General features: G+C 33.9%; 4 protein-coding genes and 1 long non-coding RNA gene across 6 annotated transcripts; 3 read left to right on the top strand and 2 right to left on the bottom strand.

Annotated features, from left to right (window-relative positions):
• The first annotated feature begins 880 nt into the window (after positions 1 to 880).
• Positions 881 to 12100, top strand: LOC103496275 (ferrochelatase-2, chloroplastic). Its single transcript, XM_008458059.3, has 11 exons — positions 881 to 1297; positions 1406 to 1542; positions 3190 to 3502; positions 4225 to 4368; positions 5422 to 5523; positions 6663 to 6766; positions 6896 to 7022; positions 7161 to 7313; positions 8984 to 9084; positions 9706 to 9907; positions 11511 to 12100. The coding sequence occupies exons 2-11, from the start codon at positions 1445 to 1447 to the stop codon at positions 11736 to 11738; spliced, it is 1572 nt and encodes a 523-aa protein (XP_008456281.2). The 5' UTR covers positions 881 to 1297; positions 1406 to 1444; the 3' UTR covers positions 11739 to 12100.
• A 5749-nt stretch (positions 12101 to 17849) lies between these two features.
• On the top strand, positions 17850 to 22420 carry LOC103496277 (NAC domain-containing protein 54). Its single transcript, XM_008458061.3, has 4 exons — positions 17850 to 18091; positions 18186 to 18475; positions 19394 to 19765; positions 21868 to 22420. The coding sequence occupies exons 1-4, from the start codon at positions 17935 to 17937 to the stop codon at positions 22138 to 22140; spliced, it is 1092 nt and encodes a 363-aa protein (XP_008456283.2). The 5' UTR covers positions 17850 to 17934; the 3' UTR covers positions 22141 to 22420.
• Positions 22421 to 24582: 2162 nt separating this feature from the next.
• Positions 24583 to 26336, top strand: LOC127143992 (uncharacterized). Its single transcript, XR_007815483.1, has 3 exons — positions 24583 to 25158; positions 25258 to 25398; positions 26006 to 26336. It is a non-coding gene; the product is annotated as an uncharacterized LOC127143992 (long non-coding RNA).
• A 2920-nt stretch (positions 26337 to 29256) lies between these two features.
• On the bottom strand, positions 29257 to 32821 carry LOC103496278 (myb family transcription factor IPN2). Of its 2 annotated transcripts, none has more exons than XM_051079329.1 (6): positions 32375 to 32821; positions 32159 to 32232; positions 31917 to 31983; positions 31714 to 31780; positions 31356 to 31398; positions 29257 to 30256 (listed from the first exon to the last, which is right to left on the bottom strand). In XM_051079329.1, the coding sequence occupies exons 1-6, from the start codon at positions 32544 to 32546 to the stop codon at positions 29594 to 29596; spliced, it is 1086 nt and encodes a 361-aa protein (XP_050935286.1). In that variant the 5' UTR covers positions 32547 to 32821; the 3' UTR covers positions 29257 to 29593. The 2 variants fall into 2 exon arrangements, with proteins under 2 accessions (XP_050935286.1, XP_008456284.1); XM_008458062.3 differs by having other exon boundaries at positions 32159 to 32235; positions 32375 to 32812.
• A 4874-nt stretch (positions 32822 to 37695) lies between these two features.
• LOC103496279 (succinate-semialdehyde dehydrogenase, mitochondrial) lies at positions 37696 to 54546 on the bottom strand. The gene is made up of 20 exons (XM_008458063.3): positions 54157 to 54546; positions 53608 to 53721; positions 53187 to 53286; positions 52852 to 52900; positions 52333 to 52420; positions 52134 to 52244; positions 51438 to 51500; positions 51197 to 51307; positions 50698 to 50763; positions 50535 to 50612; positions 50368 to 50445; positions 49039 to 49105; positions 48004 to 48089; positions 47026 to 47058; positions 46887 to 46919; positions 45388 to 45488; positions 44514 to 44599; positions 44323 to 44429; positions 38271 to 38348; positions 37696 to 37982 (listed from the first exon to the last, which is right to left on the bottom strand). The coding sequence occupies exons 1-20, from the start codon at positions 54292 to 54294 to the stop codon at positions 37944 to 37946; spliced, it is 1626 nt and encodes a 541-aa protein (XP_008456285.2). The 5' UTR covers positions 54295 to 54546; the 3' UTR covers positions 37696 to 37943.
• Positions 54547 to 72089: the final 17543 nt, after the last annotated feature.

Below are 72089 nucleotides of genomic sequence, written 5' to 3'. Positions count from 1 at the left end.
TTCACTACAAAATCTCATGTATGTCTCAAACATCTTTATAAATCTACTATCTTTTCACCATTTATGCAAAGATAACAATTGCTTAACCATTTTTTATACTAACAAATTTACCATTTAGGACAAAACTATTGGCAACCTTTTATTCCAAGGCCCTAGCGTGAATGCACTTTATCCAATCACTCCATATGTCTTAGATCAGAAAAATTCACCAACTACTTATACTGCAATACCGTCATCCTCTAAGATCTCCTTCACCCTATGGCACAACCGACTTGACCATCCTCACACACAAGTATTAAATAGTGTTCTACGTTCCTTAAACCTTCCCTCTTGTACAAAAACTTACATATGTGAAGATATTGCTTATATGGGAAAATGCATAAACTCCCTTTTCTCTACTCTTGATGCATAAACTCCCTTTTCTCTACTCATGATGCATAAACATAGTTACCATTTGTTATATTTTCAGTTATTCTATTTTCCAAATTGTATTGTAAAAGAGTGTTATAAATATTCTTAATTACCAACGGATAAATCAATGAGAAAACACATCAATTATTATTAATCATTGGACATTAGTTTTCACGAACTCCACTCACTACTAATGATGAAGTAATAAAGTTGTGGTTGTTCCGATCTCAAAAATCTTAGTTTGAATTTCTACCTCTATTGCACTACAAAAAATCTCAAAAGGTCTTTTTTATCAAGAGGAATTTTTTTTTTTAATGTTTTAAGCATAGACAATGATGTTTCAAAGAGAGAAAAGAGAGGAGATATTTTGTAGACGAAACTGGATGTTACATCATACTAATCTTGAATTAAAGTATTGATATCTATCGGTTAGAACTAAAAATCACTGGTTAAAATAGAACAATAAGAATGCATAATAAAAGAAAACGGAAAAGAAATCCCAACCAATGGACTCCGATTCTATCCAGAATTGTCGCTGTTTCATAATGCAATGGTTTTAATGTTAGTGGGACACATCCTTCGATAATTACATATGTGTTCTGTTTGTTTCCAGGGAAAAATTAGCCCAGAAATTTGTTCACAATCACAACAATTTATCGAGAAAAATGATGGGTGGTAATTTTTTTCGGAAACCCTTATTGGATAAAGCGCTGAATTAGAAGTGGCGTTGGCTGGTCCATTCCCAGTCTCTCTCTCTTCTTCATACAGTGCATATACTAACGATTCTGTACAGAGCAGGAAGCCATTGATGCGAAGCTTCTACACCATCTTGATTTAACTGACACTTCGATTTCTCAATATTTCTACCGATTTGTGAATTACCCATGTAATTATTCTCTTTCCTCTTGTTTCTGTTCTGCCCATTATTTGGATTGTTATTGTTCTGCTACCTAACTCGTGCGTTTTTTCTTGTGATTGTGTTCTGGGTTTGAAGAGAGTTGGGGTTTAGTGTTACTGGGGCAGTTGTTAAGCTATGGACTCTGCAATTCAGGCTTCATCTTCTCCGGCTTCGTCTTCAGCATTTCGTAGTCCATGTCTCACCTCAGCGTCTCAGAACTGCAAGTTCCCATTGTAAGCTATCTGTTTGTGCTGTACCTGTTTGAATTATATGGGATTTCATTTAATAACGTTTTGTGAAATACTGAAGTTGTTTCCTCGGTTTGTCTTGTTCTATACTTCGTAATCGTAGTGGGAAATCCTATTTGTTCATCATTGTTGTTCGGATTCTTAGGGAGTTGATGACTTATTTACTTAGCAGATGCATTTTTGGCAAATTTTATCTGGGGTTATTGGAATTTGCATTTATGGTGTTTGATTGACAGTGAAGGTTTTTGATTTGAGTCCACTAGTGGCGCATGAATGCCGAAGTGAAGTGGTCAAATTTTGGCTACATCCCAGCGCCCAGCGGTAGGGCTTCCGATTCATACGGGTATGAGATTGCCCTCTTCTTTATAATGGGCAAAAATGAGTTTACACGATCAGGTTGCAGGATGGCATCAAGGTCCTGAAGTAGTTGGATCAAGAGGTAGTGTAGTTCTTGTGAAAAAGATCGTCAGGCATCCATTGGGTACCAAAATGTGTTTGGTTGCCTTTCCCCAACTCATCATCCCTTGCACTTCAATTATGGTTTAGGGAAAACTGATGTACCAATATTGAGTTACTTCTTAAGGCAAATAGAATGAAGACCTCTCAGCTGGAATATCCTTGTTGAGAGTTTCTACCCTTCTGGGGTAATGTGTATTCTATTACCCCTTGTAAGTCTTTCTTTAACATTAGTTTCTTGGTTGGCCAAAAATACTTGGACGAAATTGAGTACTTTGTATTGTCTCTCTGTTTGAATATTGCATTCTTATGCCATGGGGACAACAACTAATTGGCATTCAGCTTGGAAGAAACAAAGAAAAGGCATTTATTAATCGCAAAATGAGTACTACCTAGAGATGGAGGGGTGAAAAGCTCCCTCCCTTGAAAGAAAACTAGTGAAGAACTGTTGGACAGGCTACTTATATGTGCTGATCACCGGGTTCTAAAACTTAATGGCATCCACATTCATCGTCTTCTTAGTTCTTCCTGATTATACCTTTTCAATTTCCCTGTGGTTCCTTAACCTTAACCTTTAACTGGATGTCTTGGTAAAACTACATCTTCTGCCTTAAAGTTGTTTCTTTGCAATTTTCTTCCCGAACCTCTATGGCAATTTGCGATGGTTGTTATGGGCTTCCTTCCTTTGGCTCTGCTTGAGTGTTAGTGATGATGATTGGAACTGTCTATGGGTGAGATATAATGCCATTGCCATTGTTGGATGGGGACAAATGATGATGAGAGGCACCGAGTTGCGGCTCCTTTTTCTTTGGGAGAGGTTTGCGACGTTTCTAAATTTAATGCCTCTTTGGGGATCACTATGACCTTTTGTAATGGTCAACTAGATCTCATTGTGTTGGATTGGAGTTTTTCTACTGTGGCTTTTGTTTGGGCTCCCTTTGATGTGCTTTTTCCTTGTATTCTCTTATAATTCATTTTTTTTTTCTGTGAAAGCTTGATTTTTTGCAAAACAAAAAGTAATCTATAATTTGTTATGCTAGACTTTCATTTATAAGAGTTTTATTATCATCTTCATACACTACTGTATTGTCAGGGTTGAAAAACTTCTTACTAAATGGTTTCACATGACTTGATTTAGTATAACAGTGAAAATTTGTATTTTTTTTCCCTGCACAGGCCAACTTCCAGAGTCATGGGCTCTAAAAGAATGCATCGCGCCTTCAGGCTCCACATGGATGCTTGTCCTACAAAAGGTCACGTAGTTTCCAGATACTCTTCTGAATGGTCTGATTCACAATCCATATTTTCTAAGCAATCAATCAACAAAAATTTTCCGCCTCTGAGAGCATTGGTTGCTTCAAACACTCAAAATACTTCGGCTGCGCCTTTAATTGGAGAAGACAAGGTTGGAGTGTTGTTGCTGAACCTTGGAGGTCCAGAGACTCTTGATGATGTGCAACCTTTCTTGTTTAACCTCTTTGCTGACCCGGTATCATGCCTTAACAAATCCCTTTCACTTTTGAGTATTTCTTTTTAATATGAAGTTTGAATTATTTAATCTTCTTTGGTAGATGAGGTGAAACTTTAAGAAGTCTATTTATCTTCTTGCCTTTAATCGATTATGTATAAAGGTTCTGACAATGCAGATCTACATCACATAAGATATTCTTCTTCACTCTTTCCAACTTCTTCACTCTTTCCAACTTCTTCACATCCCAAGTGTCCCCTTCGTGTCTCAAATGATAATTCAAACTAAATAGTTGAGTGTTTGACTTATGGTTTCATGTCAATAAAAATTTGATTAGTTTTGAAATACAGGCGGTAAATGATTGCCACGAGGACTGATCTTTGAAACGTAACTTAGCATATTTCTTGTATTAAAAAAATGATGGATTTAATATCATCATTATCGATCTTCAAATTTAATCTTCCTTTTTTACTTAATAAATATCTTCAATGGCCTTTGGAATTTTGACGAGTAAAAGGATCTCCTCAACTTATGAAATTCTTGAATGCCTTTAGCATTTTATGGAATTTGAAGGCTACATATACTATGCTTTATTTTGACGGTTCCACAAAGTGCTATACAATGGAATAAATGTCTACTTAATTTTCATGGATTATTACTTTGTCTTGTTTTGTTATAACTTTGAAGTCTTCTCTAAAATTTGGATATATACAATTTTAACTACAATTTACTCTCTTTAATAGGATATAATACGGTTGCCACGATTGTTCCGTTTCCTCCAAAGACCATTGGCACGCTTTATTTCTGTTCTAAGATCACCCAAAAGTAGAGAAGGCTATGCCTCAATTGGTGGTGGTTCTCCTTTGCGAAAGATAACTGATGCACAGGCAAGAAATTCTTGTTATTGTTCTTTTATTTTACTTTACACGTGGGTCTGAGCATGTACACCACTATCGTTGTTTAACAATTGAGATTACAAAAAAAGGATCGAGAGGAATACTGAGAATAGTGTTTGCACTTTTAGCCACTTGTTCAATGCATGATTTGTGATATGCCTAAGTAGCTTTAAGGATATAATTCAAACTAGAAAAACTACATAATAGTGGACTCCTATCAATAGAGAATGAAATCCTAAAATAAAACTAAGAAGGAATCAAAATCCAAATCAGAAACTAAGAAGGATTAACCATGGCATTACCTAAGATTGACCATTATTTCCCTAATTCTCCTTAAATCTGACACATTGACCCACTACACCTTTGCCTTGCCTTTTAAACATCACCAACCATTGAGAGATTTGGACAACCATATGTGTAGAAACTGAGGTTTTACTTCATTGCAGTCCAAAGGTATTGCTAAAATGGCTTGACACTGTCGAAGTTACAGTGAAGAGGCCGGTGGGACAGTGGTACTTCTTTTACACATCGCATAGATATGAGGGGAAATCTGAGGAGAAGAATTCCTCTTTTTAACTTTATCCATGGTGTTGATGCTGTCCACAGAAAAATTTCACCCATTCCAGAATAATTCCTTCCCAAATCACAGAGGTGGCACAAATATTTTTAATTAGAAACTTATCCTAAAAAAAACACCTTTTTTCTTATTTTTTGTTTCCTTCCATAACTTACAATTTTATCTTTGTCAAAACTCAAAAGATCTATGACAAAGTAGAATTTTTTCCTCTTCCAAATTTTCAGTGTGAAATTACATAGGAATTCAAGTTAGATATGGTGCTTCTTGAAATTTATGAATTTTGTTAAGACAATCTAAGAAACATGGTTTATTGTCAATGTTATAGAGGATTAAGAGTCGGTCAAAATATTTGTTCAACATAATGATTATTGAAACTATCTATTAGTGATGTGGGAATTGAATAAAGTCCACACAGTTTTGGCTTCTTTGAATTTTTTTGTTGTAATTTATATATCTGTGTTGTTCAGGCCGAAGAGTTGAAGAAGGCTTTATGGCAAAAAGATGTTCCAGCTGAAGTGTATGTCGGTATGCGTTACTGGCATCCATTTACTGAAGAAGCAATTGAACAGGTAGACATTTCTTTTGATATGTATGAACTAGGGTGTTGTTTTTCGAATGTCTTCTTGTCTTCACCATTTCACTTGCGGCAAAATATGTTACTGCATGTAGCTTGGGAAATAGTTCAAATTGCAGGCAGGCTTTTGTTGCACAGTTTGCATATGAAGTTAGAATGTCCGACTCCATCAGATACTTTGGCCAAGTAAATTCAGATTCAATTCCTAGTAGATAAATTGGTTTACTGCCATCACACCCATCCTTTAGTTTGACTGATACTTCAGAGGCCAAGTCCTTAGCTTCCGTTCCATACCAATTTTTTAGGCGTGTCCCTGCTGGATTACCTCAGAAGGCTTTATTCATGCTTCCAGTTCCTGTCTTCTAAACTCAAGGCTTGTTAACCTCCTCACTACTTTGCAAGTGGATGTCTTATGATGAAATAACCTTTACTATGCAGTGTTATATTATGTTGTTAATTAATTATTCAGCTATTTATTTATATGTTGTCTGTTCTTTTTCTTCTGTTTGCAAGCCTACTACTTTTTGCACCTTAGACCGCATGATTGATTTAACTCATTGATCTATATCTGTGTTTGAGAACCACATCTTAAACATATATCTTAAGTTAAGCTTCATTTCAAACACAAGTTGTATATTCAACTAGTGAGCTGATTAAGTTTTTGGGTTGATTGATGATTTACTATGGTATTAGAGCAGTGTGGTACGTGATATCCCGTGTTCAAACCCTTGCATGTATTTTCATCCTCAATTAATATTCATTTCCACTTGTTGGACATTTTTCATATATCGTGCCCATAGTGAGGGTGAGTGTTAGATATTATATTAAATTTGCCTTTATCCACCAACTTAAGCTTTTAGGTTGGTTGGTGAAGGTAAATTTAATTATATATCACTCAACGCATAGTGGAATAACATTATGTAATCCCTCGACATTTATTGTTCTTTTGTAATTTCATACTATCAATTAAATTATGATTGAACGATCTCATAAAAAAGGAAAAAAGAAGAGATTTTATTACAAAAAACTGTATACCTCCCAAAGCTGGATACGCTTTTCCTAATTTGGTACATTGACAAAATAATTATATTTGTTTATTGATGCCACTTCCAAATCTTTTCTTTTTCCTTGTAGATAAAAAAAGACAGGATATCAAAGCTTGTTGTGCTCCCTCTTTATCCCCAATTTTCAATATCCACTAGCGGTTCAAGTCTACGGCTCTTGGAGGGTATCTTCAGGTAAAAACCAGATCCTTCACGTGTATATTCTTTCAGATAAGAAACATGTCATTGACGATCCTTCATGTGTATATAAAATTCTGACATCCTGGGTTGGTTTAAATGACTATAAAATCTTCTCTTTGTTAGGGAGGATGAATATCTTGTTAACATGCAACATACGGTAATACCTTCCTGGTACCAGCGTGAAGGATATATAAAGGCCATGGCAGATTTGATTGAGAAGGAATTAAGAACTTTTGACTTTCCTGAGCAGGTATATGTTTCCATGATTGAACATATATCATTCATAAAATGTTGTTGGTTATAGTCAATGCCAATTAAACTTTCTTCTTTGTAAATGTTACTATACATGGCTTGGCTTAAAAGTGCAAATTAAACATGTGGATAACAGGTAATGGTATTTTTTAGTGCACATGGAGTCCCCCTTGCATACGTTGAAGAGGCTGGTGACCCCTACAAAGCAGAGATGGAGGAATGTGTGGATTTGATCATGGAAGAATTAGAAAAGAGAAGGATAACGAATAGCTACACCCTTGCTTATCAGGTATGTGCCTTTCAATTATTTCATATCAACCCCGGGGAGAGTGAGCAAACTCTGCTTTGAATCTTATTGCAGAATTCTTTATTATCACTTCTGGAAGTTCCTTTGAAATCTTTTGGATATTTTAGGCATTTGTAAAATTTCTAAATGCAATATTTAAAATATTTTTAAAATATAGTTTTTTAAAATTTTAATATATGTATGTATAGTTCGGGTTTTTTGCTTGATTGTTCTTTACCCCTCTTGGACTATGTATGCAACTTGGTGAGGCAAATATTTATAGCTAACTAATGTCTCACCTTTAATGGACCATACATGCTTCAGAACCTATTGGCTCATGATGGAGAAGGGAAAATCAGAGAAGATATAATACCTTCTAGGATTATGTGTGCAACTTAGTGCAAATTATTTTATTAGGTAGTTTTGTCTCTTCTTCCATGGAACATACTGGCACCAGAAAAGATCTAGTTTCAGAACTTGTTGGCTCAGGATGTAGAAGGCTTTGAAGAGATATATAGATGGTAAAATGGAGAGACATGGAGAGATAGACTGGGGAACATAAAATGTAAAAAGGAAAAAAAAAAAAAAGAAGAAAGCTGAGGAAAATGGAAAGGGGTTTAAAGTCAAAGAACGGAATGTTTTCAGATAAGTGTAATTCTTTTGAGCATTTTTTATCTTGTACAGTTTACTGCTTCTAATAAGAGTAGCCAACACAATTGTTTTTGTAACTACAGTCATCCCAGCGACCTAGATTTTGGGGATGGGACTCCTGGTTCCCTGGCCTTTTGGCTCCTTCTTTCTTTTGTTTTATTATTTATTTATTTCCGTGGGGATTTTAATTAGTGTGCAATCCTCATACATCGAAATAGGCAATTATAATATGTATCCACATATATATATATTTAGAGATATAACCAATTATATTTGACCTTGAAGTTATTTTCATCCCTTAGCATGAACCTCTCAAAATACTATCCCTTTGGTAGGCCACTCTTTCCTAAAATAAGGTTGGCGAGGACTGATCAATGGACCATGATAGGCCGTGATACTGGCTGAGAAAAACCACTAATAATAGGCGGCATTATTATATTAATGGGTCATGGTTTGTCAGAGAATACTACAGTTTTAAATTGAAGGGTAAGATTCTGTGTGGTCTTACCTTCAAAGGGAAGGGCAAGGTTCTCTAGGTGAATGCAAATCAGATTTTGGAATGGGATCCAGTTAGATTCTTACCTTCTACTTGGTATTCTCTCTGATGTCTTTTGTAAGTGTACCTGTAGCTTTTTAAAAAATTATCTTGAAATGGAACACTATTTTGTAACATTTGAAATATTTGACACTTTGGCTCTACTTGGGTTTTCTACTCCTGATACTTAAAGGTGAAAAGTTTTTATCCTGTCATAGGAAAAATCACACTATGAAGATTGAATCTTAGTTGCCAACAAGAGCTTAAGTCAACTAACATCTGAATGTATGTAACCACCAAGTCTGTGGTTCGAATTTCCATACCTCCAAATGTTGTAATAAAAAAAAGACTGAATCTTTTAGTTCTGGCGGTTAGAAACATATTTTATGCATTGTAGTTCACCAACGTACAACTAGTAGGGTTTTTTAATTATTATTTTTTATCGTATACAATCTTGACCAAGTGGGTTTTCTGGCTTATTCTACAGAGTAGAGTTGGGCCTGTGGAGTGGTTAAAACCCTACACAGATGAGACAATAATAGAGCTTGGGCAAAAAGGAGTTAAAAGCTTGTTAGCTGTACCCATTAGGTAATATATCTCTTTCTTGTTTCCTATAAAAATAAATAAATAAATAAAGCTTGTTAGCTGTTCATTAGGCATGCGTATTCCTACATTCAACATTTTGATGATCAATGATTTAATATAAGATAAATTATAATAAACAACGAAATTTGGTTTTCATTAGTAACATTTGCTTCAATTCTTTACAAATAACAAATATAGTACCTAAAATCGGTGGATTTGATTCAGTAGAATATATCTTAACAAAGAAATTATCATACTCAGAATCTTGTACCATTCATGTTGTACACAAATTCTTTTGTCAAGAATTACAGAAATAATCCAACTGCAAGTGATGTTTTACGATGATGTTTTAATAACTTGACAAAGTTCATACATCAATAAAATTCTTTCTTACAAAAGAAAAAAAAATCGACAAAGTATTCTTTGACTAGTATCATTGGCAATATGTTTCAATAACTATTCATGTCATGTGATTTCGTAGAACTCAATATTGATCAAGAACCAGTAAGTTCCTACATACGACTTGATCATACTTTTTGCATATTGGCTGCATTTGGATTGTCTGGTTTAAAAATAAAAATCTTTTTCAGTTCATTAAAATTTTATGCTATGCTTCGTTTGCAGCTTTGTAAGTGAGCACATTGAAACTCTGGAAGAAATTGACGTGGAATATAAAGAACTAGCATTAAAATCTGGGATAGAAAAATGGGGACGTGTTCCTGCATTAGGATGTGAGCCTACTTTCATAACAGATTTGGCTGATGCCGTAATTGAGAGTCTTCCGTATGTGGGGGCGATGGCTATATCAAATCTTGAAGCTCGGCAGGTACCATATCACACCTTTTATAAGGAAATAAAGTTTGACCTATATTTCTCAAAGCTCAATAAATAAATTCATGTTGATATTCATGGAATTAAGGAATCTTATTGTCACAACTAAGACTGTAGTTTAGATTGTTAAATGCTCATATATCCCATGAGACACTCGAGGTGCAAGTAAGCTAGCCTCAAGTCTCAATACTCATGGATATAAAACAAATGTTAAATGCTCATAACAATTATATTAGTTAGTTTGTAACTATATTTATAAATTATATATAAACGTACAGCAGTGAAAATGTATCACCCTGTGCAATAGCAATGGAATTAGGTATTATAATTAATTTTTTGTTAAAAGAACGGACTTTCATCAGAGAAAAATGGAGTAATACAAGGGAATTATATATAAATATATTACTTTCTAACTATATTTAGATATAAATGTACTGGAGTCCGACTATAAGTACAAAAAAGAACAAAATAACTATATTTATTACATAAAAAAAAGTCATAAAAAAATGACTACAAAAAAGAACAACACCAATGCAATTTAGGCCTTATAGACGCTATTGAATTGAAACACAATTAAAAGATTGAACAAAATTGATCCAGGTCTCTATCTTCTAATATTTTATGGATACTAAGATTTAAGCTATAAACTATGAATCTGAATTCTGTTCTACGCAATCAGTTGGAAGGTCCTAACTTGAGCAGTTAGATATAATCTATTCAATATTTAAGCTCTTTGGAAAACCATACCCTAAAAGCTAGCTATTGGAGTGGGAGAGCCAAGCCACTTAAGTACCACATTGGTCATCCCATTCTAACCAATGTGGGACAAAGGCATCCCGCACTACCTTGGTTTCTAACAATATCCCATTCCTGGAAAATTGATGTCCCGACAGCTATTTCGACGACACTTCACTCGGCTACACCTGGTTAGAACTCTCTGCTGGTTCCACTCCGAAACGTCAACAACCGACTCTGATATCATTGTTAGGTACTTAAACATCTTGGAGAACCACACCCCAGAAGCCAACTATTGGGGTGGGAGAGCCAAGCCACTTGAGTACCTCATTGGTCATCTCATTCTAACCAATGTGAGACAAAAGGCATCCCATACTACCTTGGTTTCTAACATAATCCAACATATCTAGCTGTTGAGGTGTGTGCACAATGGTGGACAGTTTTGAGGTGCATCTGGTATTTAGCTTGATAAATTTGAAGTTCATACTCGAGTGGGTTACAAAACTCATCGTCTGTTTTTTTTCTTCACATTTTCATCTTAGCATAAAAGCCCTTCAGAAAATAATGTATCAACGATTTGGAAAGGGATATCTTTGGATGAAAGAAATGTGCTACTGACCATTATTCTACATTTCACTTATCTGTCAGACTATATTCTTATCATATTTTTTTTTTCTGTATGGAAGATTGTAAAGCTTATTTAGTATAGAGAATATATGTTTCTTATCCCTTGTTTGTATTTGTTTTTTTTTTCCCTTCTAAACCTTGATTGTATTCAAACCTTTTATATTAGTTATTAGCAGTGAGAAGTTTGTTTCTTTTATGATTAATTATTAATACTTCTCTCCTTTTCCTCTTTTCAGCCTCTGGTTCCACTTGGTAGCGTGGAAGAGTTATTAGCAGCATATGATTCTCAACGTAGGCAGCTACCGCCACCTGTAACTGTATGGGAATGGGGTTGGACGAAAAGTGCCGAAACCTGGAATGGGAGAGCAGCAATGCTGGCTGTACTTGTCTTGCTGGTCCTAGAAGTCACAACTGGAGAGGGGTTTCTTCATCAGTGGGGAATTTTCCCCTTATTTCATCAGTGATCTCTCTCTCTCTCTTTCTTTCTCACTCCCTCTCCATTTAATGATAGAATGTGTATATTTATTTTGTGAGATACATTGTTACGCAACTATTGGCATCTTCCATCCACAAAAAGTTTTAGATGCTAGTATATTCCTGCTAACAGGGACTTAAGCTGGTGTAGTCCTTTTCTTTATCTTGGCATTCTCAGTTTGGACTGGAATTTTGATAGTTCGTAGTATATGGTGGTATACTACCCTGTGAGCAAAATAATGAAAAAGTATATAACCTCGAATGTATGTACCCAGTGAATTTGGTTGGGGTTAGAGATATTTTCCCTTCCCCTGTTTGTCTATCGTATTAATACAGAGTACAATTTCAAGTATAGCTTCCTGTGTATGCTTGTATATCAGGTTTCTTATATATGTGTATATATATATATATATATATATATATTAGTTATAGCACTTTGCCAACGTGGTAGCAATTTCTCGACTAAAATGCCGACAGCTGGTCATCCAAAAATTAAAACTCCCTCTGTAAGTGTGCCATGCATTTGATTGAGTTAACACAATGTGTTTTTCTTTCAGACATTTTACTGTGCCCCTTTTGGTTGATTAACATTGATTTTTCTTGGAAAGACAAGTTAAATGGTGGGGTATTAGAGGGCCATTGACTAAGATAAGGACCTTGAAACTCCTAAATGGTACGTTAACTCATTTCCAACTAGGACTGCCAACTTTTTTCCTCCTCTTTTTCAAGTGTTATTTTCAAATGATTAAAATGAATATGCATTAGAAAAGAAGATGAAAAAAAAGAATACACTGTTTACATTGAATTAGTTGGTGTAAGAAGATGGGCCACCCATTTATCAAGAAATTGTGAGATAGTTGTACTAAATAATAATCTTCCATAGTGATAGAAACATGAACTTTTTGACTAATCTCTCATAAAACACAGACTAATGAGCTTCTTTAGATTGAAATAGAATTAGCCTTGCACTTTGGAAATAAGTGATATCATAGAATACAAAGATAAAGAATGCGAATATATCCCCAAAACTGATCATATTAAAAGAAAAAAGAAAAAAGAAAAGGAAAAAAGAAAAAAGAAAGAGAAGAAGAAGAAGAAGAAAAAGAAAAGGGAAAGGTATAATCAGCAAGCCCCACACCTTGTCCCCATGAAGAGTGAGGAGAACTCACATGAAAGCTACAATTAAAATCTGGGATGAGTTAAAAAAACAATGCCAAAATAAAGGAAGAATCAGAACATTTGTCTTTTGTGTTGCCAGGCACATTAAAATGATTAAATCGGATCAGCTGATGGAGAATCTAAGCATGCTCCTTCCCCAACTCACTCCTCTTCAACCTAAGCTTTAGCCTCCCTTTGCTTTTACTTTCCCTTTGTTTATTTATTTTTACTTCAGATGTTCTGAAAGGTTGCATCACTTTAGACACTCTATTCATTACGACATCTCTCCATCCATATTCAATGTTTTGTTAAATGCATCTTATATTGAAATTTACTATAGGATAATTATGACCTTGCTGTTAAAATTTCACATGCTATTAAGATCTTATTTGAACAAGATTTGTTCTTTTAGGTTGTATAACTGTGACTTTGAGTTATGATTAGGCAGGATAATTTCACATGCTATTAAAGTAAGAAGTGTTGAGTTTGGTTATTATGTGCCCTGCTATTTTCTTCTCATTTTATTATAATTATCTACATGTTAGAATTGATGATGATGATGATGATGATGATGATATCGACCCTGACATGTTACACTCATCATGTTAAAAAGTAGATGGGAACACAATTATCTTTAGCTACATTAAGTGAATATTCAATTGAAAAACCTTGAACTGTAGAAGAAAAACTCTTGACTTCCTTGACTGGACAACACACATCATCACATGTTTCTGTTTATGAATGTGAAGCGTCCTGCTTTAAATTAAAGAAGAGATGACATTAAAACAACATAACAAAAAAAACCCACCTTTTATACTTCTTATTCACACCCATTAATAGGCCAAATTTGGTCAAATAATATACACAGACACGCACACACTTCAAGGAAGAGTCAAAACATTTTTTCCTTCTGATGCCTCTGTGTAAATATTAATACTTCGATTGGTGAAATGGATGAGTTTGGAATCTCTTTTTTAAACTTTGGCTGATATCATCCTTCATCACAACAAAGCATCATTTCAGGTTCACTCGACCAAAACATAAGCCGAGGCAAGGGCTTGAGCTAAAAAGGAATAAAAGGGTCTTTCGGCAAAAGAACTAGGAGTTAAGTTGGTAATCTCTCTCTCTCTCCCTTCTTTCTCTTTCTCTTTCTCTATATCAAATAATTGGTTTTGCAGAAGTAAGTGTATGATGATGATGCTTTTGAGGTGTAAAAACTATAAAGTGATATAAACTAAAGGTAGTAACTTGTAGTTGAATATACTCTGTTTTTTTCTCTCTATCTTACCTGTATTTTTAAGCATCACTTTTATTGTTAAATTAATGGCCTCTGCCCTCTGCCCTCTCATAATTTTAAAACATTTATCTTGTGATTGTTGTTTTCTTTTTCAACAAAGGTTGAAAAAGAGGTGGGGTGAAGGTTGAAATAGATTTGAACTATATGGATGATAATTAGAATTTTGACATTCAATCATCAAAATATGTATGGTTTGGAAGAATGTTGTACGACGTATCCATAGTCCATTTCCCAATTATATATCATTGAAATACTGAGTAGATAACCCCTATCTTTTCAAGAATTCATGATCATTTTACAGATCAAATCCATGACAAAAAAAATTTAAATGATAAAAAAAAAAGGATTTTGAAACATGTTTTTCATGATAAATAACTATTTATATAAAAAAGAGAAGAAACCCTTTATTGCAAATGTTTGTCTCATGATTTTATTATTAGAGCTCCAAGATTTAAAATTTTCAAATACCCTTGTCAAGAAACAACCCTTTTTTATTTATCTATTTTTTTGTCTATCTTTATTTAGGTACATCTTTGATTGCACTTATCTTTTTGTCGTTCGCTTAATTATCCAACTACAGTTTTTTAGGTAACAAACTTCTCCCTTTCGATAGATACAGTTTAGAATGCACCTAATAAGCATCACTCTTTCAATATGGTAATTGATGTGAAAACATGAGTAACTGTACTTAAATTCAACTGATCATGAACCATACACATTATTTGTTGTTCTTTCATTCAACTCAGTGCAATGAGAACTGTCATTTCTGGGGAACATTTCTTAGATAGATAGATAGATAGATAGAGAGAGAGAGAGAGAGAGAGAGAGAGAGAGAGAGAGAGAGAGAGAGAGAGAGAGAGAGAGAGAGAGAGAGAGAGAGAAACCAGTCAAAGATTGTGCGCAGTAATCATTAAAGTAGGGAGTGGATCTTTGTCGAAATGAAAATGATATTTTAAGGGAAGGAAAGGAAAGTTAAAGTGGGAGGCTGGGGGATTAAATAATGGGTAGAAAAAAAAAAACAGAGAGAAAAAGAAAAAGGGCAAAGCAAAACAAAGCTAAGACAAGAGTATAGGAATAGGAAGAAGTAGGAAGGGTTTTGGTTTTGGATTGCAAAAGGAAAAAAGAAGAAGAAAAATAATAATGGATGGTGGAGAAAGCAAAAGCAAACAGTGTAAGAGTGTGACAGGTAGATTGTTGGGGGCCCCGATTGTACATCCAAAAAAGTTGGTCTTTAATATTGCTACCTCTCTCTCTCTCTCTCTCTCTCTCTCTTGTGGGGAATTTAATTTTTTTAAAGATAAATACTTGAGGCTGTCGCAGATGTGATGTATTTCAAAATTCATATTTACCCCTTTATTTGTAATACCTAATTTATTTCGTTCCACAATTTTCAATCAAACTCATTTTTCTATAATTTTTTATTGTTTTACAAACCCTTTTTCCTTCTATTCTTGATTTCTCTCGAATTTTCAATAATTTTAATTATATTCCAACATCAAACAACCTCTCTCTCAGTGTATCTTGGGTAATATATATCTTTGTTTATTCTACTAAATTATCCAATCATAATCTATACATGATAAATTCTTATTACTTATTGAAATATTTAAATTCAGTTATGATAGAGATGGATAAAGATAAATACATTCAAGGTATCGCTCTATTTTAAATTGATCGGTAATATAAATGCTACTTTTATTAATTGCAGCTCATAATATAAATATGGGTAAATGTGTTGAAAAATTTTCTTTATGAATGAAAACATAGACCATACGCTCATTATTAAATAATAATCGCCAAACGTATGATATCTATAAAACTAAATAGCAGGATGTTAAACTTTTTGTATAAAAGAAATTCATATAATGTGTATACATAAAGTATGTATGTATGTATGTATTATAAGGAAGGTATTAATATTTGAATTGAAGTGAATTGAAATATGAACAGAATAGGAGAATTGGTTGTAATGGAGTTGGTCGGTTTGAGTTGTTTTTTAGTCCCAAAATTGAGGCTTTCGATGCCATTTTTTCTCTATTATTTTTGTTAGTTTGTGGGCAGACAAAAGCTTTCTGCAGATGAAGCTTCTTAATCATATATCCTCTCTCTCTCTCTCCTCTCTCTACCTATACCCATATATTATAATAATAAATAATAATTAAACTAATATTTTGTTGCCCTATATTTTCAATAAATACTATAAAATTTTAAAACATATTCATTTAGCCTATGTTTTGTATCAAAATTATTATTATTATTATTATTATTGTTGTTGTTGTTTATAATTTTGATAAAGATTGACTACGAAAGACTAAATGTATGATTATCGAAGCTATGAGTCCAATAATGGACCATTTAGAATAATAATAATTTTAGGTTTAGCTCTCGTAACATTAATTTATATTGAAAACAGAGGTTTTTATTTATTTATTTATTTATTTATTTATGAAATACAATAGGGCGTGAAGATGTTTTCGTGATAATAAATAATTAGAAATAGTTTCTTAAAATTTCAAACAATAAACTAATTATATGGACTAAATTTAAAATTTATGAAGAAGGTAAACACTAAAACTAACCCTATCAAAAAAAAAAATTATTTTAAATGATAATTTTAAAAAATATTTGAATATAACAAAAAACAGCAATTATGTGACAGACTACAATAGACTTTACGGTCGATGGTATGTACTACTATTTCATTGTAGATAAATTATGAAATTTTGTAAATATTTTGATTAGTTTTTGTTATATTTGGGAAATAATTTAATATGCATGCATGCCTCGTTTTCACACTATGCTCCCTTCCTATTTTACACATAGAATCTTCCTTTAAAGCCGTAAAGAGAGAGACCCCTCTCCTCCTCTCTCATTCAAATTTACTCATATACCCTTCATTTTTAGTTTTAGTTTTACAATAAAATACTCTTTAAGAAGAGTTCAAATTCTTCCCCCTTTTTATTTTTTATTTTTAAAGTATTGTCATTCATTAATTAATATTATTCCATTTCACACAATTTCAAGATCCAAAACATTAATATTCACACTTTTAACTCATCACATTAAATTTATAATTTATTTAGTGAAATTCTAATTAATCTCTCTACCACATTTTTAATAGAAGGAAACTTTTTGTTTGTTTGAATAAAATCATTATCAAACTAAGTTTATCAAAATCATCATCAAACAAAGCAAGGTATAAGAAAATAAATCTTTTTTTTTTTCTTTTTTAATGTTTAATGAGAAGTTTAATTAGTTAAATTGGAATTACAAAATTATTACATGATAGAGTTATGTTTTACTGACTAAAAAAGGAATTACGTAGAATGTTTAAGATTAGTCAAGTCAAAATTTGTTTGCTAAAAATGACAAAAAAGTGTTTGCAAAATTTAAAAAAAAAAAAAAAAAAAAAAAAAAAAACTTAAGAGAGAATCACATGACAAAAAAAGTGGTTTCACTTAGCTGATCAAATCATCCAAAGAACAATCCCATTTTCTTATTCTCTCTTCCCATATAATAATAAAAGCAATCTCCACTCTGTAATATAATCTCACTTTTCAGTTCCATTATTATTATTTTTTTGGACTCACGAACTCCATCCTTTATATACTTCAATGTACTACAATTCAGTCCTCTTCATGTCTTCTTCTTTCTCTCTCTCTCTCTCTCTAGAATTACAACAAAATTATTCAAATTTTGAGACACATTCTATTATCATCATTATTATTTCAATGGCTCCTATGACCCTTCCTCCAGGGTTTCGCTTCCACCCGACAGACGAAGAACTTGTCGCTTACTATTTGGATAGGAAGATCAATGGCCGCTCCATCGAGCTTGAGATCATTCCTGAAATCGACCTTTATAAATGCGAACCCTGGGAATTACCCGGTAATGTTTCTTTGTTTGTCTTCCTCCTCATCATGTGTGTACGTGGTTTTTTTTTCCCTTTCTTTCTTCCCTTGAATGAGTTTAGTTTTTTTAGATAAGTCGTTTCTGCCGAGCAAAGATATGGAGTGGTACTTCTATAGTCCTCGGGATCGGAAGTACCCTAATGGGTCGAGAACGAATCGGGCGACGAAAGGCGGGTATTGGAAGGCCACTGGGAAAGACCGAGTGGTTCAGTCGCAGAAGCGAGCAGTTGGGATGAAGAAAACTTTGGTGTATTATAAAGGAAGAGCTCCTCACGGGGTTAGAACTAATTGGGTTATGCACGAATATCGTCTTCTCCATTCTCAACTTGCCACGGCAGCAACCTCGTCTCCTTCGACCAAGGTTTTTTTTTCTCTTTCATTCTCATTTTAGGGTTAGGGTTTAATTTATTTATCTATTTATTTTGCAATCTTGTTGCTAAAAATAAAGTGTGTAGAAGGAAGAAGAAGAAGATGATGAAGAACAATAAACCTCACACTACCTAAAAAAAGAAAAAAAAAAAAAAGAAGAGAGATTGAAAGAAAAAACCCACATAAAGAAAAGGGGAAGAAGAAATATCTCTTAAGTGCTTTCCTTTTTGGTTCTTTATTTTCTTTTTCTTCCCCATCTTGAACTAAACCAAAAAGAAAAAGAAGAAACATCAAGAAGGGTTTATGAAAAAGAAGGGTTTATGAAAGACTCTTTGGCCATAACTTCAGATAAAATGTGTGTACTTAATTTCCCTATCTCTTTTCTTAGGCTTTAGCCCTTTACCCCTATCTATACACTATATATATATCCCTTTCCTTTTTGTTAAAACTTGTTTCTCCTCAATTTTCTACCTTTCATCATTGAAAAAACTACCAATTGGTTGAAAAAACATCCCTTTCTTTTTGAATATATATAATCCCTCTAGACAAATAATTTAACCTTAAAATTAGGATAAAAATTCAATGTTTGTTATACTTCTTCCTTCATGTATAAGTTAGTTCAAATATTAGCACCAAAGATTCGAAACTATTCGAAATTTATCACTAAAACCTGAAAGATTAATGACATGTTAGAAATTACTATGGAATAGTGGTCTTAATAATTTAAAATCGAATTGTAATCATATGAAAATCAAATTTAAAGGTATAAAATTATGAGTAAATACAAAGATGTGTGTGAATATGACAAAAATAATTCTAAATATTTCAAAATTACTCTTAAACATAGACTAAATTAAACTTAAATAAGAGTTTACGCAAAAATCAAATATTTTGACATTGATTCATGCAGGACTCCTATGCATTGTGTCGTGTATTCAAGAAGGCAACTATAGTACCGAAAACGGTTGGGGAAAAGACAAATGGGGTCGACGCCGAAGCACCGGTTTGGCCAGACGAGCAAGACATGCAGATTGATGACGGTGGTGGTGCACCGGAAAGTTCGAGAGGAGGGATAGAAAGCAATGAAGATGGTGACAGTTTTGATCATTTTCTTTATGAATATAACCCTAAAATCTTCAGCTCTGAAAACTCCTCCTCCGATCTCACACAAGGAAATGTCGCGGATGAGTTGCCGGTGCCGGTGACCTCCGATAATGAAGCCAATAGTTCAGCTGATAATCTGTATCCAATCCACATTGATTGCCCTTCAAATTATATGCAGGTACTTCTTTATAAACTTTCATCAATTATCTAGATATATATATCTATATATAGTTGATATAATATCACCATAAAATTATACATCCTATTCTTTTTTAGAAAAAAATTAATATTTATTATGCATGCATATAATTTATACGTACCGTTTAAACCATATATAAAAATCATCATCAATCTCATTCACATTTTGCTTAATTATCATTTGTATTGTCTTCCAATACCTTAGCTTGTTCACTAGGGTTTTAAAATATTTTGGAAGGGTTTTATTTTTCTTTGAATTTGAGTGTATCAAACCATTATTTTTTAATTATCATAATTATTCAATTTCTTAGAAAAAAGAAAAAAAGACAGTTCTTTTGAGTTTATTATAAATTTTATTCTTCCTTTCAATATTTGATATATTATAAGAAAGAAAAAATTCAGGTTTTTTTTTTCTTTTTTCTAGTGAGTTAAAATAGAAAGTTCATAACTAGATCACTTTACTTCAAAAACTTATTTAAAGTGAAAATGTTTTCTTTGAAAGATAATTTTTCTAAGTCCATCATATAATTATTAGCAAAAGTTCCTTTCATTCAGGTAAATTTCTTAAGCATATCATTATGATCGACAAAATAATTAACAACTAGCTTAATTATACTATTATTGTTAAAAAAAAAAACTAATTTTCAAATCATTTAAAATTATTTCACTTATAAATATATTTCCTGTGTCAATACATTTAAAACTTATCTTCTAAAATTTCCAATTTTACATCTAACTAATTTTTTTTATTACAATTGAAACTCTAAGAATGTAAAAGAAAAAAAAAAGTAAAACTAAAAATCAAACAGAACTTCATAGGTTTAACAAATTAAAATTTAAAATTAAGATTGAGGTTAGAAAATCAAAAGTTAAAAAGTTAAAGGTTCAAAATTGAAATCAATAACACATTTAGGACATTTTGAATGATTTAGCCGTAATTATAGACATATAGTATAAAGTTAATCTGATTTACTCTTTTTTTTTTTTTTTTAATGAGTTGATTAATTACTAGTTTAAAAAAAATTAAAACTAATTATTATTACTAGCTATAGAATCAAACTATATTATTTATTTTGAAGGCTTATAATCAAAACATTAAGTGTTGCACTAATCATGCATGGTGGTCAAATTCATGCACACTTAGAGAGACAACATTGCATATTATATATATATAAAGATTAATTAAGTAATTAATTAATTTAGAATGACCCACATTCACAAGGCCTTTGAGTGGTCTTTTTATCTTTAAAGGTTTTTTCTTTTTATTTGAAAAAAAAAAAGTTTGAAGTAAACGAAATGACTATACAAACACAATATCTTTTCCAAAAGCTTCTCCAAATCTTCATTTTGATCTCTTAGATTGACTCAAAAATGTCTCTCTTTTTCACTATCCTCCATAACCCTCTTTTGACCATCGCCCTTCAACTCATCTTTTCTCTAAAGTTTTTCTATATATACATACATACATTCATACATACGTACGTACATACATATATATATTATATTTAAAATTAAATACAATTAACAATAATGGTAACTTATTAAACCCTAATTAGAAAAGCATTATTTAAAAGTTACTTCTTTTATTTGTTTATTTTAAATCTTTAAGAAAACGTGTGTTTAATTTGTGGTAATTAGTTGGAAAACAAGACACCTTCTATTTGTTTAGTATATAATTAATTAAGTTTATGTTTAAGAATGATTTTAAATTCCCAAATTTGGAATTTATGTTCTTCCAAACTACCTAAAGTATAGAAATTTTAAAAACCCACATCTTAAATTGGTTAAACACTTTCATCTATATTCATAAATCCATTAAACCCACAAATAAAGTTATCTTATCCTCATCCCATCTCTAATTGATAATTAAAAGTAGCCTAGCTATTTAATCATTTTGCTTTTAGCTTTCTTGTTTAATAATTATGTTGGATTAAGTACTTCAAATCTTGATCAAATCATTTTACATAACAATGAGAATTGAAGGATATATATCTTTTAACTAATTAAGTTTATTAGAGACATTACAAATATTATGATGTTTTTTCTAACATATATAATGGTGTGTATATATATATTTTGCAGATTCCAAACAATTTTATTGACCACGAGAATAATATTCACTATCAACATCCTTACTATCCACCGTTAGAGGTCGAGGACTTCCCTCAGCTAAACATAATGGGGGAAACAAAGTCGTTAATGAAGCCAGAGTGCATCGACGAGTACATGAAGTCGTTCGATAAGTTCAGAGACTCCATGAATGGAAGTTTAGAGGAGATTTTGTCACTGTGTAGTCTGCCCAATATGCATGAAGATAATCATAATCTCCAACAACACTCTTCCTTATTACAGTAACGTAAAAGAAAAATACACAAAATTTCCATTATTACTTAATTACGTTTACTGTACATTATAAATTTACCAACAACACTTAGATATTCAATTTTACACCAAAATGATATCATCAATCTCCAAAATATTATGAAGAGAGAGACAGAGAATGAAAGATTTTATTTTTGTATGTCGAGAGAGAGCTGACCAATTCATAATATTATAATTTAGGGGATTATTCTTCCATGTAATGGGTTTTTTTTAAGGCATTTACATGTGTAATAGAGTGAAGGTTTGTTTATCCAAAGATTGTTTAAATTTATTTTTCGTTGCAAAATATAGCAATCCGGCGTACAAAAAGAAAATTAACATAACAAAACGATTATAATATTTTACTATATTTATAATTTTTTTAAAATATTACTATATATACTTGATTAATATCTTTATGGCTCTTTGAAGTGCGGGATCCAATTTATTTTATAATTATGATGCCTCTAGTGTACGTTTTCTTTTTCTCTAAAAAAAGATACTATGAATCAGTATGTATATTTTGGTATCTCCACTATGAGGACATCTCTCAACACTCTTATCATCTCCATTTTATTAATTTAGTTTCTCCATGCTACTCTTTGGACTTTCTCTTGTTACTATCTATTTCATTAATACATCCTTCCAGACCAATGTTAATTTTCAAATTTATCTCTTTTAAATTTCTCACTTGCATTTTTAGATTTTGCAAGCAATATTGTGGATGTGAAAATTTCAAACACCTAACCGCCATCAATGTACGATGACAATTATTTTTTGAGGTTTATCAAACAGTCTGTCATAGCCCAAACTATATCAAGAAGTTGGTGGTTAATTTCAAATCTCTCATCATATATACATTAGCAAAATTGTTGTGATGTAATTGAATTTGGATTAGAGTTAGACACAAAATAATATTTTCTTACCAATAATGTATGATGGATTATTCTCAAATATATATATGCCTACCCACGGAGTGGAAAGTAAACGTTTTGATCATAAGGGGAACAATATCTTAATTAAGAGATTGTATTGGAAAAATAAAAATTTTATGATCTTAATATCCTTTTTAATATTGTATAATTTATTTATTTTTTCTTATAAAAGTTTAGTAAATTTAGTCTCCTTTCTTCCTGCTCTATCCCCTCATGTATGATTGCTTAATTAGAATGACGAAAATAATAAGAAAGAAAATAGACCAACATATAAGAGATTTTGGATTGAAGTGTGATGAAAGCGTTAAAAGATATATCAACTTAATTAAGATATTCGGAAAAACCCACGAGTCCTCCCACCTCTGGTTCTTCTTCTTCAAGGTGTGATGAGAGATTTGGCTGCTAGTTCAACAATATTTGGCATTTGAACATCGGATCATTATTCGTTCATATATTATTGTATTTGATTATTCTATGTTTGATTTGCTAGTTAATGGTTTCTATGAAAATACAAATGATTGCTATTGGAAAGTATTTTATTAATATATCTTGCCTGTGTGCATGTTAATATATAATGGCATTATATTGTTTCACATCAGTGTAAAGGAATTAATGTGATGAAAGTTAATATAAACCAGTTCTCAGGAGTACTTTTAAGTAGAAGTGGAAATAAATCATATAAGTAAACCCAAAAAAAAAAAAATAATAATAAATAAAAGAAAAGAGTCATTGCTTTGATGCATGCTAAAATCATTAGTAATATATTAATCAAGCTTAAGTTATATGAAGGAAACCAATAAATGTTATTTGTCACACACAATCACACATCCCACGTAAAAGATAAGAAGTGAAATTAATAACTAATAATATCTTCAACTATAAGTTTTTTTTAGCACACCCATCAATAGTAGTTATAGTGGGTCTAATAACTACTTCACTTTTTTAATTTTAATTTTTAACAATTAAGTCAATAAATACTCATTTCACCCCACTAAATTTATTGCTTTCTTCTTTATCTTTTATCGATGTTTTTAAAAATTAAGTCAAATTCTAAATATTAAAAAACTATTTGTAGTGTAAACATTGTTTTATGGATATATATATTGTAACGCCCCAGTAGATTAGAGTTCCATTGTTCATCTCAAGAGTATTTTTTTTAAAAGTGGTTATGGAATGAGATTATTTTGACTTACACTTAATTAAGGTTAAAATTTTCCTTGGTTGGTTATTTAATTGTTGAGGTTTAAGGGTGAAATAAATTAATTAATTGTGAAGCAACAAATTAATTAATGCCTTGGAAACGTTCAATGGTGGCTTTAATGAAGAGAGAGAGAGGAGAGTTGCCATTGGATTAAAGTAGAAAAGAAATTAATAATAAAAGAAGAAAAGAAAGTAATTTTGTGTGGGTTTTATTTTATCTTTTTATTATTCTTTTATTCTTTTAAAAAGGGGGCATTGGGAGGCGTGAAACTCATCACCTTCCCAAGAAAACCCTAACCCCAAGTTGCTCCCACCATAGCCGCCGCCACTCTTCGCGCCGCCGCCAATCGATCGCCCCACGCCACCGAGCCGACGCCATTCTCCCAGCGCGTCGGAGAACAGATCAAGCCGAGCCACCGCACGCCGCGCTCGCGTCTGTCCCGCCGACCTCCAAGCCGTCTGACTCGCGCCGTCAGCTGTCCGACTTCGCCAGCCGATCTTCCATCATCCGCGTCGCGCCGCAGCCAAGTCGCAAGCCGCGTCGCACCCCGATCCGAGCCACACCGCCGCGCGCTGGCCGACGGAGCCGCGAAGCCGTCACTCGACCCGCGCCATCTTCCGGAACCCGACCCGCGTCTGCGTGCATCCGCGTAACCGAGCCGCGTCCGCGTGTAAGCCGCGCCGCGTGCTTCTGCGTAACCGAGTCGCGCCCGCGTGCAAGCCGCGCCGCCTGCACCACAAGCTGAGCCGCACCTCCTTGCTGTCGCAAGCCGAGCCGCACGCGCAAGATCCATGCGCCAAGCCGAGCCGAGCCGGTCCATGTTGTCTTTCCAGCCGAGCCGCCAAGCCTAATTTGGCTCTTTCCATCTAATTTTTGGTAATTAAATTAATTATTTTAGCATTTCCCCAGCAAGACTCAATGTTTTTGGACACTAAATAATTTAATTTGGAATTAAATTAAATTATTTTCCTTAAGGGACGTCTTGGACCAAGTAACTGCTGCAGCTTGGGATTTCTTCAGTAGGGGCTCAGCACTGCAACCTCCTTCTAGGTTAGAACCTTGTTGCTTGGAAAGCACACTTGCCTCGCGGTTAGAACTCGCCAAGTAAATCTCCAGGTAAGAGATTTCTACTACTAGCTCCATGTTTAGAATTATGAGGTCACGTATACCTTCAATTGTGCATGTTGAGGACTAGACTGTACGATGCATGAAATTAATGATAGTATGGTGCGATTGATGATACGGTTATATTATAGCATGATGTTGTGATGACAAGAACTGTTATGGCGTACGACGGTGTCGAGATGGAGAGTGTAATGATGATTTATCTGTTATGTTATATGATGATGCCATGTGTATGTATACTGCGATTAGGGTACCTGTTAGCTTAACCTGTTAGAGTCGTACCTGCATGGGTGTCCTTCGGGATCACCACCTATTTAGGACTGTGCGGTCCGACAGGACACCAGTCTAGCATGGATATAGATATGACTCGAGTGACTCGACGGGGTCCTCGCATCCCGATTGTCCTAGGTGTCCCCCGGGGCACCGAAGACCAGAGTTACGTTCCTACGGGAGCGCATGTTGCACGTGTTCGGGAACGTGCCAGAGATTGGGTACCAGTTACAGGACTCTGACAGGAAGCTAACAGGCACCTAGTGAGACTAGTAGTGGGTCCCTTACTGAGTATTTTATACTCACTCTTTTCATGTCATGTTTTCAGGTAGAGGACGAGGCAAGGGCAAAGGCAAGCTGGCGAGCGACCAGAAGTGACCGTGGCGAGCCATAGGGATTTCTGCTTCCGCTTATCCTTGTTTTTGACTTTAGTACCCAAGTTTGAGTATTCTTCACTATTTACCATTTTTTTTTGTAGATAGGGCCCGAGTAGGACTTTAGAACGAATTTCATTTTTGCATACTACCTTGTTTGGATTTTCATAAATAAAATTTCTCAAACCTTATGCGTTTTACTAAATTTTATGACTTAAACCACTTGTTCTATATTTAGTAATGACTTCGATTCAGTATAAGGAGTTGGGTCGTTACATATATATATATATATATATATATATATATATATATATATATATATATATATATATATAATCTGTATGCGTGAGTATGATAATAATGTTTGTGTTTGGATTTACATGGTAATTAATCCCGAAAATATTAAACATTTGTTTTCAAATCATCAATTTGTATATAGAAACTAAAATCAAATAATTAATTACTTTAATATGCAAGTGATCAATTCAATTTAACATTAATTATTTACAGCTATATTAATAATTATTTGTTTAATCAAAATAAAAAATAAATTAATACTTTTTAATTAAATATAATTAAATTAAATGAATATAAATTAATTATAATATTGAGAATTAGTAACAATATTTTGAGTAATTATAATGGATGGTAATAATATTTTAGGAATAATAATTAAGTATATAACAATATTTAAAGAAATTGTAAATATAGCACAACCGATTGATGATAAACTTCTATCGATGATATACTCTTATTAGTGATAGACAAATATTTGTAACATAATCTATCAGTGATAGACTTCTATTGTTGATAGACTTTGACAGATTTTGCTATATTTGCAAATTTTTAAAATGCTTCTATGTATATTTAATTATTTTGAATATAATTACTATATTTACAACTATTCCATTTTATACTAAATAGTTAAGATAACATGTTTAATGTTAGTTGAAATTTATTAAGGGCAAATAATTTATTTATAATTAATAATTAATTAAAATAAATAATAAAGAAAACTTGATATTAATCTGCTAATTAATTAAGTTAATTTTTTCTGATCATCTCTCAAACATAAAATAAAAATCATAAAAATCTCATACCTCATCGGATATTAAAAACCAAATGTAATCATCGGATATTAAAAACCAAACTATGTTATTAGATAATAATATTTTGGATTTTATTAGTGTTTTTTTTCGTGTTTTTAGAATTTAACTAAGAATTAAAAAATTGAAAGTACGATAACGAAACCGAGAAGAAAAGATTTTGGTTAAAAGATTAATTAATTATCTTAATAACTTGTAAATATATGGGTTTAAGGTCCAATTAATTTTGATACCCATTCCCGAGGAGGACATGAGAAATTATCTTTTATCATTGAAAATCACTTTTTAGATGGCAAGAAAAAGAGAAGAATATACATTGTAGAAAATTAAAAAGTGAATATGAAAACATGAGAAGCAAAGGATGGATGGAGAGAGTAACCAACAAAGATTGAATAAAAAAACATACACATGTAAGCAAAAGTTACACATATCACTATTAGTATATATAACTATATTCTAAAAAAATTATAAATATAGCAAAATTTATCAAATTTTATCACACATAAAATATAATACATAAATAATAGAAAGCTATGGCCGATAAAAATTTATTAATATTTATTTATATTTTGTATATTTGTTTGTTTATGATTAGAATGGATTGCACAAAAATATAAATATAAAAGTAATATACTATACTTATATAAAAGTAAGCTTTTCAAAATCTAAGTTTTAAGTTGGTTTCTATCTGGTTCTAGATTTTAAAAGGTTATCTTTTTAATATTTGAGTTTGATTTTAATTTAATCTCTTATTTTTCAAAATATGTTTTATTTTAAAGTTTTATTATAAATTAGCCACTAGCTTTTGATATGTATACGTTTGTCTCCTATTTTTGATTATCAATATCTATTAATTAATTGAAAATAAATATGGAGTTAAAGTCTAAAATTAAATTCAATAGACTGGTAAAGAAATAATGAAACTTAATTAATTATTATGTACTTTTTTTTTTTTTTACCACAAGTCATAGATTGAAACAAAATTGGGGGTGTGAACATTAATTTGAAATTTTAAGAGAATTTTTTTTTCTTTTGAAAAGAAATAATTTTAATTTATGAGTGAAATAAAAAAAATAAAGAGAAATATATAGGGAAATTGGGAAAAAGAATGTGGTGATTATGTGTTAGTGTGAGTACAACTTTTAATGCAAAACCACAAAACATAAACTACAAACAAAGAACCTTCCTCGATTTATGCATTCCTTGAAGTGCGTTGTTTTGTTCTCATTCCCTTTTACTCTTTTTGTTTGTTTACATCTCAATATTTCTTCTTTATTATAATAACACACACACACACACACATATATATTCTTTTAAAAATACAAATAATATCTCTAATTTGTTTCTCCAACATCACCATCGTTTATCTTTCTCTCTTTCTTCTTCTCAACCTTTCGTATATGAAAAGATATTCAAATATATTTCATAAAGTAAAATACAAAATTAAATTTCCCACAAACAAATTTTAATTATTCGATAATGTAATTATAAATGGTTGCATCTTATTTTTCTTTTTCTTTTTAAATTCCAACTCTTTTTATTCTATTTTATGATATTACACAATTTTTAAGTATTTCTTGTTTATATGAAATGGAAGCTTTTTTTTTTTCTTTTTCTTCTCCAACTCTCTCTCTCTCTCTCTCTCTCTCTCTCTCTCTCTCTCTCTCTCTCTCTCTCTCTCTCTCTCTCTCTCTCTCTCTCTCTTTTTCCTACATGCAACCACCCAAATTTTCTCCCAATTCACTTTTTTTTTTAATTATCAAGTTACGAAAGATATTTATTACAAATGATACGTGGGGGCAAATGTAAAGTTAAGCAAATAGTTTCAAGTTCAAGAGTAGATGATGGTGTGTTGATTGTAAAAGATATGTGAATATTATCATCTGACAAAGTTCTTAAAAATTTTCCCATGGAGTTATCTTTAAAAAGACTATGCAATTAATTTAATTAAGTTGCTAAATCATGAGTATCTCTCTTAGAATAAATAGAATGTGAACTCAGAGTGAGATAAACTTCTTGATATGATGACATGTGGGCCTGCTTTAGATTATTAATGTTGATTCCTTGTTTAACAAATAAGTAAAATAACAAACAAGGGATGGAAGAAAAAATGCAAAATATTAATTAAAATTATTATGTCATGGAAATGGACAGTTTTTGTATTATTATTTTGTCATTGTATGTAACATACAATTTCTCATTAACAAAATGGATGAAAAATATACACAACTCCCAACATCAACAGAACTAAGTCTCTTTCACTTATTAGTTTTAAGGTTTTTTTTTCTCTCTTTTTAAATCTTCTTTTCCTTCCAAACACAATAGTCAGCATAAGCATTTGTTAAAACCCTAATTAAACCCTAATCTATATTTAGTTAGTTACATTCAAATTCATGTCACTCATTATTATTACACATAGCACATTCGAATTAATATTTAACCAAATGAAGAATTTCTTCCTTGTGGCTGTAACATTGTTGGGTTGTTATTGTTAGCCATACCATTATTATTGTTATTACTATTCAACCTTTCGTCCGAATGTCCCGACCGCGGAGGGGATGGTCTCTCGAGCTTTAACGTCATGTCAAACTTCTTCTCATTCATGACGTTGTTGCCAACAGCGAGTAGCGGCGTTGGTGGTGGCGGTTTGGATTCATACATTTCCAACTGTAGAGAGTCCAAGTCGGGTGCGCCACCGATGGGAGGGGGTGCAGGTGCTAAGGTGGCGGAAGGAGTTCCTAGGTCTTGGAGCCGGAGATCGTCTGGCCAGAAAATGGGGGTCTTACCGGCGCCAGAGATGAAGGGGCTGGGCTTTTTGAGGCAGTCAATGAGAGGCGGCGGAGGTGGTGGGGGTTCAGAGTTAAATAGGTTGTTCATGTCTTGAAAAGGAGGGAAGGTGTGGTGAGGTGAAATGAAGTCTTTGATGGCGGCGTCTGAGACAAGGCTGGTGGTTGTTCCCATATTGTTGGAAGTGGTTTTGAAAGGACCGGCGGTGGCGGCCGCCATATTCTCACCGGCGAGGGTTTGGCAAGCTTTCTCCAATATGCTTTGCATGTATTTGCCTTGAGCCTCGATTCTCAATTGAAGGTGTCTTTGTACCTACAAATTAACAATTAAAATCCCCATCCTTTTATATTAATAATTTGATTCACAAAATGATTTTTCAAGTGTTTAACAAACATTTGGAATATTTTTCAAGTACTTAAACAATCAATCCAAATAAAATTTTAAGTTCTTGAATAATTTAACTTAAGGATTAAAAGTATATATTTATGTAAAATGTTACATATTATTGTTTTGAAATTTGTGATGTAAAAACTTTTAACAAAAAAGAAAAAGGTTAAAATTGACTGCAGATATCTCATGAATGAATTATTAGTTAAAATAACATTTTGGGTTTTTATACTTTAAGACTATTTTAAAGTTTTTATACACTCAAGTGTCCAAATTTATTCTCTATATAAAAAAATTAACAATAAACTAATATTAAAGAATATTCTTTAAGATTTATTGAAAATATACATCGAAACTCAAAATTTAGGTATTTGAAATTAAGCCATGAACTAAGATGAAACATATTTTTAATATACAAAAACCTAAATAACATTTTAACTTTAATTATTATTTAACAATAATTAACCTTTAAAACATAATTTGAAAGGTTTGACAAGGATGCTTAATTAGTGAGGATGACATGAGGTTGCCTACGCCTACTTATTCGCGACTCGCATGTCTATCTTTTTCTAAAAAATGTTTCATACCAAAAAAATTGACTTAAATTGAACATAGCTATTTTACATTATATTTATTTTTCCTTTTTCTACAAGCATCAATATCCTACACGTTTATTGCATCATTGAATCAAAAATTAAAATTCAACATCCAACCATAAGATCAATGATGACCAAAGAACCCTATCCTTATTCAAAAGTTTTCTTAATATATATATAGTCAATTGACCCATCAATTAACCATTCGAAAAGTAGAATGGTTGAATAATATTTCTATCATCAAAATTCAAAATTTCCCTAAATTTAAAAGAAAAACCAATACTAAATAAACTTTTGGATGGAACGATTATTATATTTATATCAAAATGACAAAATCATCATTAGAATCAAGGCAATCAATTAAATTTTTGAAGAGATAATAATAATAATAATAATAATTATAATAATAATAATAATAATGGGCTAACCTCTATTTGTTCATGCAGTCGTCTCTGGACCTCCATATGCATTCTACCAGAAAAACAAAAATATATATAATTAATTTCTTTATTTTTTTACTTTATTATTTTGTTTTGTTAATTTGGCTGTTAAAAATGTGTTTAAAATTAAAATTATGAGACAACACTTGTCGTACAAGAAACACAAAAAAAATAAAGTGTTCCCTCTAAACCCCACCATCCTTCTCTAACTAAAAAAGAAAATTAAAGAGTCAAAAAAGAAAGTTAAAAGAATAACTAAAACCCCAAAAAAGAAAAAAGAAAAAAGAAAAAAGAAAAAAGAAAAAAGAAAAAATTGGAATATTTAAAATAAAATAAATGGACATACTCGTTCATGCTACGGTCCATTAAGGTGGAAGAAGATCCACTGTTTCTCTGAAGTTCCAAGGCTGAAGCTGCATGGCATCAATTAACATACAAAATAATTATAATTTGTGAAGTAGATTTTATTTTTCTTTATGAATATGATTAAAAAGGGGTAAGGGAATAATTAGTAGAAGAAACTAAAATAATTATGTTGAAATAATTCACCTCTTATACCATCCTTTATTGATTGATCATTGAATTCCTTGTGAGGTTGCTTTCCAAGTCTGAACTTCTAAACTCCAAAAAAGATCATGTTAAATTAATTACCCACTAAATTCAAAAGCTTAAAGTCAGATGAAATTGTAGTATGTATATTCAAATTAGGGCAAAAAGAAACTCGATCGACAAAGAATCATGGAGGTTGAATGGAGAAAGAAAAATCAAAGAAAAGGATTTAGAAGAAATACCTGAAGATGACTTTTGAGATGGTAGAGAGTGAGACCCTTGACACCCATAACCCGCATGATGGTCTTAGGGGTAGCTTCTGCCAAAGAAATATGGGATAAAAAGATCATAAGTCATAAGAGAACTAACGAGAAACGAGGACGAGGAAGAGGAGAACTGCATATATGAAGAAGTTAATTAGTGAGAGAGATATCAGAGAGAAAGTGTGTGAATAATACTATCAGGGCCTCCAAGTTGAGTGACAGCGTCGACGAAGCGCTCGTGGAGCTCGACGGTCCAACGGAGACGGGGTTTGGGGTCGGTGGTGAGGACGAGACCGGAATCGCCTTGAACACACATTTGCCTGTCATGAGAAGTCATAGAGGAAGGTTTCTTGGTGGCATGGAACATTCTGAATAATTTTCTTTCTCTTTTTTTTTTTTTTTTTTTTTTTTTTCTCTTTCTTTCTATTCTCTCTTTGGGGGGTTTTTGGTTTTTTCTTTTTTCTTTTTTCTTTTTGGTTGGAAGGGTGAGGGTGAGAGATGTGTCTCTGTGGGAATACTCTGAAGAGATTCAAGAACAAATGCGAGATAGATGGGAAATAAGAGGAGATTGGAATAAGCTGCCTTTTTATTTTATTTCTTATTTTTTTAGTTTATGCCCATCAAAAACAACAAAGAGAGACTATCAAAAATTACTTTGTTATTTTTTTTTCTTCAATCTTTTACTTTGCCAAAGGAATCTACTCCTTTCTTTCTCTCTCATTTAACAATTTCATTTTAATATTATTGTTGTTAGACTTCTAGTTTATGGAAATATCCATAAAATATGAATTAACGATGCATGTTTTTAAAGAAAAAATTTATATAAAGGTGATGATGATGATGCTAAAAGAATACCATTTAGTGAGTATGTTTTGGTGTACCTACTGACTGATCCAACTGTATTTTTTTTCTAAATTTTTTTAATAAATTTAAATAAAAATTAGAATATTAAAATGTCATATGGGTCGTTATATACCTTTAATTGTTTAATTCAATTTTACTTCATATTAAAATCCTCAATGAAATCCTTAATTAATGCTAATTATTGTTGATTTTTTTAGAAAAATTCGTTACCTAATCTCACAATTTTATTATAAATTTTGAAGAATATATTTACTTATTATTATCATCATTTAACTCATTTTAGTAAAAATTAATTTTAAGAGATTGAATTTAAGATTTATTAAAAGTAAAGTGACTAAAGCTCTATAGATTAAAATGTCAATTTTCTATTTAGTCTCTCTCTTTAGTACTAACAATGGGTTGCCTCCTTCATGTACATTTGTTTCTATCGATGCACTACTTTTGAACTTAGGCAATTGATGAACGCACTCAAAATGTATCAACCTAGTTGAGATGTTCAGATATATTTGATTTTGATCTCTTGGCTCTAGTCACGTTCTCCAATGGAAAGAAGAAAGAAAAAAAAGATCATAAAATACATGATAGTTTAATTAACTGATGAATTTTTCAATTAATAAATATAGGTTGTGTACTTTGTTATATTTATAATTGTATTGATCACATTTAGTTGCTTACTTCGTATGATTCATTAGATTTTTGTTATGATGTAATACAAATGTGAGTTTAGTGTGTCATAAGATTAGGGAAACAACGAAAACGTTAGCATGTTGACCAACATTTAATACATGAATACAACATTTGAATTTTTGTTCTTTACAAAGCATATGTTTTGTCCATCAGGCTACGTTTTTTTGTTATTTTATTTTTCTAATTAGGATATTAGATGTGAACATTTTGTACTTATCGATCAAAATAAGTACTATTTATAATTAAGGTTTTCTAAACAATAAAAACTTAATGATTGTGTCTAATTAAATTCGTCTTTTGATATACTTCTAAGTGAACTTTCAAATCAAATCTATACATGGTCACTTATTCAAATTCTTAAAAATTTTGGAGCTATTTGACTTATTTTTGTGCAACGTATCCAAATGTTCAATCAAAAGTTAACTTGAAAATTTGAGTCTATAAATCTTATATTGATATATTGAGTGTTGTTTTTGTTTTACAAACCCACTCGACTCACTCTTTAGGTTAATTATTTTTTCCATCACTAAAACCCATAGCTCATCAGTCCCCCACCCCCACCCATAAAGCACTTTCCAATCATCATTTTGAATACAAAAGTTTCTTCTAATTATAACCTAAATACATATATACTCATTTGGTTGTGACACATGCAAATGGGATATGGTGTTAATTCCATGTTCTAGGAGACTATTGGATTTATTTTTTAGATAAACGATTTTTGATGCATAATTTATGAGTCACTTTTCGTTTGCAAGAGAGATGTTAATTAAATAATCAAGTTCTAAATCAATATGTTTTAGTAACAATTTCTAATGTCATGGTAAGGCGATTGAACATTTGTGAATATATTATCAACAACGAATATTGAGTTAACCACGTAAGTTTTTGGGTCAATCTTTATTGTTCATGTTTTCTTACTTTCTTTATTCGTGGATTTCATGATTGTAAATTTATTCTTATGATTTGAAAAAAATTAGAAATTATTCTTTATGATTTATGATTAGAATTTAGTCGTTACAAACAACAATTTGACAAATTTTTATCAAACCACACATTTAGAGACTACTTTTGGCAAACCAATAGCATTAAATTCTAACTTTCTTCAAACGGTAGGTAACCAAAACTTGCAATTTAACGTAAATTTAATATATATTTTGTTGGGGGTTAGGTATAGCATAATAAACACCCTTCCACTAGTTAAATACTATGAACTAAGATTAAAAAAGGGTTTGAAGATTCAATATTGTAGAAGTGGAAATTAAGAAAGGAAGAAGAAAGAACAGATTCTTGGGTCCATATTTGAATGGATGAGATTGAAAGCTCCAAAAAAACAAAAGCCAAAGTGAAAAACAGAGAGAGAGAGAGAGAGAGAGAGAGAGAAGAGAACAAATTCCTTTTAACTTTAAGCTTCTCTTTGAGTTTTTTGTTTTTTATCATGTGAGAAAGATGAATAGAGAAGAAATATATATTGAGGATCTAAAAACATTAAAAGAAAGTCTATATAATACAAATGTGTATGTATTTGGTTTGAGCTTTTAATTTTATGAGCCATATCACCAGAAACATATAGCACACACAATAACATGGTGGACCTATCTACTTACTATGCTTTCATTTAATTTATGCTTTTCTTTTTCTACTATACATAATATATATGTTCTAAAGTTTTCTTGTTGGGAATCAAAAATTTTATCTTCCCTTTCATTTCATCCACTTTAATGGGGGAGTTCTAAAAGATAATGACATTGTGTCTCTCTCACAATTTGCATGCATGTTAAAGATTTACTAGTTTACTCATAATGTGTTTTACGTTTTTTTTTTTCTATTTAGTTTGTGAAATAAATAAAAAATATTAAATAAAATACATCTACAAATATAGCAAAATCTCATTGTCTATCATTTATATGTATTGATAGACATTAATAGATTACTACTATACATCACGGATAGACTTTAACATTTTGCTATTATATGAAAATATTTTTAAACAATTTTGCTAGTTAAAACGATTTTTCTAACTAGATATTTTAGACCCTCTTTAAAAGTTTTAAGAATAAAATAGATACATAAACCTAAAACTTTTGACTCAAACAAAAAATTGAAAGCAACAAATGAATGGAAGCTAGGCCAAGGTCAAACAACTATAATTAATGGTAAAAGAATGTCAATTTTTCACTTTCTTTTGTTTTTTGTGTGTTTCTTTGATGTTTAATGGTTTCAATGGGTTATTAATGAAATTTGATGAGTAAAAAAAAGGGAAGAGGCCAATGAATAAACTAAAATAGGGAATCCCACGTTTCCTTCTTTGACAATTAAAGGAAGATATTCCTTTGTAAATGTTTGTGTATGAACACATTGAAGGGTATGGTTTAATCAATAATACAATACTCTCCATTTGTTAAGGATTATTTGACTAAAAATGCATTTTGGTGTGTAAATTTTGTGGTTAAAGTCAATTCTATAGCCATATGAATACGATATACTTCGTTAAATGGATTGTTTAACCTATGATGTGAAATTGTTTGTATGAGTTTATTTTAGGCTTCTATTCCAAATAATTCATACAAAATGAAACTTTTCACTTTCTTCGTAAATTTGCTCTATTTCGTTAAATTTAATTGAACTAAGGTAATCCCAATGTGTAGAACTTTTAGGATTGATAATTAAATGTATAGAAACCTTTAGAAAGAGTGTCGCAAATATAGAAACATTTACTGGTGAAACTGCTTCATCGATAACTTTTATTAGCAATATGGTCTGTCACTGCCAAACTATAATCGTTTAATCTATGTTATATTTATGTAAATTTTTTTACATTGTGTTATATTTGTAAATACGTTGATTCTTTTTGTCATATTTGAAACTGTCCCATTAAACTATCTTACCTTAAACTTAAATCCGTTCTTTTAAATTGATGTGAGTGTTTATTCGCATCCTTAACGAAAGACAACTCACTCTCATTTAAAACGAGTTAAAAAAGTAGAATTCCAACTAACACATTCCCACCCAATTCTCTTTCTATCTTTTTTTTTTTCTTTTCTTGGTTAATCACTCTATTTTTTGACAAGCAATTCTTCATCATGTTCAATAATTAAAGAAGAAAAAAAAAAGCAATTTCAATCAAAATGGAGATTGTTCTTGAGGAAGGGCTTTTAAGGTAAATAGTAACGAAATTAATGCAAATATCAAATTCAATCAAAGTTAGGTTTAACATTTAAAAGCCTATTAAATTCACAAAATACCATAGAGAAAAAGAAAGAAAAGAAAAGAAAAGAAAAGAAAAGAAAAGTTGGGTTCGTTCGGTGTGGAGAACATTTTTGCTTGAATTTTAAGCATCTTTTTCAGGAGAATTATTCTTAGCTCTTTTTAAATGAATATATTCCTTCGAATTTGAACCTTTGAGACCCATAACTTTATATCCATTTTCTCTACATTTGTCACGTACGGCTTAATTAATCATCAAATTATTTTCTTCTTCAATTTCTTTTAGGTCCTAATTACCCTTATCCTATCAAACTATTCAACTGCCCCTCATACCTTATTATTTTTAATTTTCTTTTTCATTACTTAAGTGTTAAGAAACTACTGTTCGGGTCGAGGTCGAGGTTGGGGTAGTAGACAAGCAAAAAGACTCGAGAATCTACCTTGATCGAGCGTAATGCAAAAAGCTCGTCAAGAAATCTAGTTTTGGAAATGATTTCTTAGAATAGTCATGAAGTCTAAGTAATAGTTCATTTTTTCAAAATCTTTTTTAGTGTTACTTATTATTTGTTCGCGAGTGTTTAGAACTAATAATTAAGTTTATATCAATTTTTTTAAAAAAGTTACAAATATAGTAAAACTTATTAATGACAAGACTTCTATTGATATTAGAGTCCTGTAACTTATAGACTTTGATAGCTGAATTTAACGTTTCCTATGTTTACAAATACTTTTACATTGTTTTATTTAAGCATCAGATCTTATTGCTATATTTACCACTGCTTTATTGGAAGAAGCCTAAGGAAACACTCAATCAAATCAAAATGCTGTTTATTACAAATGGAGCTAAGCATGACTGTTTTACAAAAATAGGGGAAAAGAAAAACAGAAATGAACTTGACTTATGGGCCTCGCTTATCTGACTTTTTTGGGTCACTGGGCTCAGAGAGAAAAAAGCCCAAGCCCATTATTTCCTGCCGGACGGGTTCATTGCTTGCAGTATTGCTCATCATTGGCGGTCCATATTCCCCAAGCAAACATATTTCAACTGCAAGGGTGTGATTGATGAATTTAGGGGCGTATTTTGAATGATTTTAAGTGTTTAAAAAAGTGGTTTTAAGTAGAAAAGGAAAATAACTTTTAAGTAACTAGAAAGTAAAAGAATGAAGCAAAATGATTCGAATAAGTGTATGTTTAGAAGTGAGGTTGAAACGGTTAAAATCATTTGAAGTACATATTCAATAACTCAAAATCAGTTCTAACATTGGATAGTAAAAAAACAATGAGTGAGTTGAAATTGGGCATTATAAAGTCCATAAAGGGCTGAAAAAAATACCTCAAGATACTCGTCCATCCCATATTTCGACCCCTCCCTTCCAAGGCCTGACTGTTTAACGCCACCAAATGGAGCCACCTGCAATAAGAAAACATCAGGAGATCTGATAAGCCATTTTTACATTTACTAGGGTCTATGGTGAAAATTCGAAGATCCTGCTTAATTGTGTCTTATATATTAGAAGAATTGGACGACAACTAGGTAGAATGATTTAAATTAGCTTCGTTCTTGTAACAATAGTCTCCCCTTTTACCTTTCAGTTGAATGTACATGCTTAAATCAACTCTAAATTGCATGTTATATTCATGTTTACAAGAAAATGAAAAACAAATTAATTTCTCAGCCCATGTGAGGCTATATAAATGAAAGTGTTAATTCGATCACTCTACTCTAAATCACAAGCTATGTTCATGTTTACAAGAAAATAAACATCCACTAATAACATTCAAACTTCGAGTATAAAATGTAGAGAGAAAATATGATATCAGTTGATTGAAGCTTGGCAGTATACAACTAAACATCCCCATAAAATTTCAACATTCTTTTATTAGAGATTTTGTTTTTTGGGGTTGGTAAGAAGTAGAAGTCTTTTAAGATATGAAACTATTTCAAATCAAAATTTACTAGGCATAACATAAATTCTGAAGCAATAAGAAAAACTCCCTCCACTTGGTAGAACCATAGAAAGTTTATGTACAAAAGAAACAGTGCCAAGATGAGGATTCAGAAACAGCGTTTTCCCAATATATAGTATCTCCACCCTGTGTTATTTTGAAATATTTTCCTACTTCTTCGTTCTTACCATCAAGGAGGTGTGCATGTAAAAAGTCACTCACTGTAAGAGACTGGCCTCGTAACCATTGTATTTGAGAACTCTTGAATAGGAGTAAGGAAGATAAGGTTCTGATCAAAGATTCTAAAAAGCATATGTAATAAAAATGACTTGCCATCATCATGAGAAGAAAAAAAAAAGTAGGAACTATATGTAAGGAAGGAAATCAAAATTCTCCGAGGATGTCTTAGATCCAGCTATTTTTAATGCATTCTTTTGGTGCAAAATTGCACGGACCATTAAGAATCAAAGTTTGGCATTCTTTATTGCAAAGGGAAACATTTAACGTATTCTCTATGAAACTCTTTCTGTAATCATTTGGATATTTTAGTCAATCACTGAAATAGTTTCTTATTTAAAAAAAAATATGTGTAACGAAGGAGATCTTATTTGAACCTTAAACTGAGTTTTAAACCACCAAATGCGAAGCTCCACAAGGTAATTTTAACCTTCCTGGAAATAGGACGTCAAAGTACATTGGACAGGTACCCCCCAAACACCCATAAAAAAGAATGACAGTTGATCAACAGAACCACCATCCAGCTTCCTAAGCCAACATACATGCATATATATATTTATATATATATGAATATTTCGTGTATATATAACTATTTAGTTATACATACTGATAAACTTCGATGAGGTAATTTCCCTCCCTTTCTCTGGTGCATCCCTTCTCCCTCTCCCTCTCTCACAAAGGTGATGCGAGAATAAAAAGTCTAAAGTGAGATCCATTAATACTGTCTGTCTCCTGTATAGGTTATTAAGCTTTCTCTTCCCTTCAGGTGGAGAATCCACTATTAAGAAGAATAATTGCATCTTTCAGCTAGGCCTCCCATTAAGCAGTCTACAAGAGGAAGGGTGGAAAGGGGTTTTCACCCAGACAAAAAGGTAGTTGGAGGAATCAGTGGTCCTAGAGTCTGACGTGGCAAAGGGGGAATGGTAGTATATATGTGGGTATTTTGTGCTAGGGTTAGCTATCTTGGTTGATGTGTTTTGTGGATGAAAAATAGTTAATCGTGGAGAGTACATTCCTCTTATTAGGCTGAGTTCTTGAAGTGTAACTTTTGTGTTGGACTATTATCAATGTATATTTCCTCCAATTACTTGTTTATATTTGTGTTCGTATACAGTTATTCCTAGTAGGCGTTCATGAAGCCTTGCAGTGGTATCAGAGCAGTTTGACAATCTGGGGAGGTGTAGCAAGATGACTCAAAAACAACTGGGGGATAGACTAACCACGACTGAGGGCGACATTGGGGCTATCAAGCAAGAGATGCAAAGGATACCGATATTGGAAAAGACGGTGGAAAAAATTCACGTGATACTTGTCAAAATGTATGATGACCGACAGAGTCAGCAGGGGTGTCGGAACCCACTGGTACGAGCACCAAAAAGAGGAAATTGAGGACAAATGATAAGCCAGAGAGTGGAGAAGAGACAGAAGAAGGGGGTCTTCCCAGGCCAGAGAATCAGGAGCAGAGCAAGACAGAATCAAGTTTAAGAAATTGGAAATGCCAGTGTTTAATGGGGAGGACCCGGACAGCTGGTTCTATAGAGTGGAGCACTATTTCCAACGAAAACTTCTGAATGAGCAAGAGAAGTTTAAATCACAGTGAGAAGCTTGGAAAGACGGGCTGAGTTGGTTTCAATGGGTAGAAAACCGAAGGAAATTCAAATCATGAAAAGAGTTGAAATAGAGAATGTATCACTGTTTCCATTGCCAGCAACAAGGAACCCAATGAGGTCGATTCTTAGCCATTGAACAAGAAGACGACGTGTCGGAGTACTTGCAGCGATTTCAGTGTCAGTTGCCGGACGTGCTGGTGGGTACATTTACCAATGGGTTTGACTCAGTAATTCGTACGAAAGTGTTTTCAATGAGAGTTGTGGGCCTAGAAGAAATGATGGATGTGGCCCGTTTAGCTAAGGAAAAAATTCAAACGGCCGGAACAACACAGAGCCCATATGGAAAAGAGGGGAAACCACCCTAGAAATCTGAGGTAAATAACTCGGAAAACCTAACCACTTGAATGGGTCTCCTCACCCATGGGTCCCCTCACCCTCCCCACCCTAATACCCTCGGAGCTATTAATCAGCGAGAAACACCCTTTTGTAGGTGGACGAATTCCGAACTGCAAGCTCGAAGAGACAAAGGCCTCTATTATTGGTGCAACAAGTCATTCAGTAAGGGACACTATTGTAAGAATAAAGAACTCCGTCTCTACATAGTGGCTGATGACTTGGAAGACGTAGCCACAGAAAAAGGGATGATGGATTTGAGCTTGGTGGTCAAACTGTCATTAAACTCAGTAGTGGGGCTCATGACACCCGGGACGTTCAAAATAAAGGGAACGATGAAGGATCGCAAAATCGATTTTGAGGCAACCCAAAATTTCATGTCCCTTGTGCTTGTCAAAATCCAACATCGCAATGCTGAAAACAACCAAATATAGGGTCATCATGGGATCAGAGAAGGCAATACAGGGAAAGGAATGTGCACGGGGTCATGGTGGGTCTTCCAGTGATAACCATCGTGGAAGACTTCCTACCCTTGGGGCTTGGCAACTTGGATATGGTTCTGGGTATGTTGTGGCTATGTAAACAAGAGCAATGCTAGTAGATTGGAAGGAATTGATGGTGACTTTTTCGGTCGGAGACACCAAGGTGATTTTAAAAGGAGACCCGTTCTTGTCGCAAATGGAGGTATAGTTGAAAATGTTGGTTAAAACATGGCAACCTAAGGACCAAGTGTTCCTTATTGATTTTAGAGCTATGGGAATACCTAAAGCAGAATGATAGATAGTTCTTATAGAATTAGTGAAGGAGCTTTGACCAGAATTTGATCAATTACAAAAGAAATAAGAAGATATCTTTAGCATACCCAAAGGGTTGCCTCCCATGCGCTAGATAAACCACCGGGTCCAATTAAAGGAAGGGGCAGACACCATCAACATAAGACCCAACCGTTACCAGCATGCTCAAAAGAATGAGATAGAGAAGTTGGTCAGCGACATGATGACAACCGACATTATAAGACCCTGTGATCTTGGTCAAAAAGAAGGATGAGAGCTGGTGGTTTTATGTCAACCAGATAAATTTCCCATCTCAATGATTGATGAATTGCCAGATGAGTTGAGTGAAGCTTGTGTTTTCTCCAAGATAGATCTCAAGTTGGGGTACCATCAAATCTGAGTGCGTGACGAAGACATGAGAAAGACTATGTTCCAGACACACGAAGGTCATTACGAGTTCCTGGTATTGCTGTTCAATACTAACCAACGCGTCGTCCACATTCCAAGCATTAATGAATCAGGTTTTTCGGCCCTATTTGCACAAATTTTTATTGGTATTCTTTGACGATATATACTTGTTTACAGCACTAATGTCCGCTCAAGTTTTTTCAACTGTTGTGTTTTCGCAAAAAAAGAAATGCCAATTTGCAAAAGACAAGATAGAGTACTTGGGTCATTGGGTGTCAGCTAAGGGAGTTGCGGTAGTTAAAAGAAATGCCATTTTGCTGAAAGTGTTTGGTAGTCAATAGTAATTGTTGAATGATAACACGACTCATTACGCATCCATTAATACTACTCCATAAGCCGTGGTGTATGGACCCCCCCCCCCCCCCCCATCATCTCGTATGGACAATCAACAACCACCCCCAATGATTGACCATCACTTACAATCTTGGGATGAAGTGTTGGCAAGTTTAAAGTCCCACTTGAGACAAGCCCAAGAGCAAATGAAAAAGTTCTTGGATGTACATCGTCATGATGTGGTCTTTGATATAGGGGATTGGGTTTGTTTAAAGATTCAACTGTACCGCCAAAGATCTTTGGCCAAAAAACGATGTGAGAAGTGGCCTCCAGTTTTCCATGTCTCCCAGTTGAAGAAGGCAGTGGGGGAAAAGCATTGGATTCAAACAGAAATTTCAATGTTGAATGACCAAATGGAGTGGATGTTGGAACCGAAAAAGGTGGATCAAATGCGTTGGAGTGAAGCTAAGGGACACTACTAATGCTCGGTGTCATGGAAGAATCAACCGTCCCATGAGGCGACTTGGGAGTCATATGCAGTTTTTAAGGCCTAGTACCCTAATTTTCACCTAGAGGACAAGGTGTCTCTTCTCCATGGGGGTAATGCTAGGCATCCCATTAAGGATGTCTACAAGAGGAAGGGCAGAAAGGGGTTTTCACCCAAACAAAAGGTAGTCGGAGAGATCAATGGTCCTAGAGTCTGACGTGGCAAAGGGAGAATGGTAGTACATATGTGGGTATTTTGTGCTAGGATTAGTTATCTTGGTTGTTGTGTTCTATGGATGAACAATAGTTCATTGTGGAGAGTACAACCCTCTTATTAGGTTGAGTGCTTGGAGTGTAACTTTTTGTGCTGGACTACTATTGATATATATTCCCCTGATTACTTGTCTGTATTTGTGTTTGTATACTATTATTCCTTGTAGGCATTCGTGAAGCCTTGCACTTTCTTCCACCTACGATCGAATGCCCCACTGTCACAAACAGGAAAGATTGTACTTACAAAAAAACCATCCCCAATCTTTCCAAATTCAAGGGAATGTCACCTAAAATAAAACGGGATATATCTTCCATAGTGTTACTTATAGTCAAAATAATCTTCGAAGAACCTCTACCAATCCAAAAACCTTGGTGGCTCAAAAATCCACCCACACCAAGAAAAAGAAAGGCCATATTTACTTTGGACCATCCACGACATACCACAAGGAGCTCCAAGTCAAAAGGAAACTGCCATAACCATTTAGAGAACAAAATCAAATTCTTTCGGCAATGACTACTGACTACCAAACTCCATACCACTTATCTCCTTGGGAACTGGGAAGGAGACAGTATTCTAGTGACCAGGCGAACGACGAACAGTAAGTTATCATTCTCCAGCAACTCAAAAGAATGACTATTGACCATCCATATTCTTTTGAAAGTTGGACACCAAGTTATCATTCTCCAACAAATATAAAGTTTCCTAATCACTAATGAAGGCCTGATTACCGCAAGCTAAGCAGATCACTAGAGATGATGTTCAAAGAACGAATAATCGCAAAGAAGCAAAAGTTTATGGCATATATTAGTGGCTACTTCCTTTGTTGTAATATCATGTTTAAAATTGTGTGTGTTGCCCCACATCAAATGTGGGGGGGGGGGGGGGGGGGGGGGGGGGTGGCAAAGAGCAGGCAACATAGCTCACCTCTGTAGAAATTAGGCCTTCATTAACACCGACCATTCCATATTCGAGAGCTTCAGTCACTCTCCACGAACGTTGAATATTATTTGTGAATATGTAAGCAGCTAATCCTATAAGACATTAGAAATTAACTAAAATTTAGTGAATTGATCACCTAAAAAGTAATAAGAAATACAATTTATCAATGCTAGAACCTGCATTGGTGTCGTTAGCGAGAGCAATTGCTTCCTCCTCTGTTCTGAATGGCAGTAATGGCGCCACGGGACCAAATACTTCCTCCCTGATGTAAAATACAGCCAGTTGAAGATATAAAGCCATGAAGCACAATTGAGCATAGGATCAAAGGAGAGCCGGTGCCCACACAAGTATAGGTTTTATGTTTTTTAGAAATCTTGCATGTTCACAAGAACGTTACATGCATCAAGTGTCAAAAAGAATCCTTCCATATCCAAGTCAAACTAATCAAGAAATTGTTAATAAGTTATTGACCGGGTACTTTGTCCTTTTCCTGCTTTTGCTTGCTTTCTCTTTTCTAATGAAAGGGGTTTCTTTGACCAACTCTCATATGTACATTCCAAGATGTTAGTCTCTTCGTTGGTTGACATGTGATAGAACCAAATATACAAAAATATAAAAGACAACAAAACTACAAGATAAAACTATGCAAGTTGAGGTAATTTGGCCATTCGTCTCTTGAGATCACTCAAGCATAAACCAACGAAATCAATGTCTACCTTCACCCTTTTCCCCTAACCATTTATAGCAAATTACCATAACCACTTATTAAAATACCTCTAATGCCCTAATGGTTTTCCCTCATTCTATCCTAATACAATTCCAATCAAGATGATCTAAAGAAGACAATCAAGAGAAGTCTCTCAGGTCAAAGAAATTTCCAATTTAAGATCTTATAATACAAAGATAATATAGTCATTGCAACAAAAATTGCTCCAAAATATGCACATAAGAAACTTCAAAATTCAAGGCATCCACGTGAATGTTAATATTTAATTAAACCAAGTTCTGAAGATTATTAAGGAGTGGTGACATAACATGCAACATTGCTACCTGGATAAAAGCATGTCACTTTTCACGCCAGCAACAACTGTAGGCTCAAAAAATGTCATCCCAAGGCTGTGTCTTTTACCACCAAGAAGAACTTCCGCTCCCTTCAAAAGAAAATTAGGAAGGAGAGTGAGGGAAAGAGAACTAAGTGAACTTCAAACGATTTATTGGTTACATAAATTGAAAATAGATAGGTAAACATAAACACGTCTACACACCCCCATATTTTAGAAAGCTTCCTTTTTCTTTTTAATGAGAAACCAAGCTTTCATTGGGGGATGTACAAAGACAATAAAAGAATAAAAATAAATATAAATATAAGTGCAGTAAAAAGATTCGAAACAAAAGCTTATAGAAAAAAAAAACTTCAATATAACCTAATAAGACCAAACTGACAACTAAGAAATTCATAAGTGAAAGACTCACCAACGCAGAGAATTAATTAGAGCCTTAAAACTTACCATAACAAAGCATCAAGTATCAACAAGAGAATAAAGTCTCATACGAGAAGACCACCTCTTCAATGAACAAAAAAAGTGATAAATATTCAGAATCTTTTGCCCTTACGAGAAATGGTGAATAAAACTCTATCTATTCCAGCTGTCACTAGCCTTCATATTGCTAAAAAAGCATCCACTACTTTCCAAAAGAAAGTTGCTTGTCCATATGTCAATCTACAAGTATGAACTTAGGTACAAATGATTGAAGATAGTAGAACAAAGCAATGACTAAATTAGCATGGATCAGCCTCCCTTGTAAAAGAACACTTTTATCCTATTGATTAATACTAGGATACCTTTTCACTGCAAAATGACAGTAAAATTGACTTTAAAAAATGGCCTAAACTGCATGCCATTTGGCATGACAATGCAGCCGGAAGTTTAAAAAAACTCATCGAGAAATTTTACTATACAACAACCTTCACATTTATACAAAAAATATGCCCTTAGGCACTAGCCGAGTAACTTGCAGAACTCATCTGACAAAACCAGTACCCACAGTAACAAGTGGTAAAACATTCGTGAATGGATAAATAGCAGGGAAATAATAAGACACGTCATACAGCCAAGATAACAATGGAGAAACTAAAAACAGTGGATATATGAGCTCACCACCCTACTACTCAAGTTCTCAATAGGATAACCAATGTCAAACATAGACCATTTGACTCTATTAATACCAAGACCAATGATCCCTAAAGGGAACCAACACCCACTAATTACATTTAAGAAATAAATATAAATAAATAAAAGCATAAGAATCCTCTGCAAAGGAGCCTAGCAAATCATAAATCAAATAATACCTCCGTCAGAAAAGCTAGACATCCACATTCAATGCACGATTTAAAATTCCAGAAATTCTTATTGTTCAACTTTTGGAAACTGACTGGTGAATAGCAAGACAAGGCACCATTTCACGTTAAGTAATAAACCAAAAGAGCCACTTTGAATTACTGCCACGAGAGTACTTGACAATTCTAAAATACTAGGTCAGAAACAAACCTTTGTGGTGGCATCTTGAAGAAATTTCTCAACCTATCACAAAAAAGTCCACATGCATCAATACATGCCCAAACTGCTCAAATTAAATGACTTGCAAGAATGCATATTTGACGGTTAACTTGAAGGAAATAAAACAAACCTTCTGCACGGCAGCTTCATTAATTAAAGGACCCTGAAAATAATGGAGTGAAATTGAATTATGAATCTTAGAGGCATTTTAGAGAAACCTCAAGTTCAACTAATAATAAGTTTATTGTAAAGTGACTATAACATAATGTCCTTGTTAGAACAACTGTCAATTTATTTTTTGGATAAAAAAAACATACAATATCATTTAATAACAAATTAAGAGAACTGCCTAGGGAAAGTGAGGGGCAAAGAATGATCGAAGAAGTAAGTCAGCAACGCTATATGGTTCATAGTCCGGAATCTTTGCTTTCTTCTTCTAGTTCATGAAAGATCTGATCAAGAAAGATGAGCCAGAAGAGAGATTTTTCTTTTTTATCTATTTCTAACTTCGAATTTTCTTTATTTCCATCCGGAGGGTAAGAAGTTTCATAAACAGGTCTTTTTATATTTTGATAGCGTGTCCTTTTAAAGTGGAATTCATCAAGAAAAGAGGAGACACTTCCCAAACTGACGGCCAATAAAAAAATAGAAAAAACTATCCAATTCAAACTAATGTAAAAGGAAGAGCATTAATATTCGGATAGGAAATCTGAAAAATAAGCAACAAAGCAAACTAATTCCAAACTCCGCTAATATTCTTATGCCCAATAGAAAACAATAATAAACAAATAAATAAATAATCCCCTGTTTCATTCTAACTAACTTTCCCAATAAAAAAACAATAATAAATAAATAAATAATTCCCTGTTTCATTCTAACTAACTATCCAATATCCTTTTATCTTGGTTTGTACATTGAAAGTTTGATGGCATAACATTTGATATAAGGATCCTTCACAATACGAAGGGATAATAAAATATGGAAGATTAATCGAAAGCAAACATAACGTTGGCACATAAAATTATATTACCTTGAACTTGGAAGATAATTTTATAAAGAAAAGACTAACATCACAACTGAATAAAGGATTAAAGGCAGAAGAACCCACCTGAGCTACACCTTCACCAAACCCGTCACCAACTTGCAGATTTTGCACCGCTTTTGAGAAAGCATTTGTAAATTTCTCGTATATTCCTGAAAACTAGAGTTTAGTTCGAATTGAAAGAAAACAACATGTTTCATCCAATCAAAGCTAGTAATATAAAACGCAAGAATTGATTTAGAATCAAATGGAACTAGTGTAACTACTATCCGAAAAAAGACTCATCTTCCCAAATAAATTAAAAATTAGAAAGTGACATCATAACACATTGCAATACATTCCTCCAACGTGATTATCATATCTGGACCTTGTCCTTCATAAAGGTTTACATGGTTTGTTTCTTTTTCAGGATTAAAAATATATATCTTCACTTAAAATAAGGATATGAAATGAGGGGAGGAATACAAGAATTCATCCAAGGAAAAGTGACAAAATTACAAAAGGATACCAACAGGTGTAAATCCCAATTTGGGAACAGTTACAAAAATATTTTAGCAAGCAACAAGAGGCTGCTTTATAAACCAAATTTAGCATCTCCTTATATTCTCCCAGTCTCATTTTCCCTTAAATCCCTTCAATTTCTCTACCCTTTCCAGTTTCCACATCAAGTACTACATATGAAATTTGAAAATGAAAACTCTACCCAAATAAAATGGTAAAAGAAAAAAAAAAAGTGCAAAGATTTCACTTTGACTTGATATATCAGATAACGAGCATATCATCATAATGGCCTAACCCATTGGCACCCCCATAACTGGTTTTATGCATCAACTAGTTGCTTTCCTCTCTTTAGAATTAGTTCACCAATTATGCCACCGTTTCTTAGAACTTAAGCAAAACATAAATGGACAAGTGAATGTCCATAGTTAGTTAATCCAATTCAAGGTATTAGAGTCAGCTATTAAACATAAGATTTCACTGCTATTACTATCAAAACTATTAAAAAAAGTTCTCTAAACAAAAAAGTACTAATATCAGTAAGCCTCTTTTAAATAAGCACAAGAAGAATCCTTCAGAACTGAAGTATAAATCTGTCAATACCTTCTTGAACAAGAATTCTATTGGCACAAACACAAGTCTGTCCACTATTTCGGAACTTTGCTGCAATCTGAAAGATGAAATAGGGTTTCATTACTTAATTATCCATAGATGTCCGTACGTATAATAAGTAGTAATGATCCTGCTAAGTTTTGTAAAGCAAGATAACATTAAACTTCAAGAAAACAGTTATACTTTCTTGAGTTTACTAAACAGACAGAAAAGATGAACTAACACTGTATCAAAACTGCTATAGGAGCATACTTTTAAGGACAAGTAGAAGAGTAATTCCATAATAGGTGAATTATAAGCTCGGGAGACATATATATATTTATAGATAATTAAAAAAAGATATCTAAGCGTTCCTCGATACAAACAGGCTGCATCCCCGGTTTTATGCAGGAAAGAGTTGCGACTGAATAGACACACATCCCTAGGTAGTATTCACTTATGAGAAAGTAATTAGAGATAGATTCATCGTGGTAAGTGCTAATTATATTAACCATGCATGACCAGTATTGTTTCTAATCCATAGTCCAGGATAGGCAGATATCTGTTTACCCTTTAAAAATCTACATACTACAGACCCATTTTGAAAGCACTGCAATTGTGGTTTTTTTTATGGGACAAATGATTGTTTGGATAAGAAACAATTTCAGCGATGAATGAAATATCCAAAGATATCCAAAGGAACAAAAGGACCCATTAAAGGGTATGCAAAAGATGTTCCCAATTTGCAGGAGTAAAGAAAAACTATGACTTTTTATAGCCGGTATGTCTTTACACAAAAAGAAAGCATAAAGATGTGAGAGTCAATGATGTCCCTTGAAGTCTTGCATTCGCCTTAGAAGATTCTTGAATTTTTTCCTCTCAAACCTTCCATAAAACCGCAACACCAAATACGTTTCCTTAAGTTTTGTCAGACCCTGTCTGTGATTTTAGTTTCATTAAGTTTTACTTAGGATGTTTCAAGTTAAGATACTTTGTTTAAGTTTTTCATTTAAGGAACAATTGTATTTTTGTCTTAAGTGACCTGTGGCAACTCTGTTATAGCCATTAGGTTGGTACTTTAATTTTGATTCAGAATATAAGCCGAGCAGTATTCCTTTATAGAGAAAGCTGAAGTATTCCCTCAAAGATTGTTTCTCTCCCAACTTGGCTACATCAATATTTTACCACAAATCTACATTGAGTAGCAAATACTGAAATTAAAATGTTAAAATAAATAAATAAATAAGGGGAGAAGAACAAAAAGAACAAGAAGAAGAAAAAGAAAGAAAGAAAAACATGATGCACACGTGTATAACTTTAATAATTAATAATTTCACTTACAGATCCTTTTACTGCAACATCCACATCTGCATCGTCAAATATTATGCAAGGGGCATTACCACCAAGTTCAAGGGACACCTAGAGAAGAGAAACGGGTATCATAACCCACATTAGGTTTCCAATCTTCATCCTGAAAAAAGGCTTTAATATTCTGAACTGTGAGTTACCCTTTTAACAGTTCCAGCAGCACCTGCCATCAACTTTTTTCCAACTGCAGTTGAGCCGGTAAATGTGATCTTTCTTACCTGCATAGGTTCGATAAACCAGTAAGATTAAAGCAGCTGCACCAAAATGCAAAAATAATAATTCTTGTTAATAAATAAAAGTAACCTGAGAACTTGCAAGTATAGCATCCCCAATAGCAGGAGCATCTCCCATAACCACATTCACGACACCCTACACATTAAGAAAAATCAACCATTACACATATACAAGGAACTGAGAAGTGCACCCAACACTGAGCTGGAAACTGAGATTTATACTTTATAGAGACCAATGCAAATGCAATGTCCGGATAACACAATGCAGATTAACAAGGATGCTATCTGATAGATTAAAAAATATGTGAAACAAAGAGAACTAGGTAAAGTCGTTCATGCCCAACTACTATTCTACAAATCTTCTAGCTTCCTATTAGCAGTTAATGACAACACACAGCCTACTAAAAGCAACTCATGAAAAAATCAAGCGAATACCTAGACTATCAGATAAACAAGAACTACCACTGTCAGAAGTATATATGTAAAAAGATAACTTTCAGAAGAAAATAATCTTTGGAAACAAAAAATTTCAAAATTAGATAATAGCAGGGATTCTCATTGGTAATTACTGGAGGAATTCCAGCTTGAAGTGAGAGCTCAGCTGCTGCCAAAGCTGTCAAGGGGGTAAGCTCAGAGGGTTTTATGACCACCGTACAACCACTTGCAAGAGCAGGTCCAACCTGAAACGCAAGGGTAATAGAAAATAAGGTTTTCTCGGTAGCATATATTAATTGGAAAGGCTATGTTCTCATAAAAGTAAATGACAACACTGTTAACAATTGAATACAATTGCTCATGAAGGGGACCAACCTTCCGTGTAATCATAGCCAGCGGAAAGTTCCAAGGGGTAATGACGCCAACAACTCCAACTGGCTGCAGAAGAAAATGTTTATGAAACACCATGGTACAGAGTATTGTCAAAATCATCAATATTTTGTTTGAGAGTAAACATGTATATCATTAACATATGCAGAAATTTCTAGGTAGGATTCCCAATAACTTAAAACTTTCCAAATTCCCAGAATCTAAACTTACAATTACACCATACGCTATCCAGCAAACAAAATGTAATATGTACAACATTACAAGAGTAAGAAAAAAAGACTAGGGAGATGAAAGAGGGACTCTCCTCAGAGCCAGTTCCCAGACCTAAGTGTTATTTTACATGGTCAGTTCAATTTTAACAATAACACAGCAACATTATAAGGAACCACCAGATAAAATAACATAAATTTATTGACTGGTCGCTTAGCATCTTGTGAACATAGCTCATAACACACCTGCATACTAATGCTCGTGTACAATATATAAATATTCCAAATATCTCCATGTTAAAATGGCAATTAAATTGTGTAGGTTGGATTTTTTTTTATTTTTTTGGATAAAAGTTGGATGATTAAGTTTGAGTAGTTTCCCCAAGTGCACACATACTGCTGCATACGGCATTCAGGTAATTCTTCAAAAAAAATAAAGGAAAAAAAAAACAGAATAAGACTGTCAATTGACCTGCTTCAAGACCAAAAGTCGACGATCGGCTATAGTTGGTGAGATTATGTCACCATATACTCGCTTTGCTTCTTCAGAAAAGAACTCAATAAAGCTGGCTCCATAGTTAGTCTGTATAATGAGTTGGAAAGTGTATGTTAAAAGAACAAAGTGATAGCATATCAAAATCTGATGATTGCTAAAGCGAATCATATGGTACCTCACCCAAAGCTTCCTTTAAGGGTTTTCCTTGCTCTAAGGTTATCAGTTGTCCAATCTCTTCTTTGTGGGCCATTAGGAGCTCATACCTTCAAAATACCGAAGAAGAAGAAACATCTTAAGTATGGCAGTTAAACCAATGCAATACTATTCCAATGAACTAGGCAACACTGAAGAAAGAAGAAACATCCTAAGTATGGCAGGTAAACCAATGCAGTACTATTCGAATGAACTAGGCAACACTGAACGTCGAAATGGTTCAGTATCAGAAGTGCTCAATGCTTCAGCTATTTTGTATGCCCTCTTCTTACTTAACTTTCCATAAATTTATCTTTGCATAAAAAGACTTGTTATTCTCCTATTGATATCTTCAAAGAATATTGTAAAAATAAATCCAAATAATGAACGAAAAATAATTCAAGTTCTCTTACCATCCACTGGAGTGGAGATAATAAAAAAAGTATAATAATGATAATAAGTAAACAAATTTAGAAAATAATAAAAATAAATAAGTTAATACCATTTGCGTAAGCGATTACTCCGGTCAGCTGCAGTGAGTTTGCTCCAAGCTTCAAGGCAAAATATGGCAGATAGCTGAAGTTAGCAAGTAAATCTTTTTACAAGAAACAGCTGCCCATAAACAAATTAAATGACAAAAAACGGGGAAGGTGAGCCACAACCGAAGCAATAAAAGTCACAGAAAAATGTAGTGTTTGCACCACAAAAAAAGGAAGCGGAATGCAGCATCAACAATATAACGCAGAATCGACATGCTAGTTCAGCACTTCAACCTGACGTTGTAACTAATCTCCTGACACATGTAAGCTTTAGTTAGCACTAATCTTTGAAACTTACACTTAAAAGCGTCATAAGCTGAAGAAATAGCATCATCGGTCTCCCTTTTGCCCATGAGCGGAACATTGGTTATAACTTCACCATTAGCTGGATTTTGAACCTGCAACACAAAGATGAATTTTCTCAATATTCCGCAAGCAAAATTGTGAGCAAATATAAGGGAATAAAATTTAACAATTGTCGAAAGTAACGGTTACCCACACCTCTGTATAAAGAAAACTAATCAGCCCATTTCTAACATATGGTGAAAATATACAATTGCTCTCTCAAACCAAGAAAAGACAAAGGTTCAAGGAATCCAGGATAAATTTTATAGGAAAGAGCAAAAGAAGTCATCACTCAACTTATTGAAAACTGAATTTAACAAACCCAATATCTGTTGTTGAAAGCATCAGAAAACGCAAAATCCTTTCAGCCATACCTCAATGGTCTTCCCATCATAAGCATCAATCCACTTCCCTCCAATGAGACCTTGGCTTCTTAATAATCCAGAACTGTGAAGACGAGTAGTGATGCTCTGCGCCTCCGAGCTCATCTGACATCCAAGCAAATTTTCTTTTTGATATTTTTTTCTTGGATAGAAACAACAGCTTTGAGAGGAAAAAAGGAAAAATCTAAAGAGAACAGAAAAAAACAACCGCACAAAGTCCCCAAAAAAGAAAGTAATCCTGAAACGTTGCATATAGAGAGCCAAACATGGAACCTCGACAAAAGAACCAAAAATAATTTGGGTCCCCCTCGGCACCACTGAAACGCTCTAATTTCACTAGCCCGAAAAGATTCCATAACAAACAAAAAAAAAAAAAAACGATCCTTCTCCCGGATCAAAACACTAACAACTATCTGATGAACAGGTAAGAAGCCAAACTACTAAAAACCCTCTAAAATCCAAGCATAATGGCATAAATCCCACATCCATAAATTCGATTTCTTAATCCAAATAACTAAATAAGGAACTATGATTGATTACCTGACGAATGAGAAGGGTGTGGGAGTGAGATTTCTGGGCAGCGAACACATAAGAAGATGGACGTAGAAGAGGGAACTGGCTCGATGGAACCAATGATCGAGCTGCTGCGATTACTCTAGCAGTGACCGTCATGATCATTGTCGATCTCTGATGATGATTCTTGCTATTTGGAATTAAAAAATGGGTGAAGCAATATAGAAATCAAATTAACGACTCATCCTCGGTCTATTAAAAAAACGATCGATACTCATCTTGAACGTTGAACATGTGTCACGTTCTTAAATCGGAAAAAAAAAATTCTACATTTTAAAATTGGTCATCAGTGGCTGGCTGTGCCTGCACACTCCGCAGCTTGTTTTGAATTTGGTTAAACAATCTCTTAGAAATATTCCACTTTTTGTTTAACGTCTTCCTTTTTGTTTTTTATTCCTTTTTCCCATTCTTTGGTTACATTATCCTAATAAAAAAACTCAGTCACGTGATTTCAATTATGTCTCTTAGTTTGAGGATTTTTTTTAAGGTTTAAATCCAAATTTTTGGATTTGGTTATATTTTAGCATTTCAACTTTTAAATATATTTATTTTAATCTCTGGACATTTAAAAAATTATCTCCTTTGATATCGGATTAATTTTTTAATATGTTAGATTGTAATTTTAGATGACTAAATTTCAAATATGTTAGGTCGACTTATATCTTCTTTCGATTCTTTTCTTTATGAATCGATTAGGTTCACATTTTTTCTTGATTTTAGAATTTATTTTCTATTTGGAGTGTAATTATTTTTTTTTATTCGGTTTATACGTTGATTTCAACTTGGAAAAGGAAAAAAAACCAGTAGGACTTTTTAGAAAAGAAATAAAAAGTCAATTTTGAAAAATATATATGTGAAAATGAGGGGGACAAATGAGGTGAGATAGATTATTTATCACGTAGAGTTAACCACCAAATCAATATTGGGACTAGCTAGTACACATACCTCCCACAAATTATTAGGTTTTGTATTTTAATATTAGTTTTCAAGTATTATTTTATAATATATGTTATATATGTATCATTGAAATCGAGTTAAGTAGTAGCGTAATGGTTGTGACTGTCATGTTGTGGCTTTAAATGCTTGTGTGGTTCATTGTTAAGGTATTTTTATGTTCAAAATCCATTTAGTAGTAATTTATGATTTTTTTTTTTTTGCCTTATTTTAATTATAGGTTTAGTCTAAACGTGAGTTTGGACGGATGCGAAGTCTTACCTTATGTTATAATTGTAAATTAAGAGAGTGCAATTTCTCCGTCTTTTCTAGAGATTTTTTCTCTTTAAAAGTTTTCAAACTTGCTTCTCAAAAATATTTTATTAAATAGGTAAATTTGTTTAACATAATTTCCATATCATCGACAATAATGTAATTTTAATACTAATGAAAAATTACTAAAAATTAATTATAATATGTAAAATTTTCAAATTAATTGATTGATATGTCTAAGAACTAAAAGTGTATGCATAGTAAAAAAAAATTGAAGCTTAAAGATCGAATGGAAATAAATGCGGATAAAAGTGTAACATTATATGCCAATTTTTTAACCTTATATACAATTGTGTCCCCTAACATGGATTTCTAGATTCGTTAGCGATGGTAACATTATCTGCAATTAGTTGATTGTTAAAAGAAAAAAATAAATTTGAAAAAAAACTAAGAGTGTGTTCTGATACCAAGAATGAGATTGGAATGCATTGTAATGTAATCAAGAAATTGTGTTTGGATAAAATATTTTGAGTCTGAATTATAATATTAAACTCGTCTTGTATTTAGTAGTTTTCAATTAAATTATATTTTCCATAATTTTAATTTTTTACGATTTTATTTTTTGTTCCACTCTCAATTCGACACCACACACATTTCAACACTCCTCTAATTTTCCATTAATTTTGATCACATTCAAACTCTCCATACAAATTCTAAGGGCCCGTTTGGGGTTAGGGTTGGGACTGTGGGCTTAGGTTAGCCCAACCCTAACCCCCATTTGGCCGAAGGTTAAGGAAACCCTAGTTTTAGGGTTTTCTTAACCCGTTTTCGTCTGCCGCTTCCAACGCCGATTCGCGTCTTCCCTCATTTTCGTTAATCCGGTTTCGTCGTTCCCCTCAATCTGTGTTCCATTTTCGCGTTCAAACCGTGTTCAATCTTCTCCTCAACCCTTTTTCATCGAAAATATTTTCGTTTTTCTCTTCTTTCTGTGATCTCCCTCAAGCAAATCGACTTCGTGTTGTTTCGTTTCGTCTTCTCCCTCAACGAATCGAGGGTTTTTGTTCGTTGTTTGTTGTCCACTCCATATCATTTTGTTTCGTCTTCATCCTTTAATCCATTCCTTCCTTTTGTATCGTCTTCTCCATTTGTTTCATCTCCCTCAAGTAATCGACTGTATGTTGTTTTCTTTCGTCTTCTCCCTCAACGAATCTAGGGTTTCTGTTCGTTCTGTGTTCTCCGCTCGATTTCGTTTTGTTTCGTCTTCATCCTTTAATCCATTTCGTTCGTTATGTCTTCTTCTCCCTCAACCATCCTAACCCGCACTTTCTGTTTCGTCTTCATCCTTTAATCCATTCCGCCGTTGCGTTTTTGCGATGAAATCCGATTTCGTTACGCCGAATCTCTCTCTGCATCTCTCTCATCCGTCTCTCTCACTCCCAAAAGGACTTCTGTGTTTGTTGAAGCCGACAATTTCGTTGGCTCCGAACACGATTTCCTTTTGGAATCGTGGGTTTTGGCTCCTTCTTTACTCCTTGCCGCTCCCGGTTCCATTATGCGGCTGGGTGTTTCACTTGGCATTTGGTGATTCCTTCACTGATAAGACAGAAACTTCACTCTGCCATTGGATGCCAATGGAGCTTGGTAGGGAGGTATTGGAGTTTTGAATCCACTTTTTTTAAAGCCGATGATGAGTTCCAATTTTGTGTAAAACTGATTTCTTTTGTAATGTATGTATTTCTTTGCATTCTGTTGTGTCTTCTGTCTTATTTGTTTACATTTTTCGGCCATTGTTCTGTATTATTACGGTCATGTCGTTTGTGTTATTGCTTTACCTTTGGCGGCCATGTCTTCTGTATTATTGCGCCCATGTCTTATGTGTTATTGCTTAAATTTCTCCGGCCATGTGTTCTGTATTATTGCGCTCATGTCTTCTGTGTTATTGCTTTACCTTCTCCGGCCATGTGTTCTGTATTATTGCGGCTATGTCTTCTGTGTTATTTCTTTACCTTCTCCGGCCATGTGTTATGTATTCTTGTGATGTCTTCTCTCTATTATTGTTTTACCTTTTCCGACCATGTCTTCTGTATTGTTGCCATGTCTTCTCTGTTATTGCTTTAGCTTTTCCGGCCATGTCTTACAATTCTTCTATTTTTTTAGAATTCTTCTATTCTTGTATTCTTATCTTACATATTATTTTCTTACAAATTTTGTTACATTTCTTCTATTCTTATCTCTCTGTATTGTTAGATTCTTCTATTATTTTCATAGTGTATTCTTATCTCTCTGTATTGTTGCCATGTCTTCTCTGTTATTGCTTTAACCTTCCAGTATTGTCTCTTCCATCTGTTTTTATTGTATGGTTTTGACTTCATATTTTCTTACAAATTTTGTTACAATTCTTATATTCTTATCTCTCTGTATTGTTACATTCTTCATTTATTTTCATATTGTATTGGTCTTCCTTTCTGTCCAGTGTTGTCTCTTCCATCTGTTTTTAGTGTATGGTTTTGGTATAGCTTTCAGTATATAGGCTTTGACTCTTTTTATGTCAGTTGTAGCAGAGAGATTCCCTGTCTTTTATTGATAGATAGGTTACAGTCTTATACTTTTGTCTTTATTTTTTGGTTTAGCTCCATTAAAGTCCCTCAACTTGCCCCATCTTTCCCCTATATATAACCACGTTTCCTCTTTTGATTCACTGCATTCTTGTCTCTCTTTGTATCCTCTCTGTGGTTCTAACTTATCTTTTGTAAGTTATGTAAACCCGATATTTTCTTGGTTTAATTTCTTTAAATGTGGAAAAAAAAAAGAAAAAAAATGGAAATTAAGTGTAAATATAAATATATATATTTATATATTAAATAGTTTTATTAAATTAATTAAAGAAAAGAAAGAAAAGAAAGGACAAAAAGAAGAAAAGGAGAAGAAAATTTCATTTTCTCTTTTCTTCTTCTTCTTCTCTTCCCTTCACCGCCAAGTTTGAAGACATCCAAGTTTCCTTTATTTTTTTTTTCTTTTTCCTTCTTCAATTTGCAGAGAACTTCTAAGAGAGAGTTTGGAAGAAGAAGAGAAATTTTATTAGAATTTTTAGGTTGAAGAAGAGGAGGAGAACTCAAGCAAAGTGTATCAATGGCTGAATTTTAGTTCATTCTGCACATCACTGGTTTTTAATTTGGTTTGAACTCTTCAAAAGGAATTAAGAGGTGAGATTTACATTTACTGAAAGTTAACTCATTTTTAGACAAACTTTATGAAGAACGTTGGAGCAAATTCGGATTTTCATTTGGTGCTTTTTGATGAAGAAAACAGGGCAGTTGGTTTTCACTCGAAATCAGGAGGTCTCTGGTTTTTCTTGTATTTCAGAGTGTATCTGTGGAGTTAGAATTTCTATTTGGTATGGTTGGAAAGCTTATTCAATTTACTACAACTTTCATGAAGAAATTGTAAACCAAAAACGACTAAAAATTGGTTAAATTGTAGGAACAAGTTAAAGAGGTCGTGTGCGCGCGATTCTGGAAGTGGTTCTGTTTTGAGGGTTATATGTGTTTATGCACGGGAAATCAGATTTATATGTCTTCAGGTAAGTTTTAGAGGATCTCAAAATGAAGAGTTTGATATAAAGAACACTCATTTTGGTTAAGTATTGAGAAAGTTATAGTTCTTTGAAGTTTATGTTAGAAATCTGGAAATTTTAGAGAATTGTTGAAATAGGATTCTATTTCTTAAGCTTTGTTTTCGTGAGCGTCATCTTTGGTGCGACATGTTATGTATATCTTTAGGAAACCAGAATATTTAAGGTTTTAATACTCGGTTGGGTTGTTGGCAGGCCGAGAAGAATTAAACCGAGCTTATAGACCAAGGATCTAGCCCAAGACTGTGAGTGACAAAACCAACTTTGAAATATTTTCCATAACTGTTATTATGATTGAATGCGATAAATGTTTATTTACGAAGCCATGAAAGGTATTTGAATTTCATGACTATTTTCAAGTATACATTTGGAGACTAGATTTCTTAAAGAAATTTATGCTAGCACGTAGATATTAAATGTTTGGAAAGTATTTAAACCACAATATTTTAAGCAAAGCATGAATTAGTATGAAGTTTTGTTTTAAGAACTACAATTTTCCACGAAAGAGCTGAGTAAAGTTCGAGCTTTGTGTAAAATTTATAAGCAGACATGTTTTAATATTTTATGATGATTTATGAAATTTTCATTAACTACATGACTGAGATCTTGAGCCTGAGGCTAGAGATTACCGTGTGCACACTGGTTAGATTTCGTTGTTGACGTTGAGTGTACTCCGTAACAACGATGCTATCGTGAGTGCTGGGCGGGCCCCACTACATCGTAGTGCTTGTAAACGTTGTTGTACTAGGTGTACCCTACACAACGTAGATTCGTCATGTTAGTTAAAATGCTTCGATATACTTGATATGCCTTGCTAGATTTCAATGATGAACATGCTGAGTATTTAAGGAAGCTATTCTTACTATTACACATTTACATTTACGACTTGTATAAACAGATTTATATGTGTAAAGTTTTCACGTGCTCTTATCTTTAAATTCATAGTTTTAAACTGAGTCACTCACTGAGCTCCATAGCTCACCCTTTCCAAAATGTTTTACCCATTTTCCAGGTAGAGATCGACTTCCCGGTGCCTGATAGACTGCCTTAGTCTGCGGAAGCTTCATTATCGATTGCCAGTACGTGTTTTGAGTTGGGCATAAAGTCTGTTGTGTTGTGATGTATTCACACCCTTGTATGTTATAGATACTCCACAGTTTGTATAAGCTTTAGGAGCTGTAGTTGTGTAAATTTTGTTGGTTATATTTTGATTAAGGTGTCTTTAGGTTTACTCGTGAAATTGGTAAATTTTGAGGTACACTTCATGTATGTGTTTGACTAGCCTAGGATCCGATGTGTTTTGTGGCATGTACAATAGTTTATATACTAGATTGGCAAGTTCATGACATGAAAGTTTTAAGCAGAGTCGACAGATACAGGTACAGAATAACGTTGTTCGTCGGCTTCACGCCATCTTTCGGTCTAAGGTAGCAGGTAGTCCGGGAGGGGGTGTGACAACTTGGTATCAGAGCAGTTTGCTCCATGGGAATTAAGGTAGAGCGGTTAGCTCTAAGAAGAAACTGGAAAGTAAATAATTGAACGTCAAGTTAGCTTAAAGGGAACTAGTGGAGTATGGTCTAGGTAAGGGTAGAAGTGAGTCCAATTATTATTAATACGTGAGTAGACATTTAGTATCATGCATTTGAGTTAAGTATTTATAGTATGTCTAATGTGTTGACATATTATAGGAGTCATGCCACCACGTACTGGTAGACGACGCCGGCAGAATCAGGACGGGATGCAAGGTCCTACCCAAGGTCCATCTGTAGGGGAATCTAGTACCCTAGGAGTTCGAGGTGGTGCAGGAAACGAGCAGTTTGCGAGAACAACACAGGAAATAGGAAGGACGGATAGAGCAGAGCCTAGTGATCCAGAAAAGGCATACGGAATTGAACGGCTGAAGAAGTTAGGGGCTACAGTGTTTGAAGGTTCCACAGATCCAGCTGATGCAGAGAACTGGTTGAATATGCTTGAAAAGTGTTTTGATGTGATGAATTGTCCTGAGGAGCGAAAGGTTAGATTGGCCACATTTTTGTTGCAAAAAGAGGCTGAAGGATGGTGGAAATCTATATTAGCAAGACGCAGTGATGCACGTGCTTTAGACTGGCAGACTTTTAGAGGCATATTCGAAGATAAGTATTATCCCAGCACATACTGCGAAGCCAAGAGGGATAAATTTCTGGGGTTGAAACAAGGATCACTTTCAGTGGCTGAGTATGAGAGGAAGTATACCGAGCTTTCACGGTATGCTGACGTTATTATAGCTTCTGAGAGTGACAGGTGCCGAAGGTTTGAAAGAGGGTTGCGTTTTGAAATACGTACCCCAGTTACAGCCATTGCTAAGTGGACGAATTTCTCTCAGTTAGTGGAGACTGCCCTTCGTGTGGAGCAGAGTGTAACAGAAGAGAAATCGGCAGTGGAGCTTAGTCGTGGGACTTCAACAACTAGTGGATTTAGAGGCCATGAGCAGCGGAGGTTCACGCCTGGGATAAATATTTCAAGCCGTCAAGATTTTAAGAATCGCTCTGGAGGCCAAGCATCGAGGAACGTGAGTTATGGTAGTGTTTTTTCAGAGACAGAGCCAGAGAATACCTAGTCAACCCATTAGATCAACAGTAAGATCGCAACCAGGTCAGGAGTCCATTGCTAGTACCGTCAGGCGAATACCATGCACGAGTTGTGGCAGGAACCATCGGGGTCAGTGTTTGGTAGGTGCCGGTGTATGTTACCGGTGCGGACAGCCAGGACATTTCAAGAAAGATTGTCCGCAGTTGAACATGACAGTTCAGAGAGATCAGGGAGTTGGGTCCCAGACAATTGAGCAATCGAGAGTTTCAGTGGTTCCAACAGAGGGCACCAGTGGTGCAAGGCAAAAGGGAGTTGTTGGAAGACCGAGGCAACAGGGAAAAGTCTATGCTATGACTCAACAAGAAGTAGAGGATGCACCAGACGTTATTACTGGTACGATTCTTATTTGTAATGTACCTGCAGATGTTTTATTTGATCCAGGTGCTACGCATTCCTTTGTTTCTAGTATATTTCTGACTAAGTTGAATAGGATGCTAGAGCCTTTATCTGAGGGGTTAGCTATATACACTCCAGTTGGTGACGTTTTACTTGTTAATGAGGTGTTACGTAATTGTGAAGTTTTAGTAGAAGGTATCAGTTTGCTAGTGGACTTGCTACCACTAGAGTTGCAGAGGTTAGATGTAATTTTGGGAATGGATTTCTTATTTGCTCATTATGCATCTATGGATTGCCATAGGAAGGAAGTGGTTTTCAGAAAACCAGGCTTTGCTGAAGTGGTTTTTAGAGGTATGAGGAAGGCCGTTTCTAGAAGTCTAATCTCAGTTTTGAAAGCTGAGAAATTACTGAGGAAGGGTTGCACAGCGTTTCTTGCACACATCGTAGTAGTGCAGAGAGAAAAACTAAAGCCAGAAGATGTTCCTGTGGTGAAAGAGTTTCTTGATGTATTTCCAGATGATCTGTCAGGTTTGCCACCTGATAGAGAGATTGAGTTCACCATTGAATTATTACCAGGAACAGCACCTATTTCACAGGCGCCGTATAGAATGGCTCCAAGCGAGCTAAAAGAATTGAAGATGCAGTTACAAGAACTAGTTGACAAGGGATACATCAGGCCTAGTGTTTCGCCGTGGGGAGCACCAGTGCTTTTTGTGAAAAAGAAAGATGGTACCCTCAGATTATGTATTGACTATAGACAGTTAAACAAGGTTACAATACGTAACAAGTATCCTTTACCACGCATCGATGACTTATTTGATCAACTAAGGGGAGCAACGTTGTTCCCTAAGATTGACTTAAGGTCAGGATACCACCAGTTGAAGGTTAGAGAATCAGATATTGCTAAGACAGCATTTAGAACGAGGTATGGGCATTATGAGTTTCGAGTTATGCCATTCGGTTTAACGAATGCGCCAGCGGTTTTCATGGATCTCATGAACAGGATCTTCCATCGGTATTTAGATCATTTTGTGATTGTGTTCATTGATGATATATTAGTTTACTCAGTTGACAGAGAATCTCATGAGGAACATCTGAGGATTGTTCTACAGACTCTACGTGAAAAACAGTTATATGCTAAGTTCAGCAAATGTGAGTTCTGGTTGGAACAAGTAGTATTTTTTGGGCATGTAGTTTCAGCAAAAGGAGTTAGTGTCGATCCACAAAAAGTAGAAGCGGTTGTCAATTGGGAAAGACCAATTAGTGCGACAGAAGTACGTAGTTTCCTGGGTTTGGCAGGATACTATAGGCGTTTTATTGAGGATTTCTCTCGATTGGCATTGCCTTTGACCGCTTTGACAAGGAAGAATGTTAAGTTTGAGTGGTCAGATAAATGCGAGCAAAGTTTTCAGGAATTGAAGAAAAGACTAGTTACAGCACCTATTTTGGCACTTCCTGTAACAGGGAAGGACTATGTGATTTATTGTGATGCTTCAAGGCTAGGATTAGGTTGTGTGCTTATGCAAGATGGGAATGTAATAGCTTATGCTTCAAGGCAGTTGAAGGAGCATGAGTGTAATTACCCTACCCATGATCTTGAGCTAGCAGCAGTTGTTTTAGCACTAAAAATCTGGAGACACTATTTGTTCGGGGAAAAGTGCCATATTTTCACAGATCATAAAAGTTTGAAGTATATTTTTGATCAAAAAGAGCTAAATCTGAGACAAAGGCGATGGCTAGAACTGATTAAAGATTATGATTGTAGTATAGAGTATCATCCAGGTAAGGCCAACGTAGTAGCAGATGCATTAAGTAGGAAGTCAAGACTTCCGAAGAGTGCCTTGTGTGGTATTCGAGTAGCTTTGTTGAATGAGTTAAGAGGTTCCAAGGCAGTAGTAACTACAGAGGATTCAGGAAGTCTCTTAGCTCAATTTCAGGTTCGGTCTTCTCTAGTAACTGAGATTGTAAGAAGACAGTCAGAAGACAGTAATTTACAGAAGAAGTTTGAGAAATCCAAGAAAGGCTTAGAGGTGGAGTTTGAGCTGAGAACAGATGGAGCCATTGTTAAACAAGGAAGATTATGTGTTCCGAATATCAGTGAGCTTAAGAATGCTATTCTAGAAGAAGCTCACAGTTCAGCTTACGCTATGCATCCAGGTAGCACCAAGATGTACAGAACTTTAAAGAAGACTTATTGGTGGTCTGGAATGAAGCAAGAGATAGCTGAATATGTTGATAGATGTTTGATTTGTCAACAGGTTAAACCAGTAAGACAGAGGCCAGGAGGATTTCTTAATCCTTTGCCAGTGCCAGAGTGGAAATGGGAGCATATTACTATGGATTTTCTATTTGGATTACCTCGTACATCCAGTGGACATGATGGTATATGGGTAATAGTAGACAGACTCACCAAGACGACACGATTTATACCGATTAAAATGACATCTACGTTAGACCAGCTAGCGAGATTATATGTTGATAAGATTGTGAGTCAGTATGGAGTACCAGTGTCCATAGTTTCAGATAGGGATCCGAGGTTTACTTCTAAATTTTGGCCTAGTTTACAGAAAGCAATGGGAACAGGGCTAAAGTTTAGTACATCATTTCATCCCCAAACAGATGGTCAGTCCGAGAGGACCATCCAAACTTTAGAGGACATGTTGAGAGCATGTGTCCTACAACTTAAAGGAAGTTGGGATACCCACTTGCCACTTATGGAGTTTGCTTATAATAATAACTATCAGTCTAGTATCGGTATGGCACCATATGAAGCCTTATACGGGAGACCATGCAGAACTCCTGTGTGCTGGAATGAAGTGGGAGAGCGGAAGTTAGTAGGTCCTGAGTTGGTTCAGATTACGACAAACAATATTAAGTTGATCAGAGAAAATCTGAGGAAAGCCCAAGATCGACAGAAAAGTTATGCGGATAAGCGACGAAGAAACTTAGAATTCCAAGTTGGAGATCAAGTTTTCTTGAAATTATCTCCATGGCGAGGTGTTATTCGTTTCGGAAGAAAAGGTAAGTTAAGTCCTAGATATATTGGGCCATATCAGATAACGGAACGAGTGGGACCAGCAGCGTATAGACTTGAGTTGCCAATAGAACTTGCACGAATACATGATGTTTTCCATGTATCCATGTTAAGAAAATATATACCAGATCCATCGCATGTGTTGCAAGATCAACCAGTTGAATTAAAAGAAGATTTGAGTTATGTTGAAGAACCAGTTCAGATTCTCGACAGAAAGGAACAAGTTTTGAGAAACAAAACGATTCCACTCATAAAAGTTTTGTGGAGACATCATGGAGCGGAGGATGCAACTTGGGAACCAGAATATCAGATGAAGAAGAGCTATCCGATACTTTTCAGTTAAGGACATTCTAAATTTCGAGGACGAAATTTTCTAAAGGGAAGGTAAGTTGTAAACCCGATATTTTCTTGGTTTAATTTCTTTAAATGTGGAAAAAAAAAAGAAAAAAAATGGAAATTAAGTGTAAATATAAATATATATATTTATATATTAAATAGTTTTATTAAATTAATTAAAGAAAAGAAAGAAAAGAAAGGACAAAAAGAAGAAAAGGAGAAGAAAATTTCATTTTCTCTTTTCTTCTTCTTCTTCTCTTCCCTTCACCGCCAAGTTTGAAGACATCCAAGTTTCCTTTATTTTTTTTTTCTTTTTCCTTCTTCAATTTGCAGAGAACTTCTAAGAGAGAGTTTGGAAGAAGAAGAGAAATTTTATTCCAAAATGTTTTCACGTTTACGACTTGTATAAACAGATTTATATGTGTAAAGTTTTCACGTGCTCTTATCTTTAAATTCATAGTTTTAAACTGAGTCACTCACTGAGCTCCATAGCTCACCCTTTCCAAAATGTTTTACCCATTTTCCAGGTAGAGATCGACTTCCCGGTGCCTGATAGACTGCCTTAGTCTGCGGAAGCTTCATTATCGATTGCCAGTACGTGTTTTGAGTTGGGCATAAAGTCTGTTGTGTTGTGATGTATTCACACCCTTGTATGTTATAGATACTCCACAGTTTGTATAAGCTTTAGGAGCTGTAGTTGTGTAAATTTTGTTGGTTATATTTTGATTAAGGTGTCTTTAGGTTTACTCGTGAAATTGGTAAATTTTGAGGTACACTTCATGTATGTGTTTGACTAGCTGTGTTTGACTAGCCTAGGATCCGATGTGTTTTGTGGCATGTACAATAGTTTATATACTAGATTGGCAAGTTCATGACATGAAAGTTTTAAGCAGAGTCGACAGATACAGGTACAGAATAACGTTGTTCGTCGGCTTCACGCCATCTTTCGGTCTAAGGTAGCAGGTAGTCCGGGAGGGGGTGTGACAAGTTATCTTTTTATTTTTCTCTGTTTGCTGATTCTTCATTAGTGTTAGCATATATGTTGTAATTTCCCTTTTCCTATATGATTATGTTCTCCTTTTCGTATATGTTTATGTCCTCCTTTTCTTTTAGGTTGCTGTCCTCCTTTTCTGTTATGTTTTTGTGATCTTTTTCCTATACCTTTCTGTCCTTTACTTTTTTATCTGTAACTATGATGGAATCAATTCATTATTTTGAATGGAATCAAAACTCTGAGGCTATTAATTTAAAAATAAACTTCTTGTTTCGGTTTCCCCATTCAATGTTCATTTCGAGTAACATTTGTCGTCATAAAAGGTATGTATATGTAATATTTTTTTTTTCATACCTTCTATATTGTGTGTTATGTACAAATATTAATCATCTTGTTGTCTTATGTAGGACGTTGCGATTCACGAGTTTACTATTTCAAGAGGTACTCTTGTAATGGCCGTTTGTAGGCTTTCTATATTGTATTTTTTTTATTTATTTTTTTCGGTTTTGTATAATTTTATAATAAACATTTTGTTTCGGTTTATAATATGTATATAGAACATTCAGTTTAATTTTGTTAAATATTGTATCTTATTAATTTTCTCTTTTTAAACTATTATTTTTTTGTATATAGTAAGAACAATTTTAATTTACAAAATATGCAATTAATTCGGTAAAATATGATAATAAAGGGGATTTCAATATCATAATTCGGTAAAAATTTTAGTAATGCATATCAAAAACTTTTTTACTAATACTGTTTTTCAATATCATAATAAATTTTCATATCAATTTTTTAGTAATAGTGTTTTTCAATATGATCATAAAACTCCATATAAACAACTCTTCCCTAATAGTGTTTTTTGAATATCATCATAAATTTAAATATGAACAACTTTTTAGTAATAGTGTTTTTTCAATATAATCACAAATTTTGATACTAATTAAATTATATTAAGGGAATACACATTTCATAAACTTCGAAAATATGTCTTTAAGTACTATTGTTCGGTTTTTTTAAAAAAAAGAAAAATAAAAATTAGGGGTGTTTTAAGAAAAAAAAAGAAAAAGAAAAATTAGTTAAAAGGAATTGAGTTGAAAAATATTAGCAAAATAGGATAAACTTGTTGTCTTTATTGGATATTTGTTTTCTTTTTTTCTTATATTTTTCTTTTCTTTTAACATTTTCTCTGTTTTGTTTATATTTTTATTTTATTTTCAACCAATTTTATTTCTATTTTTAAAATACTTAATTTAGAACTAAAATAGAAATAAAATTTGTTGAAAATAAAATAAAATTATAAATAAAACAAAGAAAATGTTAAAAGGAAAAAAAATAGAAGGTAGAGAAAAGAATTAGGATATAAGAGAAAGATAAAAGAAAAAAAAAATTCGAAACCCCTCTCTGACAGCAACAGTTAAAGAATAAAAATTCCATATTCCAAATTCCAAACTATTGTTCGGTTTTTTTAAATACTATCGTCTTGAGTACGTACGTTATGTATCATGGAAATAGTTAATTACATGCCTTCCATTTTCAACTTCTTTAATTTTATGTATCATTTTCAATGTTCTCGTCACTCATAATCTATTTTTTTTGTTCTATGTTTATGGTTTTAGTAAATACGGATATTACTAAGTTTATGGATCTTTTCACAATATATATCGATATTGTACTAATTTACTTAGTACATGTTTTTTAGGAAACTTTACATACATTGTAATGGATGAACAAACACTTATTGGAGTCCTAACTGCATTCACGTTGGCCCAACGTCAGATTTTACTAACGTTGGAGCTATTAATGAACAACAATAAGCGTCTCCCACATACACCACCCGATACACGCCATAGAATTAGGGAGCTTGCTTACTTTCGCATGATACACGAGTCAGATCTTGTGTGTCGGCAGAGCACGCGGATGGATAGGCGAACATTCACAATTCTATGCCATTTACTTAGAAATGTGGCTGGTCTTTCGTTGAATGAGATTGTCGATGTTGAGGAAATGCTAGCAATGTTCTTGCACGTCCTCGCTCATGACGTGAAGAACTGCGTCATCCAACGGGAATTTGTACGGTCCGATGAGATAGTATCTCGACATTTTAACATCGTATTGTTGGCTGTTCTTCGACTGTACGAGGAGTTGATAAAGAGACCTGTTCCGGTAACAAGTAACTGCAATGATCAACATTGGAAGTGTTTCGAGGTGGGCATCATAGAAGTTCACTATATTTCACCTTTACGTATGTCACACTTATTTCAACCTGCAGAACTACCTTGGCGCGTTAGACGGGACGTACATAAAGGTCAATGTCCTCACAGGAGATCGGCCTACATTCAGAACACGTAAGGGGAAATTGCCACAAACGTTCTGGGGGTTTGTGACACGAAAGGGGATTTTGTTTATGTCCTCGCCGGTTGGGAAGGATCCGCAGCAGACTCGCAGATCCTACGTGATGCGCTTTCACGAGAAAATGGACTAAAAGTGCCAAAGGGTATATCTTCTTTATAATAAAACACCGTCGCTTCCTACTTACCTATTTAAAGGTCATAAACAAACCATTTAATAACATGATATTATTATCTGTGCGATGCAGGATATCAAACGCGAAGGGGTTTCTCGCCCCTTACAGAGGCCAGCGGTACCATTTGCAAGAGTGGCGTGGTGCTGCAAATGCGCCAACAAATGCAAAGGAGTACTTCAACATGAAGCACTCCTCGATAAGGAATGTTATTGAGCGCGCGTTCGGTGTTCTCAAGGGTCGTTGGGCCATTCTTCGTGGAAAGTCGTACTATCCCCTGCAAGTCCAGTGTCACACCATTCTAGCATGTTCCTTGCTTCACAATTTGATCAACAGAGAAATGACATATTGCGAGGACGTTGACGACGAGGACAAGGGGGACTCCACTTATGCGACGACCACTGCTTCAGAAGACATTCAGTACATTGAGACAACAAACGAGTGGTCTCAATGACGCGACGACCTAGCCGAATCGATGTTCACCGAATGGCAGTTGCGTAACGCTTAGCTAAGACAATTTTACATTACAAGTTTTCGATTGTAAGGTCGCAATTCTATCATGTCTAAAATGTACTGTAAAAAGTAATATGGGTTGTTGCATATGAAATGTACGCGTGCCACGAATTTGTATCATGCCTATTTTTTTTTACTGTTCAATTGTGAAATTACTTACGTACTCCATGTATTTTTTCTAATTTCTCATTCTCAGTATGTCAACCTCAAATCGTGCCCCGAGATATGTTTGGACGAAGGAGGAGGAAGGGACTCTTGTGGATGTTTAATGGAGTTGGTGTCAATGGGGGGATGGAAATCAGATAATGGTACGTTCCGCCCAGGATACCTTGCGCAGTTGGTACGCGTGATGGCAGAGAAACTATCTAGATGTCAGGTACGAGCAACAACTGTAATTGATTGTAGGATCAAGACACTGAAGAGAACATTCCAGGCCATTGCCGAAATGCGGGGCCCAGCGTGCAGTGGATTTGAGTGGAACGATGAAGAGAAATGTATCATTGCGGAGAAGAAATTATTTGATAATTGGGTTAGGGTATGGAAAATAATTTAAACGTCACACAATGTTCACAATGTACATTTAGTTAACAATTTTTCAATCAGTACTCATACGTGATATTTTTTTTGCCCGCAGTCGCATCCTGCAGCGAAGGGACTCCTGAACAAACCATTCCCGTATTACGACGAACTTACATATGTCTTTGGTCGCGATAGGGTGACCGGTCGATTCGTTGAGACATTCGCGGACGTGGGGTCTAACAAGCCTGGTGGCGGATATGACAGATTTGATATGGGGGATGGAAACGAGGACTTCCCGCCCGTATACAGCCAGGGAATTGACCTATTGCAGGATGATGTACGTGCATCCCGACCTTCTCGCGCTTCAGAGGGTAGGACCGGATCGAGTGGATCGAAGAGGAAGAGGGGAAGTCAGCGAGACTTCGATGTTGAAGCGATACATTTGGCGCTCGACCAAACAAACGAGCAACTCAGGCAGATTGCGGAGTGGCCTGCACGCAACCTTGCAAATGACAACCATGTGCGCACGGGATTTTTCTGCATATTGCGTGAGATGCCAGAACTTACGAGTTTGGATAGGGCGTTATTGCAAAGGCATCTTTTGTCTTGTATGGACGACCTTCGGGGTTTCGTACTCATGCCTGAGGATGAGAGGGAGGGATTTTGTAGAGTCCTCCTACGAGACATAGAGAGATAGTTTATGTTTCTACGGACCTATGTTGCTTATTTCCTTACGTTTTTTTGTCTATGATATTGACTATTTATGCATTTCCTATTGTAAAGAACTTATTTTCGTCCTTGCTAATGTTTATTTTAAATTAAGGAAAATAGTCACAATTTCCCAAAGCATTATAACGGCTATTTATATAGGTTTAAAATAGGATGACATCGCTATCGCCGATTATAAATATTCAATAATTTTTTTGTCTTTCTAAAAAATTAATTGTAATAAATTTCTCACAATATGTTCATAAATTAATTTTAATTTGGGCAACTGTATGTACCAATTTAATAACATTACACATACAACAAATAAAAAAGGACAATAAGACGGATTCAAGGGTTTCGTAAAAAAGTATGCAATAATTTTTTATGATATTTACAATTTAATTTAAAAAATATTATATCACATAAAAAAAATTATTAACCCAACCCATTTAACAATTTTCCTAAATAAAATTTATCACAAAATCCACATAAACCTACCCACCTAACCCTTCCCCCAAACACATTTTATCATAAAATTCCCATAAAACTACCCACCTAGCCCTTCCCCCAAACACATTTTATCATAAAATCCCCATTAAACTACCCACCTAACCCTTCCCCCAAACACATCTTATCATAAAATCCCCATTAATCTTCCCCACCTAACCCTTTCCCCAAACACATTTTATCATAAAATCTCCATTAACTCTTCCCACCTAACCCTTCCCCCAAACACATATTATCATAAAACTACATTTTTAAACTCTTCCCCCAAACAAGGGTTATGATAAAACTAGGTTTAACTTAACACTAGTTTTATCTTAACACTAACTCTTCCCTAAATCAACCCTTCCCCTAAACACACCCTAAAAGTTTTAGTTATGAGATTCTACCAAATGTATCCCAAAGAAAGAGATGTCAAAAACAGGTTGACAATAAGTTGAACTCTAGAATTTATAGTTTAAAGTTATTGGCTTATTTGGGTATCTTAGTCAAATTAGTGTCTAATCCTATGAAGTACAACCACCTTACCATTATGTTACAAAGTAACAGAATCTTCACAGCAAGAATCCAAATTAAAAAAAAAATCAAAGTTCAAGAATTAAAAATATACATCTTATATAAGCTTAGAAACTAAAATAGGACAAGATTCAAAGTTCAATGACTAAAATAGGATTTAAGCTTTTTTCTTAAATACACCAATTGCTTGATGATGGATTTTAGAGATGGAGGTTATGTCAGTGGTAGTGAATCAAGCTTAGTTTGGCTTTAAGCTTCGAAGAGTTTCATTTTAAACTAAAATTCGAATCTTGTTTCAATTTCACTCCGATAGTATTTTTCCATAAAGCTATATTTACGTAGTCACGGTTAAATTCTAAACTTAATCCATTAATGTGAACTTGAAAAAGTGGATATTGTTTGATTGCGTTTGTTGTTTGTTTACATGTGTTTCATAATCGTAATGAAATTT

The sequence above is a fragment of the Cucumis melo genome, chromosome 11, assembly GCF_025177605.1.
Source record: "Cucumis melo cultivar AY chromosome 11, USDA_Cmelo_AY_1.0, whole genome shotgun sequence".
Classification (NCBI taxonomy): domain Eukaryota; kingdom Viridiplantae; phylum Streptophyta; class Magnoliopsida; order Cucurbitales; family Cucurbitaceae; genus Cucumis; species Cucumis melo.
The sequence above is the reverse complement of the archived record's forward strand: the minus strand, read 5'-3'. Positions and strand labels throughout refer to the sequence as shown.

What these genes read in the sequence shown, in the direction of transcription:
- LOC103496275 (XM_008458059.3), top strand. Translation starts at nt 1,445, where the DNA reads ATGGACTCTGCAATTCAGGCTTCATCTTCTCCGGCTTCGTCTTCAGCA. An exon ending in CTGAAGAAGCAATTGAACAG is followed by an intron (nt 5,524 to 6,662) that starts GTAGACATTTCT and finishes TTTTCCTTGTAG; the next exon opens with ATAAAAAAAGACAGGATATC. An exon ending in GCTACACCCTTGCTTATCAG is followed by an intron (nt 7,314 to 8,983) that starts GTATGTGCCTTT and finishes CTTATTCTACAG; the next exon opens with AGTAGAGTTGGGCCTGTGGA.
- LOC103496277 (XM_008458061.3), top strand. Translation starts at nt 17,935, where the DNA reads ATGGCTCCTATGACCCTTCCTCCAGGGTTTCGCTTCCACCCGACAGAC. An exon ending in CGAACCCTGGGAATTACCCG is followed by an intron (nt 18,092 to 18,185) that starts GTAATGTTTCTT and finishes TAGTTTTTTTAG; the next exon opens with ATAAGTCGTTTCTGCCGAGC. An exon ending in CCTCGTCTCCTTCGACCAAG is followed by an intron (nt 18,476 to 19,393) that starts GTTTTTTTTTCT and finishes TGATTCATGCAG; the next exon opens with GACTCCTATGCATTGTGTCG.
- LOC103496278 (XM_008458062.3), bottom strand. Translation starts at nt 32,546, where the DNA reads ATGTTCCATGCCACCAAGAAACCTTCCTCTATGACTTCTCATGACAGG. An exon ending in ATCTCAAAAGTCATCTTCAG is followed by an intron (nt 31,984 to 32,158) that starts GTATTTCTTCTA and finishes TTTGGAGTTTAG; the next exon opens with AAGTTCAGACTTGGAAAGCA. An exon ending in ATGGACCGTAGCATGAACGA is followed by an intron (nt 31,399 to 31,713) that starts GTATGTCCATTT and finishes TTTTTCTGGTAG; the next exon opens with AATGCATATGGAGGTCCAGA.
- LOC103496279 (XM_008458063.3), bottom strand. Translation starts at nt 54,294, where the DNA reads ATGATCATGACGGTCACTGCTAGAGTAATCGCAGCAGCTCGATCATTG. An exon ending in TTCAAGCTGGAATTCCTCCA is followed by an intron (nt 50,764 to 51,196) that starts GTAATTACCAAT and finishes CTTAATGTGTAG; the next exon opens with GGTGTCGTGAATGTGGTTAT. An exon ending in AAGGCCTAATTTCTACAGAG is followed by an intron (nt 38,349 to 44,322) that starts GTGAGCTATGTT and finishes TTCTTATTGCAG; the next exon opens with GTGGCTCCATTTGGTGGCGT.